At 39.5% G+C, this 60,948-nt stretch overlaps 1 long non-coding RNA gene across 1 annotated transcript; it reads left to right on the top strand.

The window, feature by feature from the left end:
* Nucleotides 1–2,384: 2,384 nt before the first annotated feature.
* Nucleotides 2,385–53,652, top strand: LOC109260369 (uncharacterized). The gene is made up of 3 exons (XR_002076967.2): nt 2,385–2,615; nt 50,964–51,246; nt 53,566–53,652. It is a non-coding gene; the product is annotated as an uncharacterized LOC109260369 (long non-coding RNA).
* The last annotated feature ends 7,296 nt before the right edge of the window (nt 53,653–60,948 follow it).

The raw sequence follows: 60,948 nt of genomic DNA, 5'->3' as shown, positions 1-60,948 counted from the left end.
CACTCAAGCTGCCATAACAAAACACCACACACTGGGTGGCTTAAATGCCAGACATTTATTTTCTCACAGTTACGGAGACTAGAAGTCCAAAGTTAAGATGTTGGCAGTTTTAGCTTCTGCTGAAAACTGTCTTTATGGGTTTTAGACGGTGCCTTCTCACTGTGTCCTTATTTTATTCTGTGCATGTGCGGAGAGAGAGAGATATATGATGTCTCTTCCTCTTCTTATAAGGACACCAGCCCTTATATTATCATTTGGCCTTAATTACTTCTCTAGAGACCCCATCTCCAAATACCGTCACACTGGGGGGCAGGTCTTTAACATATGGACTTCGGCAGAGACACACTTCAGTCTGTGACACATGGCAAGATCCAGGAGAGAATGAGAGAGCAAGTGAGACAAGCCTCCATAATGGAAGCCATAGCCTTTTCTAACCTTATCTTGGAGGTGATATCTCATCACTTCTGCTGTGTTCTATGTGATAGAAGTGAGTCAATGAATTTAGCCCACACTCAAAGAGAAGATTAAACAAGTGTGTGAATTTAGTAGGTGAAAATCACTAGGTGTGTATAGGAAAAACTCTTGTGAGTCTTCCTTTATTCACACACACAAAATACACATGACACCGAATATGTGGGTCTCCCCCCCCCACACACACACCAAGCAATTCCGTGTGACATCAGATGGATGTCCACAGTTTAATTCAATTTAATTCTGACATGCCAGAGTTAGTGCAGACCCCATAGATCAAGGGCTCCTCCCACAAGACTGCCCACAACTTCCAATACCAATAGCAAGCGAAAAGTTCCCGGGTTACCCACAACCTCTGTGTGATGTGGTTACAAAAGAGGTTCCCACAGCCCCCTCCCTGGAGTTGGTCATTTGCCACAACAGCTCACAGAATTCAGGGAAACACTTACTTACACTTACACATGAAGGATACGATAAAGGACACTGATGAACAGCCAGATGAAGAGATACACAGGGTGAGGCCCGGAAGGATTCTGAGTACAGGAGCTTTGGTCTCTGTGGAGTTGGAGTGTGTCAACCTTTCCAGCAGGTAGATGTGTTCACCAGCCAAGAAGCTTTCTAAACCCAGTACTTGAGGGATTTTTACAGACCCTTCATCATGTAGGAATGATCGATTGTAAACTCCATTTCCAGTCTCCTCCCTTCTCTGGAGAATTGACGACGGGGGTGTAGCGGATATGTGGGGTGCCGACATGGCCTGCTACAAGTACCCCTATCTCAGCAGGCTGCTGTGAGAATTAAATAAGGCTATACTCATACAGCATCGCAAATTTTATAATTTCCTAGAGCAAGCATTAATGGTGGATTTTGCTAGTTACTAACAGGTTTGATTCCTGGAGGGAGGCATTCATTAGACAATACGCTAGGGAATGACAGTGCCTTGAAGGGTCCCAGTGGGTAGATTTTAGAAACTGCATTAGAAGTTTGGCCAACACCAAAAGTAAGTGGGTTCCTTGACCCCATTTATATCAACTCCAGTCTCCTAAACTTCAGCAGACATTTAGCAATTCTGGTATCAAATTCAAGAATAAGTAAATAGTACGTTTAAAGAGGAGCACGAACAAGTTGTATTTATACGCATATGATGAGGAAAGAGAGGAGGCTGTATTCTAACTGAGGGTGTTATAAATCGAGACCTTGGGTGAGAAAAGTACACACAGATTAATTTATAGAATCCTGTCAGCAATGCTACTTTTAAAATGGCTCTTATAGGCTCTCTGGCAAAGCAAAAGCGAAACAGCTGGAACCGCTCCAGCCTCGGGCTTGTAAAACCACCACCACGTGAATCCAATAAACAGATGCCCATTCCTACCTGGAACCACACCTCCTCCCCCACACTCTTCCACAAATCCAGCACACCAGGCCTCATGAAAATATTTAAAGTTGGTTTACAAAATCGAGGCTTCAACCCACGCTCACTACAACCACCATCTCTTGTCTCCTCTCCTTTGGCCATTTCCCAATACGCGGACTCTCCTTCCCAGCTTTGTATGCTTCGCATGTCAGAGCAGAGCTTGTTTGGGGCAGTTATTCATAAAAGATATTGAATAGGATGGAGCCTGCATCCGTATCTGGATCCATTCTTTAGCTTTCTACGGGCGTGTGGTTCAACCAGCTAGGAATCCCTATGGCAGAGTCATCATTTATTTGGTAAATGTTTTCAATTCTGATTTATGCCAAGCACCGTGCCTGGCATCAAAGACACAGCAGGGCACTAGTCTCAGACCTTTCCCTTAATTGAAGTCTGGTGGGGAAGTCAAACAGGTGAATAGGAGTGCAGGGCATCATGGGATCACACAGGACGGGGAGGGGCGGGCATGGTCACACAAGCCTCTTGAGGAAGGACGAATGGGAATCAGCAAAGTGCAGGTGGAGAAGATAGATGTGAAAGGAATTGGGGGAAGACTGTATGCAAAGTCCTGGGAGTAAAATTCCAGGTTAATTTGCCAACCAGGTTATTTATTATAAGAGATTAAAGAGAGCACTGTACCCGTCAGGTCCTGAATTCTTGGTCTACAAACTGGCCGTCATGCTGTGGGAGCTGGAAAGAAGTCCAGCAATGCTGGCGAAACACTTAGTCCAGGGTGAGTTCTGTTGGGCCAGTAGGGTGTGTTTGAGATTTGAATTTGCATGTCTTTGGGAAGTAGGGAATTTTTGTAGTGTGCCCCAAACCGTGCCACTTTTTAGTGCTGTTAACCAATGGTTCATGTATTATGTTACCTGTCTGACTCCTTTGTGATCCCGATCCCTGATCTGTGCCATTCCCTTGATTTTTAACATAAGGAACTTGCTTGCTAGATAAATAGATCATTCATTTATTCTTTCATTCAACAAATACTTATTTTGGCTCTATGAAGGGGGCCGGATAACACATTAGTAATTTCAGCTTCAATGGAGCTTATAGTCTGAAGAGGAGGACAAGTAAGAAATGGGTATATAATATATAAATTATGACAAGTGCTTTGGGGGTAACGTGAGATGGAAACAAGGGCCTACTTTGGAATGGATGGCGAGAGAGAGAGAGCCTCTCTGAGGGAGAATGTTTAAGAAGAGACGAGAAGCAGAAAGTTTTCGAAAGCGTTTGGGGGAAATGTGCTTCAGGCAGCAAAAGTGAAGCCAAATGTGAAGTTGGGCAAGTGGTAACTTGCACAAGGGGGATTCTGCTTACCAAGCCATGAACCCTGGCACAGGGTTGTGTGTGTCCAGGGGAAGGGGTATGCAAATTGCAGGATGGTGAGCAGAAGCCCCATGAGAAAGCCCTAGCTGGGAAAGGCCAAAGGACTGATCTTTGCACTCTGGAGAACAGATGTCCTTTTAAGGTAGAATGAATAGTAGAGGGGTACAGGGTGGGGAGGGTGGAGGTGGTGGATAGATCAAGCTGCAGGTGCCGTGGGAAGTCCAGCAATGCTGAGGGAAGGGCCTTTGTAGAGATGAGGGTGATAGGGACACACCAGGGGGTCTTCCAGGAAGATCTAATAAGGCAGGTCATCTGGCTTCTAGGCAGATCAGTGCTCTGGGAAACAGAGATTTAAGAAATATGAAGCAGTGAAGGGAAGGAGACAGGTAGAACAGGCCCAGCCTCAGGCAGATGGAAGCTGGCAGAAGCTGATTTCCAGCACCTTGGGAAGGAGGAAGAAAATAGGGGAAAGGGATAGGCATTAAGTAACAGTGCAGGAGTCCAGTCGTGAGAACTGGTACCTAGGAGGAGAGAAGAGTCAGGGTAAGGCTCCTAGGACATAGGTTATTAGGCTGCTGGCCTTTAAATTCCTTCGTTATAGAACTTAACTTTGGGGAGTACCCAGGGCAGAGTTTGGTTAGTAGGAAGGAATTAAAGGCACACTAGACTTGAAAATTAGATGGCCAATATAAAGATCCAGACAAGTCATAACATGATCTGGTGTCTTAAACAAACCATAGCCTGAATGTAGTTTGATGTGACTCAGTCTGGGTGCACCAGTGGTGACTCTTAGTCATTTCTACATTAGTTTTTCAGTTGTGTCAGACATTTCTTACCCACCACCTCACATCCTCACTACACTCCTGTCCCTGGGGTCCTTGGCCCCTTGTTTTCCCCAGCTGCTATGGCAACTAGCTTCACGTGGGCACAACTGAACAGTGCCCTGCTTCCTGTCCCTGCTGTGTGGTATTTGCTTGCCGCTCTGGGCTTTCCCCAAAGCCCCGGAGGTGTGAGATGTTGAACTGGGATCGTGTTATATGCGACCTGAAAGTGTGGGGGAGTTAATGTCCTGTGAAGCAAGTTTTGGTCAAAGTGAGAGGGAAGTGAGTTGATAAATCCTGCCTTCTGCTGAGCCGTACTAGCTTACGCGTCTCCGAAGATGATGGTGGGAGGTGGAACAATTGCCCTTGTTTCCACACAGTGGCCAACTCAGTGGCCTTCCTTCTCTGCCCTGGCCTCTTTTCCACTTCATGGGATTGCTCCTTTAATAGAGTCATAGTACATAAGCTTTTGCCTCAGGCTTTGCCAAGGTACAATCAGGTTCCAGATTGTGCTGGGGTCAGTGGCTTATAGGTCAGTAGCTGCACAGCCCGATATTAGCCGAGAGCCACACGTGGGCTATAGAGCACTTGAAATATGGCCTGTCCTAATTACAATGTAGTATAAATGTAAAATACACATTAGATTTTGAAAACACACAGAAGATACTTAAAATAATGCATTAATAGTTTTTTTATGTTTATTACATGAAGAGATGATAATAGTTTTGATATACTGAGTTAAATAAAATGTACTATTAAAATGAATTTCACCTGGTTCTTTTAGTATTTTGAAATGTGGCTATACTATTTCCATTGGACAGTACTTGTCTAGAGTTTGTGGAATCCAACTCCTACCGCACTGGAAAGTTTAGAACCATATCTGGCAGGCTCCCATCTTCTTTTGTTCTTTTGGGACTTCTCTTGTTTCCTGTAATTTCTTAGAAGTTATTAATTAGGGATGCAGTCAATAAGTGATTGTTCCAAACCAAGGTATCTTTTCTTGAGGGTCAAAAGAAGCAGTAGCTTGTATATTAACTCTGTGAATATTAAAATGGCCACCTGTCTTTGTTAACGCATAATTTTGCAGGACGTTATGTTTTTAATTTAAACTATAATGAATAAGGGCCTCTATTTGCTACCTTACCAGGTGTATTAGGTTAAGTGCAATAGGTGTTGAAAAGGCTAACAGATTTATAAGCATTAATCTTCTGGTCTATTTTATTATATGTATTTTCCATGCTATAATTGAATATCGTAAGTGCAGTGCCTAAGGATTAACTTCTGTCTTTTTTTTTTTTTTGCTCGCTATTATCAATTACATGTTATGATTTGGCAGGCTAAATTAAATTTGTTGCAGGATTTGGCCCTGCTCCTTTCTCTGGAATTTCCTTGTGGCTTTCTTGCCCAGGGAGGGTATTTCATCATCAAATTGTCTTAATAAGCTCTCATGCACATGACATTGGCTACACGCTATGTACAGTACAAGTCAAATAGCTGTGGATTCTACTCTGTTCTATAAAAAGACGAGGTTCTGGCTTGAAGTCACATTCCTTCTCTTGAAATTTGGTTCTGGCTGGATTGAAATATTGTTAAAGAATAGTTTGGTGTGAAGTTGCTCGAGGGATAACAGTTGAGTGAGTTCATACTTAAAAGGAATGTGATTCGAGAGGGAGGGAGGAAGCGGGGATAAGGAGTTTCACGCAGAGCAGGGAATGGAGGGAACAGGTTTTAAAGATTCCAAAGGAGCCGTGGTTTTAAAACAAATCAGATTCACTTGCCATAACACCCTATCTAAATAGAAGCTTTTTGGTTCTAGTTGTAAGCCCACGTGATAGCAGATTATATTTCTTTTATTTTGGGTGATCTATTTATTATTTAAAAAAATCCAGAAAACATAGTATCCAAGATTTTGAAATACTGAATTTGAATATTGAATTTATTACAACATGATTCTAAAGATGCCCTATAATATTCTCCCAGCAAACACAGTATTTGAGTTGATCCCAAAAGCCAGATTGAGGTAAGTTTCACATGCCATGACTTTTTAAATTTCCCTTATCTTCTAGCCACTAAATTCTGTTTTCTTTGAAATTTTGTTTCTTTTCTTCTCAAATACAAGAAACTAAATGCAGAACCAATGCTACCAAAAGCTTTATTTTGATAAGAGAGGAATTAATGAAAAGTTAAGGATGTGCTCATATCTGGATTGTTAAATTAATATGAACTTCATTTAAGCACAAATAAGCAGAGCGCTGGGACAATCCCCGTAAATCAGGAATTTCAAACTAACATCCCTAACCTGTTTTGCAGTCTTCCAGGGAGGTTAGAGTTACAGGCAGTACAGTAATAGAAAGGTAAAGTTTATGTCACATTCACAACGCATGAGAATCTTTGTCTACGCTGGAGAAGTTCACCTGCAAAGTGGACTTAAGCCCATACCATAGTCTTGTCCAGTCTGGTTTTGTTATGTTAAATGAATGTCTTTTAAAAATGACTGTTAACGACTTTCACTGCTCATAAAATTAAGGTTACTCTGTTAACATTTTATGACCCAGAGAGGTAGGTTATCACCGGCAGAACTGTAGCTTAGATTTTTTTTTTTTGCCAAGCACATTGAAGTATAAACAGCACACATCATCATGGTAATCACTTTTGAAATTATAAAGAACCACAGAGATGATATTCATGCTAAGCTCGGCATAGAGGACTTGGCTGACCTGGGACTGGTAGACAAAGGGAAGGTTGTGGCTTTGGTGTGTGGCCAATGGGGCTGTATTTTATTCGACCCCAAATATAGCCCTAATACATAGTAAGCCCTTGTATGTGTGTGTAGACTGAACCAACGATGGGAAGCTGGGAGTTATTTGTGGCATCGCCAGCTCAGCAGGGCAAGTACTAGAGGTGAGATCCGGATGTGAGCCAGGAACGGGAGCAGGTGGAAGCCGATGAGGTAATGGGAGAGAATAATACAGGGAGAAGTTGCTGAGGCTTTCTGGCTCATTCTCACTTTCAGGATTGCATGTGTGCTTTTCTGAGAGGCACGTTAGAGGTGCTCTGCAGGAGACGTTGATCTGGATATAGGTCCCACAGAACTAAGCAGAAGTTGAACATTCCTGTGCTCATGGTAAGTGGAAAACACAGTTTTGAGGACTGAAAAAGGAACCTGAGAAGAATTAAGTGTAAAGCTATCGAACACCCTGAAAAAAAGAGCTAAGTTCATTGGTAAAGATCATATTTAGTGCTGGTTTTTAAAAAGAAGATGAAGAATGAGCTAGTAATTGCATTTGCAATATGTATAGCGTTTTCCTTTTAAACAGAAAATGGTGATTGGGCTCTCATGCTTGGTGTAAATTCCTAATGGCAGAGGTGCGATGGGAGGGTGAAGGAGAGGGAATGAAGTGAGCATCTCCTGTGCCAGGTCTTATGACCAAGACTTTGCATGTATCATCCTCTGTGAGCCTCACGATCCATTACTAACACTTGAGAAGTTGACAGTGCCTCCTAGAGCATATGCAAGAAAACTTTCCCCCTTTGTAATAATTCCACACCTAATACACAATACATGCTGAGTTTAGGTTTCAAACACCAAAGAAGGCAGATGATTTATCTTCAATCCTGGCACTTTCCAAAATCTCACTTTCTTTCACATAGGTAATTACTATTAACAATTTGATATGTGGCCCAATAAACTTTTCATTTTTAAATTTTAGAGAGCAAGAGTGCACATGACTGGGGAGAGGGGCAGGAAGGGGTTGGGGGAGGGGGGACAGAGAGAGAGAGAGAGAGAGAGAGAGAGAGAATTCCTAGCAGGCTCCACGCTCAGCACAGAGTCTGATGTGGGACTTGATCTCACAACCGTGAGACCGCAACCTGAGCTGATATCAAGAGTTGGGTGCTCAACCGACTGGGTCACCCAGGCGCCCCCAACAAACTTTTTTCTTTGCACACATGTATATGGCTTTGAAAATATGAAGGTAATTGTAGAGGGGCACAATTCACTGGAACATACATACGAAATTTTCTGAAGTGACTGAATTTTTAAAAAATGACCTTCCCCCAACAGTGATATTTTAAACTTCCCTTTCTGGTTGGGTGGTATACAGGTTCCTTAATGAAATTTCAGTCCCTTTGCATAACTTTCCTGTTACTTTCAGTTATTAGAATGATTTCATTTCAGTATTTGTGATTATATATTTTTAAAAACTTCAGTCTTAAATGCAATTCAGAGAGAGTCTCCTTCTCCCAACCCCAGTGACGGCCAGATCTGTGTGTGGCTCCAGCTGCTGGCTCTACGGGAGAGAGGGGGTGGGGAGCTTGCTTGCAGCCTTTTAGCCTTTATGAGCTAAAAGAAGGCAGTAGAAGTATCAATATGGCCCTTGCAAGAGAGGCTTGCTTCCATTCAGCAGTGGTGGGCATCAGTAGCCCTTTGTCATATTTAGACACTTCTTCCAGCCAAGGATGGCATCCATTCTTTAATGGGCTGCACCTCTGTCCCCATGCAATACCCAACGCTGGCGGTTCAATGAAGACTTCTTTCAGTCTCAACTGCTTGCCAGCACTATCTCTAAGGCTTCCAGATACGTGTAGGATCCCTTCTTCTATCTCTGTCAGAAATCGAGCACTTGATGGGAATGGGGGCAGTTCTGACTTTCTCTCTACCTGGGACCCCCTGCTGCTGGCCACTTGCCATCTCTCTCCAATTCTCTTCTCCTGTGCGGGGAGCATGGAGCAAATTATTAGATTTGCTGGCCTACCAGGCATGCAGATAAGGATTGCATGCCAATCTCTTCTTGCAGTCACCCAATCTTTACAAACAATTTTCTTGGAGCCTCACTAGAAATAGTCTATCTTGTCCTGGGGGAGGGGACAAGAGGGGGAGGAGCTCCCGAGGGGAGCTGAAGGAATAGACTCTTCCTGTGAATTGCTATTCTGAGGCTGGTGACCCCCTCCCCTCTCATTTCTCTTTTTATGTAGACTGGAGGAGGGTCATGTGGTGCTGGGACATGTTCTACATGTTTGCTTCTTTCTGCAAGGTCTATGGGAAGGAGGGTGACCCCAGTTTTGACTGCTTTGTGCACATAAAACATGAAATGCTTAATGCCTTCTATTTTCAGCCCTGACCCTTAGGTGAAATTTTGTACCATGAGAAAAATCCAAGTTGACATCTTGTTTCATATCCTTAGACACTAAGAACTTGCTCCTTGTTCTGGTTGTTCTCTATTTGTCCCTCTGCCCAAGAACTGTTCTTTACCTTTATCTGTCCTGCTGTTGCCCTGGAAAGCTGACTTCTATGGATTGCATTACTTTTTAAAACTTTTTAAAAATTTTTATTTATTTTTGAGAGACAGAGAGACAGAGAATGAGCAGGGAAGGGGCAAAAATAGAGGGGGACACAGAATCTGAAGCAGGCTCCAGGCTATGAGCTATCAGCACTGAGCCTGAGGTAGGGCTTGAACTCATGAGCTGCGAGATCATGACCTGAGCCAAAGTCGGACTCTCAACCGACTGAGCCACCTAGACACCCCTGGATTGCATTACTTTGGCTCCCTGGTCCTCTTGCTTTTGGTTGGTTCTGGTTAAAAGAGACACTAGTAGTTGGCTGGAGAGTGGTAAGGAAGGAAACTGGGATATTTAAAACCTTGACCCTGTCTCCTGATCTATGTTCCTCTGTGGCTGAAGTACTTCCTTAGCTCTCTTGCTCCTTCAGCTCAAGGCTGGTAAAGCCTCCCATTCCTGCTAATCCCAGGGTGTATTACCATCTCATGTTGCTTCCCTTTACCCTTTCTTGTTCCTTTAACCTTGTCCACACCTCTGAAAGGAGCCCCTTCATTAAAATAATTTTAGTTAAATCCTTTGAATGGGCCATCTGTTTCCTACTGTGACCATGACAACATGGTCCCTTTTCCATTAGCAGAATATTCTGAGGTCTACCATGTCATTATAAATATATTTATTAAAATGAAAATTTCCACATAATCTAATCATGAGGAAATATCAGCCATACTCAAATTGCGGGGCATTCTACAAAATAACTGGCTTGTACTCTTTAGAAATGTCAAAGTCATGAAAGACAAAGGAAGACCAAGGGACTATTCCAGATTAAAGGGGACTCAAGATATTTGACAAGTAAATGGACTGCCTAGTCTTGGGCCCAAGAGAAAAACAGTTTTTAAATTTTGTTGTAAATAACAAAGGTGTGTGCGTGTGTGTGTGTGTGTGTGTGTGTGTGTGTGTGGAAGGAGAGAGAGAGAGAAGAGAGAGGAGGGAAGGAGAGAGGATTAAGGAACTGTGATAAAATGTTGACATTTGGAGAATTCACTGTGCTGTTTTTGCAACTTTCCTTGAAGTCTGAAATTACTTCAAGATAAAATGAGCGTGCAGTGGACATGACCGCTGCCTTGCCGTGGGTCATTTATTTAGGCTGTCTCCCATTTTTCTCCAGGACAAGCCATCCTGCAGTGAACACCCTTGGACACATCTCTCTGTCTCTGTGTGCCAATATTTCCATTGAATAGAGTTGAAGAAATAGAGCTGTTGAATCAAAGGTCATATACATTTTACGTTTTGGCAGATTTTGCCAAGTTGCAAGGACTGTTTAGTAAACACCTACAATCTGTTTTATATTGTAGCAAAAATAGGAGAAAGCTTCTATTCCAAAGTTGGATTATGACCCGTACAAATCAGTCTTTCAAACGGATCAAATTTAAGCCACTAGAATTAAGTTAATCGCGTAAGTGTGAGCTGCCTCATCCCCCACCCCTTTGTCTCTTAACATTTTTGATGCCCTGATGTCTGCATCCCTCCTTTGCCCTGGAGTTGGTGACTCATCTTGTTTTGGTCTGTCTTTCTGAATTCCATTTAGTTAGAAATCCTGGCTAGTTGTAGTCAAGAGTTAAAATACTACTTTCGGAGGTGAATTACACCTGATTTTTGTATCAAGAATGACATTGCTTCCTTCCATGGACTTGTATAACCACGAATTGGCAGTTATAATCCTTTGAAAGATCACCAAGTGACCTAATATCAAGGGCGAATTCAGAAAGGTTATAAAATTGCTGTACACTTTAAAGAATACATATGCACGTTTGTTCTTGGGGTATAATCACAACACGTTAAAGCTGGAAAGAAAGTTATAGACCATTTGATGCACTGTCTTCTTTTGTAGATGTGGAGACTGCGATTTGCAGTTTGATGTATTGCCTGAAATCACAGTGCTGATAACTGGCAAAACAATAGCTAAGCACTGGTTTTCTGACTTTTTCAAGTGCTTTTTTCTGCTTCGTATCTGAAGTATCTTAAATAAGGGTCTACTGGCTATGCTATGGAACAAATCATGCTATTAACTAAGCTACAAGATTAGAGATAATGATTCGGGTTAGGATGCCAAGGAAAAATTTATTTCAGGTACATAATGAAGAAAAATTTGCATAATGTGATCTGTATAAACTATTTATACTGAGCCCCTACCCAGGAATATTACTGGTAAATTGGATACTTCTGTTTTTATTGCTGGGAACTGCATCAAAAAGTTGTATTACAAATATATTGATGCATAAGCCTCAAAAAGTTTTGCCCAAGTGGGGCGCCTGGGTGGCTCAGTCAGTTAAGCATCCAACTGGCTCAGGTCATGATCTCATGGTTTGTGGGTTTGAGCCCCATGTCAGGCTCTGTGCTGACAGCTCAGAGCCTGGAGCCTGCTTTGGATTCTGTGTCTCCCTCTCTTTGCCCCTCACCCTCTTGCACTCTGTTTCTGTGTCTCTCTCAAAAATACATAAACATTAAAAATATAAATAAAAAATATAAGTTTTGCCCAAGTGATAATTCAGTCATTTTTCATTCACACAGTGTAAAATATTACTAAATAGGTATCCCCTGCTTTCCAGAAGTTTGTGTTATTCCACTTAACTTTTACAAGAGACTTACATTAGTATGGTAACAGATTTTTTTTTTTTACTTTTATTTTTTTCTAAAGCAAACATCTTCTTTGGATTTTTTTCAGTTAGAGAAAACAGCTACTAATGTAGGTCTTTCCTAAAAGTAAAGTGAACTGACACTAACTTTCACAAAGCAGAAGATACTCTTTGCTTTATGTCATTTTGGCTTATGAAAGATTTTACAGGAATGTTCTACTTTTGGACAGTGGGAGAAATCTATATTTGAAAATGATTAGATTTCCTAGATAATTTGTGAAACTGAAACTTGGATGATTCAGTTCCTAATTCTCTTTATAGTAGCATAATTCAGACTAAGATCCCATCATTTAGCTTTTATAATTGAACAATTTCCTGTTTGTGCCATAACAAGGAAAGATAACATATTATACAAGTGTGAGCACTAACCTCTCTCACTCTTGTCAAATCATCTACTTTTGCTTTGGAAACGTATTTTGAAAATTCAGTTAGATGTGAATTGGCACATTCTGGGAGCTCAGGAAATTTCATATAGAATCCTCAAGTTTGAATGCCACTAGATCATATCTGTACCTTCTTCATAACTGTGGTGGGATTACGGGCAGAACATCCTAGGATTTGAAAAACTTAATTGGTCTGGGAAAATTTTGTAGCAGGGTGGGGCTAACTTGTCAACAGACCGTCAAGAGAAAGAAGATGGCCAGCTAGGGAAAAGACAGTTTCTATGCCAAAGAACCCTGGGATTTGGCTTTGATTTGGGTTGATGTGGGTATCCAAAGGGATCCATCTGGTTAGTGGGTGGCATTTCAGCCAATGGTGATACCATAATATGGGTGGCTTCAAGTCTTCAGATAGTGGTTGTGGGTTAAAGACAGTTGATAATCAATTGCTGGGCAGATGGTCAGGTCCCAACTAAGTGGCTCTCAATCTTGACACACTCAATTTCCTCTAACTGAAACAAACATTTTGTTATGCCCACTCACTTAACATAAAATAGACTACACACATTATTTTTTTGGAGCAGAGTCGACACACGATGTTACCTTAGTTTCAGGTGCACACGTAGTGATCGGACAAGTCTATACATTCTACTTTGCTCACCACAAGTGTAGCTACCATTTGTCATCATACAATGTTATTATAATGCCATTGACTATATTCCCTATGCTGTACTTTTCATCCCCATGAATTATTCATTCCATGACTGGAGGCCTGAATCTCCCACTCCCCTTCATGCATTTTGTCCATCCCCCCACCACGCTCCCTGTTGGCAACCACCTGTTTGTTCGCTGTGTTTATGGGCCTATTTCAGTTTTTTGTATAAACATAATTTAAAAAAATCTGTATGCCTTAATTACAAAATAGAAAAGAAAAAAGTAATTAATAATATTTATTTGAATAAATAAGCATTGGAACTGTGCTTCCCCAAATCCACTAGAACAGCACTTCCCAAACTTGACTGTGCGTACAAATCTCCTGGGGTCTTGTTAAAGAGCAGATTCTGGTTCATCAGGTGTTGGGTGGGCCCTGAGATTCTGTATTTCTTACAAGCTTCCTGGTGATGTAAATGCTGTTGGCACATGGAACACATTTTGGACCTAGAAGACATAATGAAGAAATCAGACTGTTTCACTGAACAAGGGAAAGCTACAAATGTAGTCTGACAGAGGTGTGTTGAATTCACGATTGAATTACCAGGAGAAGTGTTGCCATTATTAATGTGATTCTTCAGGAAATTCATGGACGAGTTTTGGTAAAATTGTGATCAAAACAAATTCAACCTTTCCCTTGATTTGCACAGTGGTTGCTTTCCTGCACAAATGTTTTGTATTTATGTGTGAAACAGAGTTCAGTTCTAGGCTTAGATAGTGATAGACACCTTTTTCACCTACAGGACTGCCCGCCCAGTGGGCTAGTTGAAATTTTTGTGGCATGTGGGACCACTCTTTGTATACAGAACTATCTATGGATTGCTGGACAGTTAGCATCCCCGACTCCTGCCCACTAAATATCAATAGCACACCCAATCATTGTGACAACCAAACATTTCTCCCCCAAATTTCTCAAGTCCTCTGGGGCACAGAGGACTGACAGAATGTGAATCAACACAGAGTGCCAGCCTCCGTCTGCTAATTAAGTAACTGTGGTAGGAACCCATTGTAGGGGTTGGGCAAACACGTCAGGGGTTGGAGATTGCAGCTGCTTGCAGCCAAGGGAAGTCTAGGCTCACTCTGATGTGCGTGGTCCCTTTGAGTGTGATAGAAATACTGCAAACTCTGTTGGGGACAGGATGGGCTGGAAGAGAGCATACCTCTCCAATGTTAAGGCATCTACAAACCACCTGAGGATCTTGTTAAAATGCACGTAGTGATGTAGCAAGTCTGGGGTGGGACCTGGGATTCTGCGTTTCCAACAAGATTTCAGGTGATGCGGTTGGTGCTGTGGCACAGTTTGCTCCACAAATGCTGAACAGCAAGAGACAAAATACCTAACTCGGTGGGCTGTAGGTTGAAAACAACAGTGCCTGGAGCTGAGATGTGAGTAGCCAGAGCGAACAATGATTGCCCCATCTGTCTTTCCTCTCTGTGAGGACTATTTGTTTTCCTCATTCTGTTTTACCTCCCAGATGGATGAAAATCAGCATGCTAAGGTAAAGCTAGCTTGTCTACAGAGGGTCACTGATTCTTACCTTCTCTAGAATGGGGGAAGTACTGGGTCACGTTTTGTCTACAGGTCATTTTAAGTCTTAATGGTACAGAGTAAATGGCACAGAGATTCTGTGCATGTCCTCAAAAGATTTAATTAGGCATAAACTGACATATCATTAATAGATACTCGAAAGCCAGATTTTTCTGAAGATAACGTCCAGTTCAAATAGTTACTTACTGATTATTGAGAGTTTTCTCTAAAACTCTACTGAGGGTGGGGCGCCTGGCTGGCTCAATCAGTTAAGCCACCGACTTCCCCTCAGGTCATGATCTCATTGTTGTGGCTTTCTAGCTAGCCCCTGTCAGGCTCTGTGCTGACACCTCAGAGCCTGAAACCTACTTCAGATGCTGTGACTGTCCCTCTTTCTGCCCCTCCCCTGCTCGTACTCTGTCTCTCTCTATCTCTCAAAAAAATAAATAAGTAATCGTTAAAAAAAAATTAAAACTCTATAGAGGGAAAAATTGTTATTAGGTTCTAGAGTCAAGAAGACAGACACACAACACACGTGATATAAATCTCTACCCTTGTGCCCAGAGTTTTGCAAGCAGGTACCTAAGGCGCAGAATTTAAGGAAGCGCCTGCTCTCAGAGTTGTACAAGAGCGCGGTTGGCACTTGAGAGTGATTGCCACCTTAAATTTTGTACCCTAGGCACCTCCCCTACCTTGCCCCAATTCTGACTCTGCCACTATCCATGACAGACGTTGCCAGGAGATAATGCCTGTGCTAAGAATTGCATGCACCATTTACCTGGATAAAGATTTCTTCCATGTATCTTTGGCTGATTACCTGTTGTCCGGAACACTGTTCTTATTCATAAGATTTGTGGTTTGCTATAATCAGCCCAATATAAAGCCATGCCAGATCTTTTCTGGAAGACCCATATAGAGAAAAATCTCAACAATTCTCTAAACAGATTTCTCTGTATCTGACATTTCTTCTTGGTCTTCTTGCAAATGTAATATTATTTTACCAAAGAATTAAATAGCTTGAATATTTGTTATTTTGAAAGCTTATCTATAGGTGAGAATACCTAGGTTTAGTGAATAAAAAATGGGCAAAAGAAACAAAAAACAGAACATAAAAGTCAAAACCACAAACCAATAAGCCACAAAACCCTTTCCCCACAAGACTTGTAATCATGATTGAGTTATGAAAAATTTGTTATTTTTGAAAGAGAATGAGATCTCAAAGGCCAAAACCAACACTTGACATCCTTCTGTTGGAAAAGCCAGCCCAGAACGCTATATAACCAGGTTTTAATTGCTTTGTTTCAGACCTGCTGTGTCAGTATCTCTAAGTGAAGAGTGGACATTTGGAACATACAAAGTGACAAGGAAATGCGGGTACTCAGGCAGAATTAGGAATGAGAGCCCTAGACTATGTCTGCTTTCAGGGTGTCAGAAAATGCTCATATTGCCAAAACAAAGTTTATTTCACTACATGTTGACCTAAAGATGTGCTACCATTTTTAAAAATTTTTATTTAATGTATGAAAAAGAAGATATTACCATAGCATTAATGAAAGTGAAACAGACAAATGATCCTATGAACCTAACAAGCAAGTCACTTGTTTTCACTTACTTTTTTTCTAGCTTAGTCTGTCCCCAGACTTCATGGGTGTGTTCCCTTTGCAGTGGGGGAGAGTCCTGTACTCATAAAGGTCCCCCAAATTATATAGCTGGCCATGTCTATGTCTATGTACATATCTGCCTATAATTTTACATAGTCCTGAGTCCAGTGATGATTTGAAGTTGTGTTCTTTTTTTACAAAATTACATCATAAGTATTTTTATTTCATGCCATTTTATGCTATTTCACCATCTTCTTGGTGATTAGTTTTAATGAGTATATAAAATTCAATTAATCATATCTGTAAATGAGTAAGCTAACGTTCTCATACCTTAGCTTAATTTTCCCCATATTAGGTTGCTTCTCATTTTTCACTCATCTATATTCTATAGCATCTTCATATATTTAGCTTTACCTTTGTGTATTTAGCTTTATCCTTTGAAAACGTTTACTCAAGATACATTCTCAGGATGGGAATCACAGGGCTGGGCTGACCATACTTCTTGGTTTGCCTAGGACAGAGTTAGTTTATGCCTGGTTAGTTTATTAATAGTGTCCCCTTTTGATCTCAGAAGTGCTCCCACTTGGGCTATAAATTTTACGATTCTTGGCTATGGTATTGAACACTTTTAGAAAAGACAGCTGATAAAATCAAAGGATCATTAAGATATCGTAACGCACATAATATCAAGAATAACCACTTTAGAAAATAAAATACAGGAAAAAACCCAGCTTCTTGAGAAAAGATGATCACGGGGTGCCTAGATGTTTCAGTCAGTTGAGCGTCTGACTTTGGCTCAGGTCGTGATCTCGCGGTTCGTGAGTTTGAGCCCCACATCGGGCTCTGTGCTGTCAACCTGTCATCGCAGAGCCTGCTTCAGGTCCTCTGTCTCCCTCTCTCTGCCCCTCCCCCACTTGCACTCTCCCCAAAATAAACAAATATTAAAAAAAAAGAAAAGCTGATCAAAATCGGTTTAAATTCTAAATCACATACTAATTGAGAAGAATGGAATTAAATGAACAGTAATATTTTGGGGCATTTTTAAATTTTAGCAAATTTATGGCTGTTAATGCCCCATGGTGGTGAGAAGTACCACTTATAAATCAAGGTGTTAACTTTACTACTATTATTTTAAAATTTTATTTTATTTTATGTTAGCTTTATTTTTAAAATTCACAGATAGTTTAGGTATTGCATTAAAATTTCTTTAATCCTGGCATTACCAGTTTAAAATTTGTGATTATTCAGAAAGTATTTTGACTATGGTTTCTCTTTATCAAGAAAAAAAGTATGTTGCTAAGTAAAGAATACTGGAAGTAAGAGTACAGGAAGAGATATTTACTCACTTTGAAGAAGAAACCACTTAAAGAACTTCAGTAATTGTGTATACCTAGACAAAGTGAAATGACTCTGTAAGCTGGGTCTCATAGCTGCTTGGATTGATGTCCTAATTTGCCAATTCAAATAATTCTTAAGTATTCATTAAATTAGGGTCTTCTTCCAGGCGTGATTGGTATGTCCGGCTTCAGTTGGTATATGAACATGGCCACAGCAAAGCCTCATTTCCTCGAGAGTAGTAGGTCATTACATCACTTCTCCCCATTTCAGACAGGTTTGCCCCCTGGATTTGTTCCAAATTTATGGTGTTTTTTTTTTTCCCTTTGAAGCTAGAGGCCATATTTTCAGGATAAATGCAAAAACTCAAGTGTTTCTAAGACCTGTGTTTGGATGTGACCTTTGCGCAACAAAGTATAGTCTAGGATTTACAAGGCATGAAGATTCTGACAGAATGTTTCCTCCCTCAGGAGGGAAAGGGCAAGTGGAGGTCAGGGGTACAGTCCTGGATATGAAGGTGGGGCTGCTGAGATCAGGGAGCCTGCTTGTGGAAGATTAGAGAGTTTCGAAGGTTTGGTGGAGTGCACAAACTGTTGAGTCTGAAATAGCAGTATTATAATCTTATCTTCAACACCTATTAACTCCCTGACCAGGGGTAAATTACTCATTCTCTGAGACTACATTTCCTTGTCTGTATGTTACTGAGCAAGTTCCCACAGTTACTGGGCGGTGAGCTTGGACCGTGTCCCCAAAAGTGGAAGAAAAGACAAGAACGCCTGAGAGGACAGACAGCCAGGGAAAAAATCAAGAAAGTTGGAATTTTGGGAGGTTCTCCTCAAGTAGAACAGATCCTCATGCCTGAGGAAAAGAGCTAGGGGAACTTTGGGCAGCCTTAGCTGTCTTGATTAACTGGATCAGAGTGGATGACTAGCCATTTATGCCCTTGCTAGGGGGCAGGCATCTTTTAGGACAGTGCTGGCTTCAGAGGGTGTGGTCTGGAGATGACCAGAGTGGGGCAGCGGCAGGGGGGAGTATACACATGTGAGGGCAGATGCCAGAATGGTAGGGGGAATAGTGCTTCCAAGGAGAGGCTACAGTTGGGTAAGGAAGGAGTCCTGAGTCTGGTTATCTGTCCTAATTCTTTAGTTTTGGATTCAGTGGTCTCTAAAAAGCACCTCGCATATATAGAATCATGCATCATTCCTTCCTTTATTTATTGAGTGCTGACCAAGAGCTCAGCACTGGGGAGAAAGAGGAACAAGATGTAATCTCTGTTCCCAGAGCTCTTATAGTTGAAGGTGGAGACATTTATTACAGTTTAATGAACATATCAAGGCTTATTTATGACCCTTCTTGGATAAGTTGACCTTGTGTTGGAAGTGACGATCCTGCCTTTCTTTCCAGGAATCAAGGTGTAGATGTAGTCTTTGTCCGGGGCCCCAGGGTCTGGGTTTGGTGGTGAATCAGCTGTGTGAATCTAACTCTCACCCCGTGGAATCAGTCTGTCAAACTGGTCCTGTCCCATCCGTATTGTCTGGTTTCTCTGATAGTTTTCTCTTGGGAAGGGGACTGAAGATCCTCTTGCAGTGTTTTGAGCCCTCTTGGTCACTGTCCCACAGAACGGGCTTTGGGTTCCTTTTCCTTGAGGTCAGCCCTCTACCTCAGCTGACAGATTGAGAACCTAGTTCTTCATCCTGGTGGCTGTCACGAGTGTTGCTTCCTATCACGAAGCTGGGACTTTCTCTTACTAACTGTATTGTCCAACCCAACCCAGAAGTCTCTATCCTTTTTCAGTTTCGTTGATTGTGGATCTGACTACCTACAGCCACAGACACCGACCTGGAGGCTGGTAAAAGTAGTTAACATGAGGTCAGGCAGCTAGTAGGTGGAAACGCAAAGAATTCAAACTGACTCCAGAGTCCATGCTCATCACCACCACACTGCTGTCTCTACCCTCCAGCGTTGCTCGCTCTTGAGAAAATTCAATTCAGTCCCCATTGCTACTGCTTTGTATGCAATCTAGTGTTCTCCCTCCCTTCTCCCTTCCCTCCCTCCCTCCTTTCCTTCCTTCCTCTTTTGGATCTTTAATTTATAGTGAGTGTTCTACATTCATAATGTGTCTTGTTATAGGCCTTTTTCTCTTTTCCTTTACACTTTTGGTTTGACTTCTAGAGAAATTTCTTGATTCATATTTTTTTTTGAGTTTTAAAATTTCTTTTACCATGTCTTTATTTTTGAGAGGCGGGGGGAAGAGGATGGAGAGAGAGGGGGACAGAGGATCTGAAACAGGCTCCAACGTGACATCAGAGAGCCTGACGCAGGGCTTGAACTCATGAACCACAAGATCATGACCTGAGCCAAAGTGGGACACTAAACTGACTGAGCCACCCAGGCACCCCTTGATTCATTTCTTTGACACATTTTCCTGTTTATCCATTTTCTTTACGAAAAACCAAATACTAGGGGTGCTTGGGTTGCTCAGTTGGTTGAGTATCTGACTTTGGCTCAGGTCATGATCTCATAGCCTATGAGTTTGAGCCCCACGTTGGGCTCTCTGCTCTCAGTGCAGAGCCCTCTTCGGATCCTCTGTCTCCCTCCCTCTCTCTCTGTCCTTCCCCAGCTGTCTCTCTCTCTCTCTCTCTCTCTCTGTCAAAAATCCATAACCATTAAAAAAAAAGTCTTAGATATTCAACTGATCTGATGCTTTATGGACTCCCAGACTGATCCTCTAGGTCTATTTCTTTCTCTCATATTTTTCATCTTTAAATCCTACTCTTCAGGGAATTTCTTCAATTCTATTTTCCAGTTTTTCTACTGAATTTTTAATTTTGGAAATCATATTTAAATTTCAAAGAACTTTACTTATTTATATCATCCTGTGTTAAAAATTTTTTTTCCTAATGTTTATTCATTTTTATTCATTAAAATTTTTTTAATTTATTACTTTTTTTAATGTTTATTCATTTTCTGAGAGACAGAGAGAGACAGAACATGAGTGGGAAAGGAGCAGAGAGAGGGAGACACAGAATCCAAAGCAGGCTCCAGGCTCTGAGCTGTCAGCGCAGAGCCCTACGTGGGGCTGGAACTCACGAACTGTGAGATCATGACCTGAGTAGAAGGCAGACCCTTAACCGACTGAGCCACCCAGGTGCCCCTAATCATCCTATGTTTAAAAAAAAATAGTTTCAATATTTTGTTAATTTTCTCCAATGCTACCAAGTAGAGATTTTTGTAGTTCTCTTTTATTTCTAGCACTCTCTGTCCACCCTCCCATGACCCCCCTCCCCCCGCTTTTTGAAAAGTGAACCTCTCTTTGTTCACGCCAGCCTTTCTCTTTCATGTGGAAGACTTTTTACTAATATCTGGTGATTCTTGATTCATATTTTAAAATGAGCTGCTAAAAGTTGACTGGGAGTTCTGTTGCAAGGTTGGGGCTTGTTGATTGGTACCTTTGGCTGTGGAGTGGTTAAGCAGGGAGCCGACCAGTACTGGGACTCTTAGGTATCCCAAATATGAGAATGTGGAGGTTATCTTGTCTAAGGGAGAAGTTACTGACTCCCTGTCTGGGAAAGCTGATCCCCACACGAAACATTCTGCGTGAAGTTGTGGTACTTGATCCATCCCTATGTTGACTGTTCCAGCTATTATGCTATATAACAAATTTCCCCCAAACTTGGTGGCTTTAAAAACCAATAATCATTTCTCACTTCTGGAGGTTCCTGGGGGTCGGAAAGTTGGCAGTGGTTCTGACTGGTGGTTTGCGATTGGTTTGCTCATAAATTGGGACTACAGTCATCTGAAGGCTTGACTGGAACTGGAAGATCTGCTTCCAAGGGGTCTATTCAAGTGTCTGGAGAGTTGGTGCCAGTGCTGGCATCTCAACATTGGCTTCTCCAAGGAGCGCCCTCCCAGCATGACAGCTGGCTTCTCTAGAGCGAGCTGTTCAAGAGAACAACGTGGAAGCTGTGAAGCCTCTTGTGATTTACCCTCCGCAATCATTCCTTGTCACGTCTGCTATATTTTATTGGCCTTATAAAGCCATCCATTATTTAATTTAATATGGGAGAGGGGACTAAACAAATGAATATCAAGAGGTAAGGGTCATTGGAGGTCATTTTGGGAGAAGGCTACAAAACTTCCTTTCAATTCATCATTCTGTTTCCAGCCTAACATCTTGTTCTTTGTGATGTAGATTATTTTCCAATGCTAAGCCCCTCTGGGGTTCCGTAGAGAAGTCAGGTAACTTTGTGTCCTTGTTTCCATATCTGCCTCGATGCACACATTATGCTATGCCTTTTTCCCTACCTCCTCCCTTGCATCTTTCAGCATTTTCTTGAAATCTGCCTGCCAGTGGATTCCCCCTGCTCTTTTTTTAATGGTAGATGTATATATTATTCCTTCACTCTCATTAGTGAATTCTTAGGAGGAACAGAGAGAAATGTATTTGGTCAACCTGTCATTTTTAACTTGAAGCCAGAAATGTTTTTAATGCACCTCTCAGAATGAGACATAATTTTATTTCATAGATGAATTTTCTGATTGTGAATAAATTGCCTTTCCCTAATACCTAAGAACAACTAGTTAATCTAACTGAAATTGAGGGATTAAAAGAAAACCTTTGGTTTATCTATTAGGTGTAAATAATACTATGTTCAGTTTGTTGCTTGACACTTAAATTTTGTTAGTCTTATTTTGGTATTAATGTAAAATTAGGACTGCAATTTATAATGGGCTTTATGCTGTTTTAGAAGCTAGAGAAAAAGATGAGCTTGATGACTGGTGATCCTGTCACTTTTGTGGCTGAAACAACTCTGTAATATACCTTTTTGTATCATTAAAAACATCTCCTTCCTTCACCAAATACAATTCTTTCATAAATATTTATAGCCCTCCATTCCCTAGGCTTTTTATTACAGAGCCCTTCACTTACCCCAATGCACTGCTCTATCTCGGGTTTTTTTTTCCCTTTGGTTAATAAATTACACACATTTTGCTTTTGAAACCAGTAAGAAACCAAATTGAAAAGAATCCAAAATATCTAATGTTAGAGTTAATTTTACATTTGGATTTCTCCTTTTCTTTGAAAATCCAGCTAGTATGTAATAGTTCATGTTCATTGTTGGAAAAATTAGAAAACACATATAACCAGAAATAAATATAATAAGTAAAAATCACACATAATTTCACCATTTTCCTCTTGGTATATATAATTTTGTCACTTAATGGTTTATTATGATCGTATTTCCTTATCAAGAAATACAGGTCTGGGTGGCTCAGTTGGTTAAGTGTCCAACTCTTGATTTTGGCTAGGTCATGAACTCATGGCTGTGAGACTGAGCCCTGCATCTGGCTCTGTGGAGACTGCTTGGGATTCTCGCTCTCTCTACTCCTCCCCCGCTTGTACTCTCTCTCTTTCTCTCTCTCTCTCAAAATAAATAAATACACATTAAAAAAAGAAATATAAGCCAGTTGTTTGTCAATATACTTTATACCTCAATAAAGCTGAAATAAAAAATTTCAAAAACAAATACAAGACTAATTTTAATTTATGCATACTATTCTATTTTTAATCCAATAATATATTTTAATAACATATAGCCATTTGATAGATCTTAAGGTTACTATAAAATTTTTAATTTTTTTTTAACGTTTATTTATTTTTGAGACAGAGAGAGACAGAGCATGAACGGGGGAGGGGCAGAGAGAGGGAGACACAGAATCTGAAACAGGCTCCAGGCTCTGAGCCATCAGCCCAGAGCCCGACGCGGGGCTCGAACTCACGGACCGAACTCACGGACCGCGAGATAGTGACCTGAGCTGAAGTCGGACGCTTAACCGACTGAGCCACCCAGGTGCCCCGGTTACTATAAAATTTTAATTATAATAAACAATGCTGTGATGACTAGTGATGTGTGTGTCCACATACACACACACACACATGCTGGCTCTTTGAGTATTTCTGAAGGATAGATCCTTTGAAGTAGAATATCTGGGTTATAGGATATAAACATTTCATATTGTCCACTTGACCTCCAGAAGGGTATAAATACTTACACAACCACAATGTGTATTTGAATCCCAGTTCTCCCTACCTTCTACAGCACCAGGATTAATCATTTAAGAATATTTTCCAAAGACAAGCTTTCCATTTGCAACTCCAGAATTACTCTCCACCCTTTTCCATCCTGCTCTTTGGAGCATTAGTGGGCTCCTTGCCCTCTGGCTCCCTCATGGGTCAGCCAGTAAAGCCATTGGCAGGAGATGGGCAGATGGGAGCACGGTGAGGTCAAGGCATTTGTTGTTTTGCTCTCTCTCTGCCAGGTTGATGGTGGATGGGCTGTATCCTTCTACCAAACGTCACAGCTCCTGTCTGGCGGTCTCTACTCATTTTGTGTGCCAAGAACTGCTCCTCTCTTGCTCTCTCTGACCTAGGGTGGGCAATGGCTCCCTTCTGGGCTATTGCTAGCCCTGGGTGCTTCACCATCCCTGATTGGTTTCCCTTAGCACTGTCTATACTTCTGTAAGAAGCCCCCTTATATTAAACTTCCTAACTGCTCTGCCTAAGCGTGTCCTACTTTCTGCCAGGACCCTGACTAATAGATGTGAAAACTAGTATCTCATATTTATGATAATTTGTTGGCCTCATATGTTATAGTTTACCTCTAAATTTGTCATTTGATCTTATTTTCAGCATTTTTGCAGTTCAGTGTTAAATAGCTTTATGCAGTCAGATTTATCGACTTTTTCCTTGTTATGTCACGTTTAGAAGGTTCTTTTTCCTACTGATTGCACAAATATCCACCTGAATTTCCTTCTTTTTTGTGTGTAATTACATTTTAATACTTATATCTTTAATTTATTTGGATTTTAATCTGAATGAAAGTGTGAATTAGGGGTAAAATTTTCTTCTTTAACCAGACAACATTTACTATTTCCCCACTGGTTTGAAGGTCTTCCTTTATCATTATTAACCACTTTTTAATTCTGTTTCAATGATTTGTATGTCTATTCTGGCTTCTTGGTCAAGACTTCATTTTTGTAACTTGAAATATATTTAAAATATTGTAGAGTAAGTTTCACCTTTGTATTCTTCCTCAAGAAATTTCTGGGTATTCAATTTTCAGGTTTATTCTTCTAAACAAACAGAATTTTTTTTCAAGGCCCCTCTGTTCCACAAGTACCTTAGGATTTTATGTGGCATTGTATTCACATATTATTGTGTAGAGAATTGGTATCTTTTCAATTCTGAGTCTTCCAATCCAGATATATAGTCAGTATATATTTACTTAAGTCCCTTAGTGTCTCAGTAAAGTTTCTGCACACATATTGTGTAATTTTTATGTTAACAATAAATTGCCATTGCTATCATGGAATTTTTATTCTTGTTATGAAAGGATACAGGGAGGGAGAGACAGAATTATTCCTATTCGAGTTTTGGAAAACACTAGCAAATTTAAACTCAGATTAATTATAAGCTACTCTGCAAAGCATTTCAATTTTTCCCCTAATACTTGTGCTCATGGAAACTGAACCAGGAGTTTCACATGAATCTATAGTTATTTTATAGTGTAACTGTTAATTCATAAAAGTATAATGGGCTTCTACCTCTGAGACCATACAGGACCTTAATATTTATGCTTTAAATCTTACCCAACATTAGTGGCATCCCACAACAACCTTATGAGGAAAGAAATCCATAGATACAAATTAATTATCTATAGAAAGAAAAACTCAACGTACATACATTTTCAACACAACACCACAGCTAAATAAAAACCGTGTGCAGATTGAATAGCCCTAGGTTTTCTAAAGCTCTTGCTTAATGTCAACAATTTTTACTGTAATAAGATGAATTCTAAACATTAGCTTTAGAGAATTTAAGTACATTAAATATATAGTTTAAAATAGGTACCTCTAATTCAGTTTCAAAATGAGTATAACATTGTTGTAGACATTATTAATGTTACAAAATCTTTATAAATATCCCAAATGAAATTTATGAACAGTTGTTAGGTTTTCTACAGTGCACCTAAATTTTATATGCATTATTTTGAATTTCTGAATTTAGTTAATGTGTTTTTTAAAAATAGACCTGAGTTTTCAGAGCACTTAGATTTTTTTTTTAGTTTATTTATTTTGAGAGAGAGAGAGTGAGCACGAGTGGGGGAGGGGCAGAGAGAGGGAGAGATAGAGGGAGAGAGAGAATCCCAAGCAAGCTCTGAGCTGTCAGCACAGAGCCTGATGCAGGGCTCAGTTTCATAAACCATGAGACTATGACCTGAACCGAAATCAAGAGTCAGGTCGCTTAACCGACTGAGCTACCCAGGCACCCTTTGAGCACTTTCACATTCACGGCAAAATTGAGCAGAAGGTATGGATGTTTCCCATATGCCCCTCACCCCCACACATGCATAGCCTCTTCCATTATCAACATCCTCCACCAGAGTGGTACATTTGTTACTATTCATGAGCCTACACTGCCACATCATAATCACCCAAAGTCCAAAGTTTACATATGGTTCACTGTTGGTGTTGTACGTTCTATGGGTTTGGAAAAATTCCTAACAACAGATTCCCCATTATAATATCATACACAGTATATCATATCATTGCCCTAGATATCTTCTGTGCTTTGCCTAGTTATCCCTCTTTCCACATAACCACTGGCAGCAACTGATTTTTTCTTTTTTTAAGTACGCTTCACACCCAACATGGAGCTCCATGCAGAGCCCAATGTGGAGCCTAGTGCAGGGCTTGAACTCATGACCCTGAGATCAAGACCTGAGGGGGGATCAAGAGTCGGATGCTTAACCACCTGAGCCACCCAGGTGCTCCCCAACTGATCTTTTTACTGTCTCCATAGTTTTGCCTTTTCCAGAATGTCATATAGTTGGAATCATACAATAGGTAGCCTTTTCAGATTGGCTTCTTTCAGTTAGGGATATACATTTAATGTTTCTTCATGTCTTTTTTTTTAATGTTTATTTTTGAGAGAGAGAGAGAGAGAGAGAGAGAGAGAGAGAGAGAGAGAACGAGTGGGGGAGGGGGAGGGGCAAAGAGAGAGGGAGACACAGAATCCGAAACAGACTCCAGGCTCTGAGCTCTCAGCACAGAGCCTGATGCGGGCTTGAACTCAAAAACTGTGACATCATGACCTGAGCCGAAGTGGGATGCTAAACCGACTGAGCTACCCAGGTGCCCCCCTCCTTCATGTCTTTCTATGGCTCTACAGCTCATTTCTACTTTTTAGCATTGAGTAATATTACGTTGTCTGGATGTAGCACAGTTTATTTATCCACTCACCTACTGAAGAACCTCTTGGTTGCTTCCAAGTTTTGGCAATTATGAATGAAGCTGCTGTAAATATCTGTGTGCAGGTTTTTGTGTGGATATGTTTTCGAGTCCTTCACTTTAATACCAAGGAGCGGGATGGGTGGATCAGATGGTAAGAGTATATTCAGTTTTGTAAGGAACTGCTAAACTGTCTTCCAAAATGGCCATACCATTTTGCGTTCTCACCAGCAGTAAATGATAGTTCCTGTTTCTCCACATCCTTGCCAGCATTGGGTGTTGTCAGTGTTCCAGATTCTGACCATTTTAATAGGTGTGTAGTAGTATCTCATTGCTTTATTTTGAATTTTCCTAATAACGTGATATGGAGCATCTTTTCATATGCTTATTTACCGTGTGTATAGCTTCTTCAATGAGCTGCTTAGTGGGCTTTTCTTTTGATTGCTAATGTTTCACTTGAGGCTATAGCTGTAGGATGGACGATATTCTTGTGTGTATTTAACACCCTGGCAAGCCAAAATATGAGATGAAGTGGCTTATATTATTATATGTTTGCTCATTGCCTTAATTCAATTTCCTTAGCCTTTTGTTTTCTTCAATTGCGAGAGACTCCTTGACAATCTGTCTCGTCTTCAAATTATTTACTTTGACCCTTTGTGCAGTGACCTCTTTGAGGACAAGTCAGAGTGTGTTCCTCTTGCTCAAACGTTTCAAAGAGAAATGAGAACCTTCAAAATTTTTCTTGCCTATCGAGTAAGCTTACCATGTTTAGGTTTGCACACAGTCTCCCCAAGTCTGTCCCTTTTGTAACTGGAAGCTTTAGCCAACCTGTCTTTTCCTTTCCTATTTTCGTATCGTGCTGATGTTGCCCTCCGCACCACCCTTTGAAGCCCCATCCAAATTCCTGGCAGAGGTTCAGACAGTAACTCTTTCATTATGATTTTGTTGATTTTATTCATCTGAAACAAACATTACATTTTTTTCCAAGGAATTTTTCTTTGTGCGTCTCACATGCTTAATAATTTTTTGGTGCACATGCTTCAAGAATTGTTCTGTTTAACATACACCCTGATGGCAGGTAGGATGTTTTATCTTTGTATGCGTCACTGTCCCTAGCATAGTTCAGTTCTCACACATGGCAGTTTGTAAAACTGAGGGGTGGTTTCTGAAGCCAGGACTCAAAGTGCAATGTTGATATTAGCCATAGTTGGACTATTATATAATTAAATATGTACAAATAAAGGCATAGGTTTCCACCATTATTTCATGTCAGAGAAGGGCAAATGGACTTTTTTTTACAACTAATGTATTTCCTCTTCCCATTATCATTTACTTGACCATATTAAGTGTTTTTTGAAAAAATAAAATATAAAAAGATAAAAATACTGGTTTTCATTTGAATAGAATAGAAAATACTAGGTAATTGATTTTTTTTATAGATGTTATTTTTTAGTATGTCTGAGTATGGCTGTTACTTGATTTTTAATGGTTTACTCCTTTAATGAAAGTTTAATGTTTATTTAGGAACACTTCAGCTATTCTAACTAGAGAAGGGGACCTTACAAATTTAAATATAGTGAAGATATTCATTGTGAATATTTCTGTGAATGGTTATGATGGGAAATTGTCAATGGCTTAATTTTAATTATTTTTCATTTGCATTATTTCATAAAAGAGAACTTTGCGTAGTAATTTTTGAATCAAATTTTGTGGCTACCATTTTGGAGGATTGGAAATGGCTCCAGTTCTTGTTACCACTAAGAAGGATAATTTTACAGAAGTATTTCCAGGGGGTGGTAAAATAATCTGACTAGATAATAAAGGTTTTTCCTGTTGTGAAAAATAGGCAATTCTACAGGGTAGGACTTGGCTTAGCGCATTTGACGTTAAACCGGCTCCCGATGAGAGAGTATCTCTGTGAGTACCATGCATGGGAATTCCGTTTACTCCTGTGTGGGCACCTAGGAGCACAAGCGTGCTGGAGAGCACTTGACTACTGGACATGGCCCAATTTATTTTCATAGGGTAGAAGAGAAAAAAATGATTGAAAAAATCTCTAATAGATCAATTGGAAAGAAAAATTCTGACTACCTTAGGGGTTAGTGGACATATATGAAGTTCTTGCCTTTTTTTCCCCAACAAAATGTAGTTTAAACTTTTGTTTGTCCTTAAATGTTTCAGACAGAAAAATGGCACAATTTAAAAGGCAGGTGGGGCGCCTGGGTGGCTCAGTTGGTTAAGCGTCCGACTTCGGCTCAGGTCACGATCTCTCGGTATGTGAGTTCGAGCCCCGCGTCGGGCTCTGTGCTGACTGCTCAGAGCCTGGAGCCTGTCTCAGATTCTGTGTCTCCCTCTCTCTCTGACCCTCCCCCGTTCATGCTCTGTCTCTCTCTGTCTCAAAAATTAAAAAAAATAAACGTTAAAAAAAAATTAAAAAAAAAATAAAAATAAAAGGCAGGTAACAGCGGATTGTTGTCAGTATCCTATGCATTTCAAAGGTGGAAAGCATTTGTTAAAGACATTTCATTTTTCCCTTACAAGTTTAGTTAGAGTGTGTGTAATTGTTCTGAACTGGTTCAGTGATTACAAAATGAATTAAACCTACTTTTCCATGTCAATGAATGAATAAATGCCTCGCTGTGTGTTGTCAAAATATTACTCTCCAAGGTAAGGCGGAAGAATGTGGCAAGTGTGGGTACGCTGGGAATTAGAACTGAATTCCAAGTTTTCCTCTTCCCCTACTAGCTGGGAGAACTTGGCAAAGTTATTTCACCTATGCGTCCATCTCCTCCTCTGCAAAATCAGCGCAATGCCTGCCTCATACGTTTGTTTCGTGGATAAGAAATACTGTATGTAGAAAACACTTACTATTGCCTGGTACAAACTAGGAGTTCAAAAACTGGTAGCTCTTTTAATACCTGAAAGACTCCCATATATAATTACTATAGATTTAGAAATCAGTAAGTTAGGTATTTGGCAGGAAACTCAATCAGTGAGGATTAGCTGAAATAGGAACAGGAAAGTAGGTACCTATCTTGGTTTGGTCAAAATGGAGAAATTACAGAAAGGATGGAGTTTCCTTTGAGTAATTCAGCGTAAGAATTTCTTAGTGAATGGAGAGTTTCTGTGAAGTGAGTTGTCCTTGCTTCCCCTTTTGGGTGGTGCTTGATTTGCCATCCTCATGGTTCCATAGCAGGTAACTTGTCTATGAACCATGGGTGTGTGATATCACTTACCCTTTTCTAGCTGAAACAAGTCCTTTTCCAACAGGACGGTATTCACATTACCCTACTGTACCAAATGCATTTTACATTCCAGTATTAGCCAGAATTCTCCATTCTTTTGGGGATAATGACATCTCTTGATATTGATAAATATTATCTACTGTCTATATCTCTTCATCTACTTAACCACTAGAAAAACTGCAGCAGAATATCTGCCTTTGTTCATTTTTTCTTGCTTTCTACGGGTATCCTATTTTCCTATACAATACATTTATAGTACTTTAGGTAATTTCCTAGGGGGTTGTCTAATGTGGATAGGTCATTGCTTGTGTTTTGGTGCTTCAGTTTCTCTTTGGTCCTCATGGAATGTCTGTTTTTGCCATTTGAATATTGAAAGATCACTTCTTGTAGCCCTAGCACTCTTTCTAATTATGGAAATAACATAAGAAAAAACTAAAAGTGTGTATGAAGTAGAGAACAGAGTCACAAACAAGAGTTGAGAGCAGAGAAGCATAACGGTTTCATCTGATATTTTAAAAAATTCGTGGAATACTTACCCGGGACCTGGAGATACTGACTTAAATGGTAATTGATCAATTGATAGAACACAAAACAAAGAAAAGTTGACTACATTTGGAAAAATAGTAACATGGCTAAAACAATGAGAAGAACAATTACCATAAATATGATATCTACCTTCGTATACTTATAAGGAGCCAGGCAAGAAAGAACATTCTATGGAAAGAAAACATCTCAATGTTGAAATGCAAAGAATAAAAATGAAATGATTAATACAGACCAAAGAGGCGGCATGTAGAATAAATGTCAACAAAAATGTTGCTGTTTGAGTAGAAAACTCTTGTAGCCTGAGAGGAAAAGTGACCATTGTTTTCTCCCATGTTGGAACAATATGATATATGATGTAATACAGGGAAGAGCTATGCTAAAATAGAATGTACGTCTTTTTTGTAAACACAAAAGAACAGAAAACGAGAGTACTTAGATGACATCACGTAAAAAAAGAAAATCACTACAGTTAATGAATGAGTAGCTTTAAAAGAGAAAGACAATGCTTCTTTCAGATTTTATCTGAATGAGTTAAAAATCATTCCAAACGCTCAAATATAAAGAAGTAGTTAGCTTCCATATTTTGGAAGTCTCTGCTGTGTTTGAATGGAGATGAAGATCAGCAGAATCTGTCGAAGAAAGATGTTTGCGAGACATTTTAGGTGAACAAAATAGATAAAAAACAGTCTGCACAGTATAATCTTATTTTTTTTATTAAAAAAATTTTTTATTTACTTTGGAGAAAGAGAGAGAGAGAGAGAGAATGAATGGGGGGCGGAGGGGCAGAGAGAGAAGGAGACACAGAATCCGAAGTAGGCTCCAGGCTCTGAGCTGTCAGCACAGAGCCCGACGTGGGGCTCGAACTCACAGGCCGCAAGATCATGACCTGAGCTGAAGTCCGACGCTCAACCGACTGAGCCACCCATACTCAATATAATCTTATTTTTCTATAAAGAAAAATATAAATGTGCACACAGAGGAAAAACTCTGACATTGTATTCACTGAAGAATTACAAGTGACTATTTCTTTTAAAAAAAAATTTTTTTTTAACGTTTATTCATCTTTGAAAGACAGAGACAGAGCATGAGTAGGGAAGGGGCAGAGAGAGGGACACACAGAATCTGAAGCAGGCCCCAGGCTCCGAGCTGTCAGCACAGAGCCCGATGTGGGGCTTAAACTCACAAACAGTGAGATCATGACCTGAGCCAAGGTTGGACGCTCAACCGACTGAGCCACCCAGGTGCCCCACAAGTGACTATTTCTTAACAGCAAAATCATTTATTTGTTACTTCATCCAGTAAATGTTTATTGAACACCTGTTATATATCAGGCACTGTGCAGAGCTCTGGATAGATAGTTGTGAATAAAACAAATATGTTTCTGGCTCTCATGGCATTTAAATTCCAGAGAGAAAACAGACACTTAACAAGTAAATAAATGAATAAGATTAATTAGACATTATTGATAAATGCTCAGAAGGAAAAAACCATGATATCAGAATGCTGTGGCATAGAATAATAGGGTAGAGGTGAGGGTTACTTAGACTAGTGGGTTGCACAAACCTCTCTCAGGAGGTGATATTTAATCTGGTGTTTAAAGGAAGGAAGGAACCAGCCCTTTGAGCACTAGGACATTCTGTAGAGAAATTTGAGAATAGAATCCTTCCAGCATTCTTCCCTTTTCTTCAGTCCTTTAAAAGTTGTTACACCCAGACTCAATTCTAGTGTTCTTTTTTTAAAATATTTTTTTAATGTTTATTTTATTTTTGAGAGAGAGAGAGAGCAGGGGAGGGGCAGAGAGAGAGACAGGAAGACACAGGATCCAAAGTGGGCTCCAGGCTCTGAGCTGCCAGCCCAGAGCCTGATGTGGGGCTTGAACTCACAAACTGTGAGATCATGACCTGAGCCAAAGTCGGACACGTAACTGACTGAGCCACCCATGTGCCCCTCAATTCTAGTGTTCTTAAGGGACTTGCCTTTACTGAAATTTTCTAAAAGCATTCAGCTGAGATTTCACATAAACAACTTTTTAAATTTTCATAGTTATCAGTTTATTGGATATTCAATTAAATTAAATAATTAAAATAACAAGTCCAACTGGCACTAATAATTTCGGGACAAACTTAACTGAGTCTTGTTAAAATAGAACTCAATTGGTATCATCCCTGTCATTAAGTAGGGTGTGTGTGTGCGTGCACTGATCGTGAGGGTACAGCATAGCGTTGGCATCAGTCAGTATATTTTTTGGAGGGCCCGGGGAAACCTAGGTTCATCTATGATTGGGTGTATGAGTGGAAGATAGTTATAAGAGTTTCGTTTCTTTCATTAGTTTAACTTTCTATACTCTTTTGAAACTTCAGTCTTCCATCTTAGATGATGGTTTGGCCATGATGGATCACTGGCCACTAAAGTGTTTCCATCAAATAGTAATGTTTCACAGAGGAAGGTAGGAATCCTCCTTGCATTAAATGAGGAAATGCAAATGAAGTGGTCAGCACAGTGTATGATGCATGATAGATGCCTGACCATTATTAGTTGAATTTTAGTTCACAATCTCTTTTGAAGACTAATGACAAAGTCAAGGTATCCTCAGTAACTGTCTTTGGGATAGTCTATGATGGGGATAGAAGGTGCTCATTTCCTTAGTATCCTTTAGTTATTTAGGTACAAACATTATTTGCATCTCTTTCTGACACAGAGGGACAGAATTGGGAATTGTCCAAAGAGAGGGTGCAGTATGCTTGTAACTGAAAACTGGGGCGATGAGGTAATTTTCTTTGTATCTCAGTGAAAGGCCCAAGGAGACTTTTATTTATTTATTTATTTATTTATTTATTTATTTATTTATTATTTTTTTAATATATGAAATTTATTGTCAAATTTGTTTCCATACAACACCCAGTGCTCATCCCAAAAGGTGCCCTCCTCAATACCCATCACCCACCCTCCCCTCCCTCCCACCCCCCATCAACCCTCAGTTTGTTCTCAGTTTTTAACAGTCTCTTATGCTTTGGCTCTCTCCCACTCTAACCTCTTTTTTTTTTTTTTCCTTCCCCTCCCCCATGGGTTTCTGTTAAGTTTCTCAGGATCCACATAAAAGTGAAACCATATGGTATCTGCCTTTCTCTGTATGGCTTATTTCACTTAGCATCACACTCTCCAGGTCCATCCATGTTGCTACAAAAGGCCATATTTCATTCTTTCTCATTGCCACATAGTACTCCATTGTGTATATAAACCACAATTTCTTTATCCATTCATCAGTTGATGGACATTTAGGCTCTTTCCATAATTTGGCTATTGTTGAGAGTGCTGCTATAAACATTGGGGTACAAGTGCCCCTATGCATCAGTACTCCTGTATCCCTTGGATAAATTCCTAGCAGTGCTATTGCTGGGTCATAGGGTAGGTCTATTTTTAATTTTCTGAGGAACCTCCACACTGCTTTCCAGAGCAGCTGCACCAATTTGCATTCCCACCAACAGTGCAAGAGGGTTCCCGTTTCTCCACATCCTCTCCAGCATCTATAGTCCCAAGGAGACTTTTATCTTTTGCTGTGGATTAAAGGGCAAATAGCTGCCATCAGGACAGTATTCCTGGGCCCAGAAAATATTTTGTGCCATGTGTTAGATATCTGATTCAGTTTCTGCATAATTATGAGATGATATCAATTCACTGATGTCTCTGGTGGCTTGGGGAAGCCCAGGGGATTGGGCTCCTTGAGATCTTTTCAGAGAGTCTGTGAAATGAAAAGTATTTTCATAATGATATTAAGACATTATTTGTCTTTTTCACTCATTTTTCATGAGTATGCAGTGGAGTTTTTCTAAAGACTGAATGATGTGTGATGTCTGCAACAGAGTGAATACAGAAGCAGATAGGATCATCTGGCTGTCATCTATTAAGCCAAACATTAATGAAATTTGCAAAAATTTCCAACAATGTTATTATCTCACTAAATTTTTCTGGGGTTTGGGAAAGTATAAAATATGCTATTTATAGTAACAAATTTATTATTGTTATTTCTAAATGAGTAAATAAGCATTTCAAAATTTTCTCTTTTACTTTCAAATATGGTAAACATTGAAAAATGTCACCCATGTGAACCAAAAGCTTTTTGGGCTCTTCAGTAATTTTTAAAGTATGAAGAGGTCCTGAGATCCAAAAAATTTGAGAACCAATGATGTAGAAGGAGATAACCGAATCCTAGGAAATGGTTATAGCCAAGAGATGTAGAATTTCTAATTGTCAACTAGCATTTAACAGATCATATCATTAAGGATACTTGATTCCAAATACTTTTGAAGGAGAATAATAAATTCTAAGAGTACTTGAAAGTTTTGTCCCTACCTTTTAAATGAAACCAGACATAATACAGAATATTTAACAAAAAGGAAAAAAAAACCAGACAAATGTTTCTAAAGAATTCTTGCAGGAGAGGAATTGATGTGAGGTGAATACATTTTCATGCCGGTGTAATGGCACAGTTTTTTAAGATATGGAAAAAATTTAAATAGAACTAGGGAAACTTAAAAGCTTCTAAAAATTTTCTGTTTTTATTTTAGAAATAGCAATCTAGCTAAATTAACTCATGCGGTGTTAATTTTCTTTATTAATATTTTCCTTTATTATATGTGTCTGCAGTTATAATGCGTTGTTTTAACTGCTATGAAGAAGTAGCTTCTCAAATACCAAGGTAATGTAGTCTAATAATTTAAAAAAGATACTTGGATTCTCAAAATAGCGTGGATAATTTTATATGTAGATTGATAGTATGTTTAACTACAATCTTTCAGTAGCATGAGTTATATGCCATGACTCATCTTTGTGAGTCACGATTAACAACATGACCTATTTGTACACGTTGAATTTCTGAGGATTGGGTAACAATAGGTGATAGACTCCAGTGGTGTCATTAAGATTCAAGAGCTCTCACAAAGGCGAGTCTTTGGGATAACATTTCATTAATTGCCCACATAGTTTTCAATCAGCAACTAACCCCTAATTATTCCGTAAGTTCATCCTTGAGCTCGCTTTTCTTAAAATAACATTTCTCATTTTTTTCACATTGCAAAAGGAATACGTACTCATTGTAGAAAATACAGCAAATGTGGAGACGCTAAAAGAATCCAATAAGGGCTGTAGGCACGTCCTTTTCTTGAAGATCACGCTAATAACATTTGGGTACGTCTCCTTCTAGTTCAATATGACATATACATACATGTGGTTTTTTGCAAAACTGGAACCATACTGTACATACTGTTTTATAAATAGCTTTGCCCCCCAAATAGTATTTCAGTAACATTTTTCTTTCAGGTACGTATTTTGTTAGTATTCACATTATCTAAAGTTCCCTAGATATTTTTATTGCTGTTATCTACAATGATGAGACTGCATCATGCTGTCTTGAAGGTTAGATCACTCAGTGTTCTTGTTGGCAAACAACAGAACTGATTCTGGCTAAATTTTCACAGAAAAGGAGTTTCCTGGAAGCACTGGCACCCAGGATAGACGGAAGCTGGGCCATCGAGGCTCAGAACATGGAAAACCAAAGCCCACTACAATGCAACACTAGAAATTTCTGTCTAAACGTGTACATTTAAAAATTACGCCTACCTGTTGGACTCTGTAGAATCTATTCCATTCACTTAGATTAGAACTGAGAGAATAGACGTGGGTCAGTTGCCAAAATGGTAAAAGAGGAACAACTCAGACACTGATATAAATGGGAAGGACTCCCGCAGCTCTGAACCAGAGGGGTTATTAAATGATGACGCCAGGAGACTAAAGATCCCTCAGCTTGCTGCATTGTGAGTCAGGTGTAAGACAGGCAGGTCTTCATTTCTCACTTACTGCTATTTATGGAGCACACACCTTCTTGTTATTTATTTGAGTGAGAGGAATAGCCACAGTGGGCTGCTCTCGAGGAGGCTTGTGAAAGTCAGCTGGAAACAGGTCTGGACAACCTGAATGTGAAATGCCCAGAGTCTGAGGCAACGTGGAAAAGCAGAGGAGGCGAACCGAGGATGTGAAGAATCTTAAAAAATTTTTTTCTTTTATTTCAAGTTTTTATTTAAATTCTAATTAACATATATGGTCAAATTGGTTTCAGGTGTAGAATTTATTGATTCATCCTTACAGATAACACCCAGTGTTCATCACGACAAGGGCCTTCCTTAATGCCCATCCGAATCTTAAGATTTGAGGCTGTGCTATATCAGAGTAGCAAATTAAGTCCTTTCATCCCCCCATTCCCCTTCCCTAAATTGCTAAGTCGGAGACCATGTGTTAGCCTGACTGATATAACAGCTTGAAACTAGGCCATTTGAAATATAGATGAATTCTTGAGGATAGGTGAGAAAATATGCCATTTTGAAAAGCTGTCTTCTACTAAAATCATTGCATAATGGCATTCGGCAGCATTAGAAATGACATGGAGAAGAAATAGTGCTTCAAGAATAGAATTTCTCTTAGCTTTCTTTGGAGGGCTGAGGAGTTCTTCCAGAGAAATACACTCTTGGTCGATTGAGTAAAACTGGATCTCCAACAACTGTTCTAACTGGGAGAGGCTGGCCTCCATACAACACTGGACTCTTCGTGGTGACAAAATCAAGTATATTAGCCTCTGTCCTCCTCTACTCCCTTTCCCTGCCTCATCCTCCAAAACGAGGAGCCCTTTAGTGATGTTTAATTCTTAAAATGGGAACTTGCTGAGAAAATTAGTGCCCTAGTCTCCATTATTTTTTATCTACATGTTTTCTTAGCAAATAAGGACTTCAAAGAGTTAGCAACAAGGTGTTTAGAAATGGGCAGTAAGTAGGGAAAGAAAAGGAAGGTATTCACACCTACTGAGAACCTACTAGGTCCATTTGCTTTGTATATAACTTCTCAGTTTATTCTCCCAACTACTTTGAAAGTGGGTATTAGTATTTCCATGTTACTGAGTTAACTGAAACTCAGGGTAAGAGATTTGCTCATGACCACAGATGCTAAGTAGAAGAAACTGAATGCAAATTGCGGTTTCTTCCACTTCCAACTGTTTTTACCATAAGAGTTGAGGGCAAGGAAAGGAAACAGGTGAAGGTCATTTCATCCGTGGAGAGAGGGGAGAAGAAGAAACAAGACTATTAATGACATTTGTAATTGACATTTGTTGATGTTCACATCTGCATTTGTATTTGATCAAATATAACACCTAATATAAAATTACATAAATGTAAATAACTGATTATTAACTGAATTTATTTAACAGCATGATCACCAACCACTAATAATATGAAAGCTATATCTGTGACTCACATATCCATGCTCTTTATCAGAAACATTTTTGTGATAATTCATTCCAATATCTGATAATTTTGTAATGGCCATATCTGTTTATCTATAGCTCTCTATCTATCTATCATCCATTCATCCAGCTTTCCTCATTTCTTACCATATATGTATACGTATATATGTATACATATACACGTATATATACATATATATACGTATATACGTATATATGTATACATATACGTATATACGTATATATGTATACATATATATACGTGTATATACGTATATACACGTATATACATGTATGTATATATACATATACGTATATATACGTATATACACGTATATACATGTATGTATATATACATATACGTATATATATGTATATATACGTATATATATGTATGTATATATATACATATACTTACATACATGCACAGTCAAAAAAATTTTTTTTATATTTTTATTTAAATTCCAGTTAACATACAGTGTAATATTAGTTTCAGAGGTACAATATAGTGATTCAATACTTGCATACATCACCCCGTGTTCATCACAGCAAATGCACTTTTTTTTTAATATTTATTTTTGAGAGAGATACAGAGAGAATGTGAGTTGGGGAGGAACAGAGAGGAAGACACAGAATCCAAAGCAGGCTCCAGGCTCTAGGCTCTGAGCTGTCAGCACAGAGCCCAACATGGGGCTCAAACTCACAGTGAGTTCATGACTTGAGCCAAAGTCAGACACTTAACTGACTGAGCCACCCAAGCACCCCACAAATGCACTTCCTAATCCCCAGCACCTATTTCACCCAACTCCCACCCACCTCCCCTCTGGTGACTATTAGTTTGTTCTCTGTAGTTAAGTGTCTGTTTCTTGGTCTGCCGCTCTTTTTCCTTTGCTCGTTTGTTTAAATTCCACATGAGACTGAAATCATACAGTATTTGTCTTTCTCTAACTTACTTTGCTTAGCATAATACTCTCTAGCCCTATCCTATCCTATCCTAGTCATTGCAATGGGTGGATGTATCCCTTTGAATTGGTATTTTTGTATTCTTTGGGTAAATACCTAGTAGTGCAATTGCTGAATCGTAGGGTAGTTCTATTTTTAACTTTTTGAGGAAACTCTATTCTGTTTTCCGGAGTGGCCGCACCAGTTTGCATGCCCTGCAACAGTACATGAGGCTTCTCCTTTCTCCACATCCTCACCAACACCTGTTGTTTCTTGTGTTGTTGATTTTTGACACAGGTGTGAGGTGATATCTCATAGTTTTGATTTGTATTTCTCTAATGATGCATGATGTTGAGCATCTTCTCATCTGTCTGTTGGCCGTCTGTATGTCTTCTTTGGAAAAATGTCTATCCATCTCTTCTGCCCATTTTTATATCATATTATTTGTATTTTGGGTGTTGAATTTGATAAGTTCTTTATAGGTTTTGGACACTAACCCTTTATCATATATATGTCACTTGCAAATATCTTCTCCCATTCCATAGGTTGCTTTTTAGTTTTGTTGATTGTTTCCATTGCTGCGCAGAAGCTTTTTATTTTGATGAAGTCCTAGGCATTGATTTTTGCTTTTGTTTCCCTTGTCTCAGGAGACATATGTAGTAAGAAGTTGCTATGGCCAATGTCAAAGGTTACTGCCTTTGTTCTCTTCTAGGATTTTGATGGTTTCCTCACTCACATTTAGGTCTTTCATACATTTTGAATTTATTTTTGTGTGTGGTGTAAGAAAGTGGCCCAGTTTCATTCTTCTACATCTTGCTGTCCATTTTCCAAACATCATTTGTTGAAGAGACTTTTTTCATTGCATATTCTTTCTTGCTTTATTGAAGATTAATTGACTACATAGTTGTGGGTCCATTTCTGGCTTTTCTATTCTGTTCTATAGATCCATGTGTCTACTTTTGTGCCAGTACCATACTGTTTTGATCACTACAGCTTTGTAATGTAACTTGAAGTCTGGAATTACAATGCTTCCAGATTTGTTTTTCTTTTTCAAAGTCGCTTGGCTATTTGGAGGCTTCTGTGGTTTCATACAAATTTTATAATCATTTCTTCTATCTTTGTAAAAAATACTGTTGGTATTCAAAAAAAGGTTTTAATTCTTGCCATATCTTAAAATTTTTACATTATTTAAAGCAATATACAGTAATAACATTTTCTGATTATAAAAATAATCTTTGCTAATTGAAGAAAAGTTTAAAAGTGTGATGAAAATAAAAATCACCCAAATCTTATAGACCAGTGGAAACCACTGTTAGCAATTTGTTGTATTTCCCTATATTCCAAAATGCATATGCACAGAAAAAACCTTCTATCTTGAGATAATTATAGATTCACAAGAAATTACAAAAATAATACAGAGCTGTCCTATGTACACTTACTCAGTTACACTCAATGGTTACATCTTACATAATTATGGTACAATATCAACCCAGGAAATTGACACTGGTAAGTGTGTGTGTAGAATTCTATCACTTTTATCATATGTATATTGCTCATGTATTTACCACCACTGTAAAAATTGTATATGTACATTTAAAAATTTCAGATCATTGTGTATAATCTGCTTTATAACTTTTTTCTCCATTTAACGATATAGTACAGTGAATATTTTTCTTTAAAAATTTTTTTTTTAAGATTTAGTTTTGAGAGATAGAGGGAGACAGAGCATGAGTGGGGGAGGAGCAGAGAGAGAGAGAGGGAGGCACAGAATCTGAAGCAGGCTTCGGCTCTAAGCTGTCAGTACAGAGCTTGACGCAGGGCTCAAACCCACGAACTGTGAGATCATGACCTGAGCCAAAGTCAAGACACTTAACTGAATGAATCACCCAGGCACCCTATTATTTTTCAATACAATTAATACCTCTCCTCTAATGATAACATTTTAATCAGTCTAGTTTTCCATTGGCTAGACATACACATTTGTGTGCATCTTGGATAATTTCTTTATAGTAAGTAGAATTGTGTAGTCAATGGCTATGAACATGTTAAAAGTATTTGCTACATACTGATGAATTACCTTTGGATGTATTGTATCAGTTCATACTCATGTGAGCCAAAATGAATGATGATGTCTATTAACCAACATTGGTATTAGCGCTAAAAGAAATCACTATCTATTTGATAAGTTAAAGTGTTATTTTATTGTACGTTAGTTTGCATATATGTGATTTCTGGTAATGTTGAATGTTTTTATGTTTATTAAACATTTCTATATGTTTTCATAAAATCTTTGTTCCTATACTTTAGCCAAATTTTTCCATGAGGGATTCTTTCATATATATATACATATATATATATGTACATATATGTGTCATTTCTGTGTGAAGGATATTATCACATGATCTTATATGTAGTAACTTTTTGTATGTTTATTTCAGTTTGTCATTGGGTTTTATATTGTTATAGTGATTTTGCTGTGCATAAGTTAAGGATTTTCATGTTATCAAACTTATCAATCTTTGTTTTTTGGTAGTTTCTACTTTTGGAGAGTCCTTTTATACCTGAAATAATTAAGTTACATTTTCTTTTTGTTTTTTTAAGACTTCTTTTTTTATATTAAACTCTTTAAACCATCTGCCATCTATTTTTGTGTATAGTATAAACTAAGAATCTGGTTGATTTTTATTCTAAATTGTTAGCTATCCCAGCAACAGCTTTTGAAGTCCTTTGCATTAATCTGAAGTGTCTCACTTATCATACATTGAAATCATATGCATAGCTCATAAAGGATAGAAAGTGGATTTCTAAAATTAAGATATAGTTGACACACAATGCCATATTAACTTCAGGTGTACAACTAGTGATTCAACACATGTGCGTGTTATGCTGTGTTCACAAGCATACCTACCATCTGTCACGACACGACAATACCATTGCAATACGTTTGACTCTACTCCCTGTGCTTACCTTTCATCCCCATGACGTACTCGTTCCATAACCAGAAGCCTGTACCTCCCACTCATCTTCATTCACTTTGCCCATCCCTGTCTGGCAATTGCCAGTTTGTTCTATTTATGAGTCTGTGTCTGTCTCTTGTGTTGTTTGTTCATTTTGTTTTTCAGATTCCACGTGTAAGTGAAATCCTTTAGTATTTGTATAGGCTAGAAAGTGGATTTAAACTCACATTAATTTATTTCATTTACTCACGTATTCATTCTTCCATTCACTCATTCCGCAGACATGCATTTAGTACCCAGTGTGTGCTTTAGTTGTAGCGGTTAAAATGATGGACAGGGTCCTTGTCACTATAGGACTTTCTTTCATGATGGGGCTTGGGAAGGGAAGAGGTTATAACAAATAAGTAAAAAAAAAATTGAATCTTTTAAGCTAGAAGTTCTATGAGAAAGATAAAATTTGAGTGTTTCTCATGACCTCACACTAATACATACTCTAGTGGACTGTCATTTCTTGCTTCCTGCACACAACCCCTGGTAAACTCCATTAGCTTATGAGTCACCTTCCTTATATGTCTCTTCTCAGTGTCCCTGACCCCCCACGTAAAGAGATAAACAGCTCCTCTCCCCTCCTACTTCTGCCCTGCCCGTTTCCTTTGTGCTGTTTCTCTTTCACAGTACGTGTTGCTTCTGACATGCCCTATGTGCTGTGGTCATTACTTACCATCTGTTTCCCCCTGCTAGAAGTCAAGTCCACCAGGACAGCGTTTTTGTTTTTTTCATGGCATAGGCCCAGCACCCAAAACGGTGCTTGGCATAAAGCAAGCATTTAATAAACGTGTACTGAGTAAACGGGGCTGGGAACTACCTAATGACATTTGAGCTGAGTTCTGAATAAAAGGCCTTCTCTGAAAAGATCTGGGGAAAGATCAGTGCATCGCAGATATTTGTTCAAAAAAAGATTTTTCTACAAAAGCTCTTCTAAGCACTTTTCAAAAATTATTTCATTTAATCTTCTAACAACCTTATGGTGTATGCCTAGTTATTATTCCCATTACACAGATGCGTAAATGAGAAACAGAGACAATGACACCAATCTAAACGCAGGCAGAAAGCCAGGCAATTTGGAGCCAGTCTGCACACTTATCTACTATGCCTTGCCGCCTTTCCAAGCATAGCCAGTGCAAAGTCCCTCAGGCTGGAACAAACCTGAGGTTTTTGGAAGGACAGTAAGAAAACCAGTATGGCTGGTGTTTTTCTAGCCGTGAGGAACACAATATGAACTGAGTTCAGAGAAGTAGGTGAGGGGAGTACACAGAAGGCCTTACAGACTGAGGTTAAGAGTGACACAAAGATTGTTGTTATTGCTGGAGACTTTTCTCAGTACAATGATGTGATCTGCTTTACAGTGTAAAAAAATTTGCTCTGGATCCTGAACGGAGAAGCAAGTTCATGGGAAAAACAAAATCCTTATGAACAGTTCTGCTAATTTTGTTTCCCCTAGGTATACATTTTTTAACAGTTGTATTAGTTTATAAATTACCTTCTTGCATCTGTTTGAGTCCTTTTATTTTAACTAATGGGATATTTTTATATTTTTATGATGTGTTGCTATTCTTTGCACAGGGAGCTTTAATTCATGAAAACGAAGATGATGCAACATTAGGACTTTTGAGAAGATGAACAGAAAGACATAACATGCAATGATGTCATACCACAATCAGTTCATAATATTCGGGCTCATTTCCTAAAATTCAATCTTTTTTTTTTTTTTAAATTGCTTTGTGGAGGCACTATTTACATACCATAGATGTCACCCAGTTTAAGTGAATAACTCGGCCATCTTGAGTATATTTACAGGATTGTGCGTCCCTCACCACATTCTCATTTTACAACATTTCCATCACCCCAGTGAGAAACTTTGTGCCCTTTAGCAGTCATAGCCCTGGGCACTGATGAATCTACTTTCTGTCTGTAAACCTTCCTTTTCTGGACATTTCATATAAATGGAATCATACAGTATGTGATCTTTCATGTCTGGTTTCTTTCACTTAGTGTAATGTTTTTGAGGTCCATCCATGTTTTACTTAGTATCAGTAACTCACTGCTTTTTGTTGCTGAATAATATTCCATTAGGTGGATTTACTACATTTTATCATTCATCAGGTGATAGGTGGATTATTTCCACTTTTGACTGCTATAAGTAAAAGCTGCTCTAGACCTTCCTGTACAAGTCTTTGTGTAGACACGTTTTCATTTCTCATGGATGGGGGTTTCTTTTGGAAGGAGTGGAATTGCTGGCCTTTTGGGAAATCTGTGTTTAAAATGAATTTTGCAAAGTGTTTAAATAAAACCAGAATAACCTACATTGTGGTTTTATTTTAATAAATTGCCATCCCCTAATAATTTAGATTATTTTTGCTATTAAACAAAAATTTGTAAAATTAGCTTTTGGTATATACTTGAAATTTTAAGTTATTTAATAGGGAATGGCTTTGCATGTCAATAATGTTTCAAATATTGAGAAGTAATTTCTCTATTCTCAGATTTTGGGGGAGGTGGCTGAGTTTGTAATTTGATTAAAAAGGTATTTAAAATGAAGATGCTCAGTTATTTCAGAACATAGAACATACGGAATTATTTCTGTCTTTAAAATAACCTTCTATGGAGCAAGAGGTTTGAAAATCACAGGGTGCATATCTTTCTTTTTTGTTACTTTAGCTGCTGACATTTTAAATTCAATTTAGCAGCGGCCTTATATTTTTGAAGTTAATGAAGTAGATTTCAGGTTGGGTTAATAGTAATTTAATATGACAATTAAGTCATTAGTGAAGCTAATTATTAAATGGAAAGCTCCCTGTAATACTCAAGTTCATAAGGAAATAAAATCTGTTCAGCTGCCGTGAAGACTGGCAGCTGGTTGATGTGCAGCTCTTTTCACAAAGCACAGTAGCGAGGTTGGCAGACGATAGTCCTGCACGTGGTGTTCTTTCCAGCAGGCTGAAGTTTAGTATTTAGGTTCATGTCTAGTCATGACTTGATTTACCTAAGTGACATAGGGTATAAAACACCGTTTCGCGGCATCTTGAGTAGTGTAAAAATATATCCGCGACGTTTCCCCTGTTCACCTCAAACCCAGATGACAAGGGTAGTCACTGCCATGTTTATTATAATAAAAATAAGGGGCGCCCGAGTGGCTTAGTCCGTGAAGCGTCTGATTCTCAATTTCGTCTCAGGCCATGATCTCACGGTGTTAAGATTTAGCCCCGCCCTGGGCTCCGCTCTGGGCATGTAGCCTGCTTAAGATTCTCTCTCTCCCTCACCCTCTGTCCTTCCCCAACTTTCACTCTCTCTTAAAAACAAACAAACAAACAAACAAACAAACAAACAAACAAAATCAGAACGATACTGCTAGGAATGGCTTTATACTTTTATCTTGGTAAGCAAGAGCATGCATTTCTTTTGGTATGTATCTGGGGCAAAGTTGCTGGCTAATGAGGAATGCTAGTTTGACTTTGGTAGATAGGGCCAATCCATTTCCCTAAGTGGTTAAATCTCTCAATACTGTCTGAGAGTAACTGTTGCTCTTAGGAGGTACAACTGAAGACAACCCAGGTGCATTAACATTGGAATGAATGACTTCATGGTGATATGTGCACCGTGGGATACTATACAGCAAGGAAAACAGACTATAAAGTTCAGGTAACAACGCACCTGAGTCTCATGGACATGATATTAAATGAATAAAGCAAGACGCAAAGTGAAACGTACTTTACAGTCTCTCTTTTTATGAAGTTAAAGACAAAACTATGCTGTGGTGTTAAAAGTCAGGATAGTTGCTAATTTGGGGAATAAAGGGGCTAGCAATGGAAAAGGGGCAGAAGGGGAATTTCTGGGTGCTGTCCTATTTTGCTTCTTGGCCTGGATTTATTCACTTTTTGATATTTCTTTGGGCTGTACCCTTATGATCTACATACCTTCGTGTTTGCCTACTAAACTTCAAAAGAAAGTAAAATACAAGTAGGTATTAAACTTAAAAAAAACATTAATTTTAAGTTCTTTTGATTTTAATTGTAACATTGATGTGAACTTAAACAGAAACATTAAAGTAACACTTAAAAAAGTGTCACCCTAATGAATTCCATGATATATGCCATCAATTTGCTTTCCCATAGAGTATTTTTTGCCCTTTAGTTTTGTGATTTTTAAAAGATTGTCTTTGTAGTTTTGTTCCTTTTTAACATCTTTAGAATTGTTTTAAAAGATTGTAGTTTTGTTCCTTTTTAACATCTTTAGAATTGTGCCAGTTTTACAATACATTTTTAAGTTTTTATTCAAATTCCAGTTAGTTAACATGCAGTGTAATATTCATTTCAGATGTATAATTTAATGATTCAGCATCTCCATACATCACCTGGTGTGTGTCACAAAATGTGTCCTCCTGGGGCGCCTGGGTGGCTCAGTCGGCTGAGCATCCGACTTCGGCTCAGGTCATGATCTTGCGGTCTGTGAGTTCGAGCCCCGCGTTGGGCTCTGTGCTTACAGCTCAGAGCCTGGAGCCTGCTTCGGATTCTGTGTCTCCCTCTCTCTCTGCCCCTGCCGCTGCCCCACTCATGCTCTGTCTCTCTGTCTCTCTGTCAAAAATAAGTAAACATTAAAAAAATTTTTTTTTAAAAACAAATGTGTCCTCCTGAATCCGGGTCATCTATTTTACCCATCCCCCACCCTCCTGCCCTCTCGTAACCAGAGGGTCAGCACAGTTTAATTACTGACAATAAGGTTACTCTTGTGATTCATTTATTTCATACAATTTTAATGGTTTTATCAGATAATTATTGTGTAAATTTCCCCCAAATAATAGGATTTTTATTTTGATTACTTTTATTTTATAAATGAACTTGGAAGTTGAGGCACCTGGGCAGCTCAGTTGGTTAAAGGTCTGACTCTTGGTTTCAGCTGATTTTACAGTTTGTGAGTTTGAGCCCACCTCAGGCTCTGCTCTGAGAGTGCAGAGCCTGCTTGGGATTCTCTCTCTCTCTCTCTCTCTCTCTCTCTGCCCTTCTCTGGCTTGCAGTGTTTCTGTCTTTCTCAAAATAAATAAACAAACTTTAAAATAAATGCTTACATATAAAAAAATAAATGAACTTGGGAGGAATTGACATTCTTAAAATTTTTTTTTCATCTAGGTGTATGTATCTATGATGTCCCTATTTAAGTCTCCTCTTATGCCATTTAGTAACTTTTTCTTTTTCTTTCTTCCTTCCTTTCTCTCTCTCTTTTTTTTTTATTTGAGAGAGAGAGAGAGAGAGCGAGAGAGAGAGAGAGAGAGCAGGAGCCGGGGAGAGGGGCAAAGGGAGAGAGAGAATGAATTTTAGGCAGGATTCATCCTCAGCTCGGAGCCTGACGTGGGGCTCGATCCCTCAACCCTGAGATCATGACCTGAGCAGAAATCAAAACCCAGGTGCTTGGGGCACCTGGGTGGCTCAATCACTTTAGTGTCTCTTGATTTTGGCTTGGGTCATGATCTCGCAGTTTGTGAGATTGAGCCCTCCATCAGACTCTGCACTGACAGTGCGGAGCCTGCTTGGGATTCTCTCTCTCCCTCTCTCTCTGCCGCTCCCCTACTCGGGCTCTCTCTCTCAAGATAAATAAATATTAAAAAAAGAGAGAGAGACACACACACACTCAACTGACTGTGCTACTTAGGCACCCCAGTAACTGTTCCTTTTTAAAAGTTATGATCACATGGTTAAGGTATGAATACATTCTTATTGGTACACAATTAAAACATTATAAATAAGTTATAATCCCAAATTTAGACATATTGCTTTCCCTATTCATAGTTATTGATTTGCAGTGTACCCCTCCAAAATTTTGTATGCATCTACATTTGTGTAAATATACCCAGAGAAGACGTATGGTATCATGTCCCAGTATTTCTTGGTCTATATGAATTGTATCATGTAATCCAATATTTGTGTGTGTGGTTTGCTTTTCATTTCTCTCTTCCAACAATATAGCTTACTTACAGCTTCTTCTGCATTAGAACATTAGAATTCCCTCATTCTTTTAAATTGCTCATTTGTATTCGATAGAATGGATATACTATGGATTATTTATGCATTCTTTTAATGAATATGTAGGTTGTTTCAATTGCTTATGATTATAAGTAATGCTAAACCACAGCCTATTCATATTTTCTTGTGCACGCTTAGAAGTTTTTCTCTAAAGTAGATTTTGAGAGGTGGAACTGGTCAAAGGGTATGTACATATAAAAATTTGATTAAACCTGTCCAATTCTTCTTGACAAATATTTTTTTTCCAATTGAAATGCTCACTAAGAATATATAAAAAACTGATTTCTCATTTCACTTAGTATAATACACTCTAATTCCATCCGTGTCATCGCAAATGGTGAGATTTCATTCTTTTTGATCACTGAGTAATATTTCTTAGTATATATATATATATATATATATATATATATAGTGAGTGTGTATATATATATATTGTGTATATATAGTGTGTATATATATAGTGTGTATATATATATAGTGTGTATATATATAGTGTATATATATAGTATATATAGTGTATATATATAGTGTGTATATATATATATATATATATATATATATATATATATCACATCTTCTTTATCCATTCACCATTCATCAATAATTCCACTCAGATGTGGAATTTAAAAACAAAACATGTGAGCATAGGAGGGGAAGGAAAAATAAAACAAAATAAAAACAGAGATGGAAGCAAACCATGAGAGACTTTTTTTTTATTTTTATTTAAAAAAATTTTTTTTAATGTTTATTTATTTTTGAGACAGAGAGAGACAGAGCATGAATGGGGGAGGGTCAGAGAGAGAGGGAGACACAGAACCTGAAACAGGCTCCAGCCTCTGAGCAGTCAGCAGAGAGCCCGACGCAGGGCTCGAACTCACCGACCACGAGATCATAACCTGCACCAAAGTCGGACGCTTAACTGACTGAGCCACCCAGGCACCCTGAGAGACTCTTAATGATAGAGAACAAACTGAGGGTTGGTGGAGGGACGTGTTGGGGGGGGATGGGCTAGATGGGTGATGGGCATCAAGGAGGGCACTTGTTGGGATGAGCACTGGGTGTTACATGTAAGTGATGAATCACTAAATTCTATTCTTGAAACCAATACTACACTATATGTTAACCAACATGAATTTAAATTAAAAAGAAGAAAAAAAATCATTTCTACCCCATCATTTGCACTTCAAATTTTAAACACCATGGGAGATGGTAAAAATGAATGATTACTACTCTTGGGGGAATTTACATCCAATGTGATCAAGAATAAAAATAATTGTAATAAGGCAATAAAAATAATGCATTAAGGGTAGATGAACTTGTAGAAATAATAGCTTAAATGCATGGCAGTGGGAAAAAGTGTTACATTATCTTCAGGATGCCTTAGTGAATTTTTCCCAGCCAAAAGGTCAGGCTCAGAAACCCAATTTGTTGGCCCACTGGGGGACTGATTTTTTGGGAATAGATTCACAATAACCAAACTCACAGAGCCTGAAGTAAAAAAAACAAAACAAACAAAAAAACCCCCACCAATTTATTTATGCACAGGAAGATAAGTGCCAAAGGGTTCAGACATGTCCTCCAATGGTCACCTTATGTCCATGGATACTCCATACAGAGAGCCAAATTTCCATATGAATGTAAGCTCACCCAGTTTTTTTAGAAAATATGTGCAATATGGCAGTCCACTTGGCATGTATTCTCTGTGAAGCCTATCAACCTGGAACACCAGTTTATCATCCTGATCATTGTGCATGGAATGAGAAAGAGGAGAGAGAGTGTAGTTAGTTACAGGAATCACTGCCTCCACAAGGTAAAGACATCCTCTCCCTTGGACACTATTGGGATGGGTCCAGTGATATTTGCCTCTGGCACTCTCTCTTCTCTGGACTCACAAGGATGGACAGCTCTGTATCTGATAGGTACATTTTTCCATTACAATCAAGCATTATTCTCGAGGAGCAATTCATGTTATTTAATCCTAATAATAAAATCAATAATTACAGTAGTAATGTTTATTCAGGGCTTATGATGTGCTAGGCACAGTTCCAAGTGCTTTAGATACCTTGACTCATTTAATCCTCTTTAAAGTGTCTTTGTCTATCTTCATCTTCGCCCATCACCTTTTGGGTTGACAGCTCATCTATCTGAGGGAGCAAACATTTATTTTGGTTACATGTTCTTCGAATGGCCCTCAATATAAGCACAACATAGGGAAACACGATTAAAATACATCGGGAATTCTAAGTAGAAGTGATTCATTTTGATTCGGTCAATAAGGGAAACTTCTCATGAAGGAGGAGAAGGGGCTTTAAAGCATGAGTAGAATTTTTATGGACAAAGATAGAAGATTCCTCTGTTTAAAAAAATAAATGCTAGTTTTCCTGCTTAAAAGGTTAAGTTTCACTTAACTGGAAAGTTTGCTTACATTAAATACCTAATTCCTCAACAATGCCTGACATACATAAAATGTATTTTATAAAGAATTTGCTATTGAGGGTAGGAGTGGGGAGAGAATGTGGGTATTTTCCTGTAAAATTCTTACTGTCTGATGAAATGCAATGGAAATAAAACTGTCATTGGCCTTTTCTTTCTAATTGTGTTTCTCACACACTTGCACAATTTATATCTTAATGAAAATGAGGCTCAAGAGATGCTTTTAAAATCCGGGAGGGGAAATTAGAATGCATTGCCCTTGATTGCAGCATTTGCTATTTTAGAGGCAAAAAGCATCAGTGGTCACTTATAAATTGTGATTCTGACCTACATTGCAGAGCTAGCAAATTTCCCTGGGAAACTGATCAATAACACACTGTTAAAAGAGGACCTTGCTAACAGCCTTTCCTTAGAAAAAGCTAAGGTTGACAGTCCAGGAAACAATTTGTTCCATTTCATCTACTCTCCTGGAATTCCCGGCAGGTAAAATTGCTCCCTATTTCATAGTCACAAAAGCATTTCACTTAAAATAATAATGTTGATGTTGATTGCATTTTTAATATACAAGTTATAAATAGAGACTTCTGGTAATTATGGCAGCAGGCTGGCTATGTCTGACACCTTTTCTGCCAGTTTCTAGTACAGTGCCCTGAGAAGATGCACAGAGAAGACTGAAATGGGCAGCAGAGGAGGAGACTAAAGGAAAGACAGAGTCAAACTTTGCATGAAATTTCTGCTATCATTGATGGAGATGACTTGAGATTATTATTTTTGGACTGCACCCAAGTTTTTACATCGGAACAAAATAAAGAGCCTCAAGGGTGATAGGAAGAGCTATTAAGTCAACCCCCATGTAAAGGCAGCCATCTTCTCAATAAGGATTTCCCAACCTTGCCCCGTTTACACTTGGAACCAGGTAATTCTTTGCTGTGGGGGCTGTTCTGCGTAACATGGGTTGTTTAGCAGCATTCTGGTCTCCACCCATTAGATGCTAATAGCACTTCATCACCCCTGACTGTGATAACCAAAAATGTCTGCAGACGTTGCCAAATTCCTTGAAGGACAAAACGGTTCACATTCGGAACCATGACCTGGATGACTACCATAGCTAGAATCTCAAGTTTCTCTGTCTCACCTTCCTTTTGTCACCATTGATCCTTTTCTTTCCATTTTTTATGACAAGAAATCAAGGTGGGGACAAAGTGTAGTGCCCTGAAGTCTGAGGCAACTTGCCCCTAAAAAAAGTTTAGGAAATGCATTTGGATCAAAATTCATCTTTGGTGCTAGAAGTTGAATTAATGTTTACCTCTGAAGGCATGGATGGTATCAGGGGGATGTAAAAGTCTTTTCCAGTGATGAAAGTGTTCCATATCTCGATCTAGGTGGTGGTTATACATCTGATAAAACTTACTGAGCCCAACTGTTAAGCTGAGTATAATTATGGTATTTAAGTTATACCTCAATTAACAATAAAAAATGAGGCTCAGGGGGCACCTGGGTGGCTCAGCTGGTTGAGCGTTGACTCTTGATTTTGGTTCGGGTCATAATGTAAAAGTTATGAAATTGAGCCCCTCGCCAGGCTCCGTGTTGAGTGTGTAGCCTGCTTGGGATTCTCTCTCTTCCTCTCTCTCTGCTTCTCCCCCCACATTTCTCTCTCTCAAAACAAAACAAACAAGCAAAGCAAAGCAAAGCAAAACAAAACAAAACTTAGGATCAGGAGAAAGACACCCTACTATAGGACATATTAAAAAGAAAAGGATAAGGGCCATTTCTTTGAAGATTGATATTGAGAGTGTACCTCTGAAAATGAAAAGACATGAATATTTCATTTAAAAAGATTTTTTTAATGTTTATTTATTTTTAAGAGAGAGAGAGAGACAGAGTGTGAGTGAGGGAAGGGGCAGAGAGAGAGGGAGACACAGAAGGACGTGACATTTTAAAATGCATGTGCTTACATCAAAAAGTTCCATTTGGGAGGTTCCTCAGAAAATTAAAAATAGACCTACCCTATGACCCAGCAATAGCACTGCTAGGAATTTATCCAAGGGATACAGGAGTACTGATGCATAGGGGCACCTGTACCCCAATGTTTATAGCGGCACTCTCAACAATAGCCAAATTATGGAAAGAGCCTAAATGTCCATCAACTGATGAATGGATAAAGAAATTGTGGTTTATATACACAATGGAATACTACGTGGCAATGAGAAAAAATGAAATATGGCCTTTTGTAGCAACATGGATGGAACTGGAGAGTGTGATGCTAAGTGAAATAAGCCATACAGAGAAAGACAGATACCATATGGTTTCACTCTTATGTGGATCCTGAGAAACAAAACAGAAACCCATGGGGGAGGGGAAGGAAAAAAAAAAAAAAGAGGTTAGAGTGGGAGAGAGCCAAAGCATAAGAGACTGTTAAAAACTGAGAACAAACTGAGGGTTGATGGGGGGTGGGAGGGAGGGGAGGGTGGGTGATGGGTATTGAGGAGGGCACCTTTTGGGATGAGCACTGGGTGTTGTATGGAAACCAATTTGACAGTAAATTTCAAATATTAAAAAAAAAAAAAAAAAAAAAAGTTCCATTTGGGAAGGCTAATAGATTTCCACATAGCCCAGGCTGGTGGTCCTCTATCATCCCTCTGAAGCAAAGAGAAAATTAGTATTAAAAGCTGGGGCCATAATTCAACCTGTTAGCATAATCTTGGAGAAATTTCAGCAAACTGCAAAGATAATGGATTAGTTTAAAAAATGCAATAGATGGTCCATCTGAGCTGTGCCTACAGAAATGGACTGCACATGCCCAGAAAGCTGAGAAGAGAAGCTCCATATCAGCCACTCATCTGTCTCCTTGAGTGTAAGCATTGTACTAACCAGTATTCTGTGCCGGTCTTCTGTTGCACAGGTACTGTTTTCTGAGGCAGAGAGTTCTCTGTTCCCCCTCTCCCTGTGACACCAATGCTTTTACATCTAAATCTAAAAAGCAAAGTGCCAGAAAATGCTGGGGCTAGAGTTGAGTGCAAGGGACCAGCAATGGCTCTTAGTTTTGGCAAACCAAGAGTTTCCACAAGTAAAGCATTGTATCCAGAGCAATAACGGTGAGCAGGACGTATGCATTTACTAAAGCTTGACATGAGTGTAGAGGAGTCAGAATTCTAGACTGGTCGTTATAATTCTAGACTGGTCAAATCACGTATCATCTGTGTAACAATGGTGCGTCTCCTCCATTTCATGACAGTTCATCCAGCCCTTGCTTGTAACCCGGATTCCACCTCGGATAGAGATTTGGAGGCTGCTGCTGTTGTCCAAGGCACCGGTAAGTACAGAGTGGTCAGGGCATCCGCCAGCTCACAAACCTCAGCGGATCCATATTTTGGGCATGATTGTTCTGTCCAGAGTGGCTGGTATGTCCAAAACCGTTAGTATGCTGGATGTAATTAATATGTTAGATCTTCAGTATCTCCACAATGGTCAATTTTTCCAGGCCAGTGAGGTCTGTCTTGTGTGTTTGCATTTCTGTGGCATATCTTCTAGGTCTAGATGAACTCTAGTATGTTTAGGAGGCAAAGTGGTCTGAGAACACACACTGCTGGGCTTTGGGTATGTGCGTAGGGCTTCTCTGTGCCACTTTAGGACATGGCTTTCTACTGGCCCAGGATTGTTCCTCTGCCTTGGCTGTTCTGTCTCTCAAAATAGCTACCTCTTCTTCTAAACAAGGGGACATCACCCCTACTTTGCCTCCTCCTAGTTCTAGCTGCTCTCCACCAGGGAAATCTACAGAGCTGAGACAGACTGGTTGTACCTTGCCCAGAGCTCAGTGTGGGACCCAGCAGACCTGGAAAGGAGGAGTTCTATTCCCTTGGCCCTTTTGCAGTCTCTCGCTTCCTCCTAGCACTGCCATGGATTAAGGGACTCCCCACCAGGGCCCTCAAAGTACTTCTCTCCCACTATCCTGCTTTGTGTAGTAAGAGCCATTATTTATTGATTCGCTTATTTATTGTTCAGGCATTCATTTAGCAAGCATTTATTATTTATTATTTGGCATCTCCTGTACTCCAGGCATTTTTTTTTTATGGGTGAGGGCTATAGCAGTATATGAGACAGACATGATGCTTATTCTCCTGGAGCTTGTTTCCTGGTGGAGAAAACAGACTAAGTGAATAAACAACCAAGCAAGTACATATTAGATGGTGATAAGTGCTATGACATAAATAAGACCAGGACATGTGATATTGACTGGGGTGGGTTGGGGGGTACTTAGAAGTTGTAGTTGTTTGCCTACACAAATAAGAATGCCAAAGACTTAGGAAAGTCTTAAAATAGCCACAAGGTTATTAACTGCAGTCGATACTTGATAGCCTATTCGCATCCATTTTCTCCTCACTCCTTCCTAAACAAACCATTTCCCAAGTGTCCATGTATCTCACGAAAGGCTGAATAGACCAGCTTCAGTGGTTGGCCTGGATTAATACCACCCAGTCATAGTAACGTCATCCCGTTACCAGTGATTGGTCTAAGAATCTGGGCCTAAGTCCATCAGCACATAATATTTTCATGTCGCTAGAGATCTGTTCAGGAATGGGCACACAGTTGAGTTTGAGGCAGTGAGATGTGCAGGGGAGTTTTCTGGAAATGTCTGGGGAAGTTTTCTACTCTTAATGGGAAAAGATGGTCTGTCTGTCTTAGTAGATGTGAATGAGGAAGTAAGCAGACAGTTGTTCTTGGCAGGTGGCCTATGGCCATGAAAGAAATACTCCCGAGAGGAAACCTGACATTCAGGGTAGCTGAATGTAGAGAAGGAAATTATCTGGTTCTTGAGGATATTAGTGAACCTCTAAGCCATCCCGTCTTGAAAGCCGGCTCTTCAGTGCTCATCATTTCTGTGTGCAGATCACAGCTTCTGTCTATGGACAGAGCAGGCCAGAAGAGCTCCTAGGGGCAGCCCTCAGCCAGTGATGGACGGGAAATGATGGATAACTACTGCCACTTTGCTGTCCCTTGCTTGAGACGATGGAGCATGTTATGTGACCGAGAAACCCTCTCCAAGTATGGAACATTTACGCTGAGCTGTGAATGACACAGCAAGAAGTCATCAGTGAGAAGAGTGCTCACAGCTGAGGCACTAAGTTGGCAAAGACTCTAGTGTGGGGTTTTTTTTTTTTGGAATATTCTAGAATTAAAAAAAAAAGGACAAGTCTGACTGGACCCTGGTTAACAAACAGCTGGGGTTCTAGAATCAGGCCATCTGGCTGAGTTCTCCTCATCTTGTTTTCAGTTTGGTCTTTTAAAAAAATTTTAATGTTTATTTATTTTTGAGAGAAAGAGAGAGAGAGAGAGACAGAGTGTGAGCAGAGGAGGGGCAGAGAGAGAGAGGGAGATACAGAATCTGAGGCAGGATCCAGGCTCTGAGCTGTCCTTAGAGAGCCAGATAGAGCCAGATGCAGGGTCAAACTCATGAACCATAAGGTCATGACCTGAGTCAAAGTCAGATGCTTAACGTATGAGCCACCCAGCAGTTTGGTCTTGAGCAAGTGACTTAATCCTTCTGAGTTTTAGTTTCCTCATCTTTGAATTTTTTAATGTTTTATTTATTTTTGAGAGAGAGAGAGAGAGAGAGAGAGAGAGAGAGAGGCAGAGAAAGAGGGAGACACAGAATCCATGCTGACAGCTCAGAGCCCAACACGGGACTGGAACCCACGGACCAGGAGATCATGACCTCAGCCAAAGTCGGACTCCCAACCAACTGAGCCACCCAGATGCCCCAGTTTCCTCATCTTTAAATGGGCTTAATAATAGCACCTATATGACAACATTGAAATGAGCATCAAATGAGCTTATGAATGTGAAATGTCTATCACCATCCCTGGCCCAGAGTAGTTATTCTCTCATCTAGATTAGGTTTGCTTGCCTGATGTTTAATTTGCCATGGGTTTTACATCTTTTTGGGGTCATTGTCAGAGTAAAATCACACCCAGCTGAACCTTGGGACAACGGAGCGCAAGCCACTGTGCTGGTAAACCCCGAGGAACCATAACTAAGCGTTTTATAGAGAGATTATCTGGATCCATTTAGACCTCTAGCTGTCCCAGAGTTTTTCTCCTTGCCAGGAAATCTGGAAGCATGCCTTAAAAGCTTGCAAAATGTGAGATCAGTGTACCATCTGAACAAGAACACATTGCCTCTCCTGCAGCAGGATTTGCTACAAACCATCAAAAGATAATCTGTCAAAATCCATAAAGATTGTGGCTCACGTTAAACACTTTGGCCAATTTGTCCATCAAATAAAATTAAAAACCTACTATAGAACCGCTTTTGAGAAAAACTGGGAGTGCTAATATGGTTCCACTGGAACACACATAATTTATTACCTGACGGACCTTGACACATGTATTGTGGTTGCTTTGAAAGCCTATCTCTGGACCATGCACTTTAATGGATATTATTACTTTAGGAAAGATTCTGAAGCAGCCCTTATGTCAAGGGCCATCAAAAATACTACTGCCTCCTTAGGTCATGTTTAGCTTCCAAGAAAGTTACTGCAAGATTACATGTGTTAATTGCACAGATGACTCTGTGCATTAATTCCAGAGCTTACCTTTAAGAGAGAGTAATTCCGCCCAGAATCCTTTAGCAGTGGGCTATCAAGAGTCCCCAGGGAAAGCCATTGGATTTAATAATATACATTTGCTTACAACAAGGACCAAGAAAATGTATTTCAACTCACCTGCCAGTAGTGATATTTTCTTTAGAGCTCTCTGTCAGAGAAGTCTAATAAAATAATAGAAACTGCTAAGTAATATTTATCTAGGGCAAGTAATATTTTTCTGACCTCTAGTAAGCTCTTAAAGTAATCAAGCCTCTCCACATTTAGTCAAAAGCAATTAAGTGACCATTTCTGGCTACCATCATGTACTAATTTTCTATAATTATGTGCTATTAAAAATGAAATGAAGAGATAGAGAAGGATTCAATTTCTAGGTCTGCCATTACTCATTTTTAACCTCATTAATAATAATAGTAATAATGACAGTTAATATTTATGACAGCTTACCAGGGCCCAAGCATTATGCTGGGCACTTAACTCATACCCATCTCATTTGATATTTGCAAAAAGTCTTTGGTAGGAAGATGTATTATCATCATATCTTTTTAATCGTTTGGAAATAGAGACTTTAAAAGGTTAAGACACTTGTCCAGGGTCATACTCCTAGTGGATGATTTGATTGCATTTCTAGCTTGGGCTGCCTGGCCTGGCAGATCACGTATTCACTGTATATTCTGCCTCCTCTGGGGCCTAATTTACACATGTCTATTTGTCTTTCTCTAAGTAACTGAGGAGATCAGGGCTCAGCCCAGACTGAGTTTCCAGCCTCGGTGTGGGAATGAACGGGGCTCGCTCATAGCTAAGGGAGTTCCATAGCACACGGAACAAAGTGTGAGTGGAACCGGGACTGCAGGCCATGGGAGGGCAGGGCAGGGAGCAAGGGGATGTCTGAAATGCCCACCCCTATTTCATGGACCCAAAGGGAAGGATCAGCAGCAGAGACCCCGTAAGACTGAGCAAGCAAGTTTGGGAGGCAGACTGGAGAGATTGCCAGAGTCTGGGGAGACTTGAGTAATGGGAACTTACAAGAGGATGCTCAGGGCAGTGGTGTTGGTGGGGTAGAGCTGTAAAGGCTGCTGGGCACAGTCCTGTGATCCCTGAGACAGAGGTATTCATGTTTTCTCTCTTACACAGATCTTACGAAGAGCAAGGGAAGTGGACTATGTGCATGCACTTCGTAAACTCTGAAGTGAGAATGTTATTACCAAGGATTGTGTGTGTGTGTGTGTGTGTGTGTGCGCGCGCAAACAAGGCAAAATAGTCTGTGCATCTGTGTTTCTCTCACAGCAGCCTGGGGGCTGTGGATTACTGTCCTAGGAGCCCTCAGTTAGGTTTAGGATTAGGAGAAGAGTAAGAAGATAGTTTTGGTAAGGAAAGAGAGGAGAGAACTATCCAGCTTTGTCATGCGTTCGCAAATGTATCAAGAGGAGAACCAAAACTATTGCAAAGTAACGCTCCGAGTTATGGTTTCTAGGTGATCATACGTGGTGTATTGACGGACCGGATACAGGATTTAAAATGCCCATGGTGGATTTTGTTTTGTGGCTCAGTTCAGCATCCGTTAGTGGCAAAGACAATCTCTAGGGTTTATGGGTGCCATAATTATTCTGAGCAGGACAGTGTGACAGGGGGAGTTACCCTCAGATGCAGTCAGGGAGGAGAACTTGGTTGAACTGAACATTCTGATTCTATTGAGTACAGGCTGGAAATGTGCAGGGTTGGTCCTGGGGTCACTTAGAACACACTTTTGGGTTTCTATTCCACTCTGGCAGCCCAGAAAACTAGAATTAACAGCAGTGGGAGGCAGCTGGTTTCACACAGCAGCCACAGGAAATGCATCCAGCAGGGTGGCTTGTGCCCGATTTGGCTGGCAGAAGGACCAAGGAGGGAGTGGGCAGTGGCACAGCTGTTACCTGGCACGGAGGCCTGGCAAACAGCAAGCCAGAAGCAGAATGCTGGAGGCTTTCCAACTTCACCAGTGCTGGGAAGAAGCTGTGCAGAGACATTTCTCTGCTGGGAATGCCTTTGGCTCCCACTGCATACCATTCACTTGAGGCTGAATAGGAAATAGACATTGACATCAACCAGCCCTCTGCATCATAATCTGACAGAAGAATTGCAAGGGCCGTCAGGAGAAATAAGTAAACCCATCGTTTCAGTTTGTGGGGGAAACGCTAGGCCAGAGTAAGCTGTCCCTTCCTCTGGGCTGAATAAGTAGGGAATAACCAGAAGAGCCAATGACGGAAAGAAAAATGGAGAACCCACTCTTCAAGATGGAGAGAAAAAGGAAAAACAGTTTAAAAAAATGACAAATGGGTAGCTGAGGATCAGAACATAGTGATTAAACAGAGAGAATTGAGGTTTCTAAACAGGAGATCAGAGCAAAAGGATGAGAGTGACATTCAGATAGATAATGGAGGAAAATTTGCCTGCTCCATGTGAGACCTGTGTATGTATATCGTGAGGACTAAGGCAGCATCAGTCTGTTCCTTAACACATCCTGGTAATTTTTTTAAACTTTAACTACTTCCAGTGCATCTGGGGAGGTGGCCTGCAAAGGGGTAAAATCCTGTTTCCTTCTGATACACTCTATAGTATTAAAACTTAGAAGAGCATAGATTAGAGGGATATATGAGCAAAGATTTGGTACAGGAATGGTACAAGAATTTTATTCTTGCATATATATTATTCCATTTCTGAAAAGGTAAGCTAAGTAGCTGCCAAAGGAAGTTCCCTAAAAAAATGACTCAAAGGTGAACTCTAGCTGACCTAAAAAGATACAAAATTCAGTGGTGGGAAAATTATTGTATAAAAAAGTTTGCTCTGAGCACAGATATCCATAAATTAAATTTGAAGAATTGTTGCATATGTGGTTCTAAACCAAAGAAAAATGTCAGTAACACAATTTGAAAAAAATACACTTAATAATAAATTTGGCAGGATAGGTTATGTATGTTTGTCCAAAGTACTTGACACATAGTTCGTGCTCTATGAATATTTGCTGAATGAGTATAGGATTTTAACCATGTATGTAAAAATAAGTTGGAGAAATGGAGATGGCCAGTACTTAGAGGAAGCTGAGTCATTTCCTCCCTCCCCTGGGGAAAGCAGAAAATTCAGGAGGGTATATAATGGAACTTTCTGTTCCTTTTATGCCTAAGAAAAAAATTTTTTTTGTTATTTCAAAGTGGAAGTCCAGTCCATTATTTTCAAGTGATGATGATGATGATGATGATGATGATGATGATAAGCATGAAGGGGCTTCATCAGATTTTCTGAGTGAATAACTTAGGTCATGCATTTAGGAAGTGTTAAGCACTCTGAGAGCAGACAGATACCTCTTGCCATTTAAAAGCTGCCCTCCAGGGGCGCCTGGGTGGCTCAGGTGGTTAAACGGCCAGCTTCAGTTTGGATCATCATGGGTTCCAGTCCCGTGTGGGGCTCTGGGCTGACAGCTCAGAGTCTGGATCCTGCTTCTGGTTCTGCGTCTCCCTCTTTCTCTGCCCTGCCCCTGCTTGCACTCTGTCTCTGTCTCTGTCTCTCTCAAATATAAATAAACATTAAAATTTTTAAAAAAAAATAAATGAAAAATAAAAGCTGTCTTCCCATGTCAATAATGGGAGCATAATGGGTCTTCCCTGGTTTCTCACTGTTTAGGAAGAGAGATCTGAGAGATCTGAAATCTCTCAGATTTTAGCCATGAAATCTGACTCAATCATACCACATTGTCCCCTCACCTCTGTCTGTATTAGTGTGATTCACTCTTAATTTTTCACATTGTTCTCTGGATTCACGTGATTCATTGAACTGAGTTACTCAGGGCTTTCGTTTATAGAGAATTGATTGCAAATCAATTCATAACGATGATTCTTTTAAGATGACTACTTAACAATGAGTCACAAAGTTGGCTTTTACAGGTGTCTGTAACTGAAGCTCACTCATTGCTGAACAGTGCTGTTTTCTCAGGTAGAAACTGTCCGCTTTGAGACTGTGGGGACTTTGTGAAACAGTTGGTAG

The sequence above is a fragment of the Panthera pardus genome, unplaced genomic scaffold (assembly GCF_024362965.1).
Source record: "Panthera pardus isolate Hobbes unplaced genomic scaffold, ASM2436296v1 HiC_scaffold_16, whole genome shotgun sequence".
Classification (NCBI taxonomy): domain Eukaryota; kingdom Metazoa; phylum Chordata; class Mammalia; order Carnivora; family Felidae; genus Panthera; species Panthera pardus.
Note: the sequence above shows the minus strand (reverse complement) of the source record. Positions and strands in the feature narration are given on the sequence as shown.